This window comes from Salvelinus sp. IW2-2015, linkage group LG4q.1:29 (genome assembly GCF_002910315.2).
Source record: "Salvelinus sp. IW2-2015 linkage group LG4q.1:29, ASM291031v2, whole genome shotgun sequence".
Classification (NCBI taxonomy): domain Eukaryota; kingdom Metazoa; phylum Chordata; class Actinopteri; order Salmoniformes; family Salmonidae; genus Salvelinus; species Salvelinus sp. IW2-2015.
The window spans coordinates 17,956,959-18,029,047 of record NC_036842.1 but is presented as its reverse complement, the minus strand read 5'-3'; the positions used below and the strand labels follow the sequence as shown (position 1 = coordinate 18,029,047).

Below are 72,089 nucleotides of genomic sequence, written 5' to 3'. Positions count from 1 at the left end.
GGTGTGCCAAGCTTGTAGCGTCAAACCCACGAAGACTCGAGGCTGTAATCACTGTCAAAGGTGCTTCAACAAAGTACTGAGTAAAGGGTCTGAAAACTTATGTAAATGTGATATTTCATTTTTTTATAAAAAATCTAATAAAAATATGTTTTTGTTTTGTCATTATGGGGTATTGTGTGTAGATTGATGAGGGGGGAAAACAATTTAATCAATTTTAGAATAAGGCTTTAACATAACAAAATGTGGAAAAAGTCAAGGGGTATGAATACTTCCCGAATGCACTGTGAGAATGTATGTGAGAATAACATTTCCTCAGACTCTCCATACATCTCTTATTGACCAAGTCTTTTGCAGATGAAACACACCACCATTTGTATATTATGTAACTTGAATGTAACTTGACCCAGTCAGTCCACAGAAGGGAATCATGGGAATGCAGCATCAGAAACACTAACACAGACTAGCCCTTCTTTTAGCCTGAACCTAAGTACAGTGGAACATAATCAAGGGTTTATTTGGTTACTTAGTGACCTTTTGTGGGTTTGAGTATCCTGACTTGAACTCCAGAGAGAAAACWGGATATTCAGGTTCATTAGAGACTGAATAGAAAAATGTTTGCATGTTTTTCTGTGTCATGGCAATAGTTTTCATTGCATAAACTTACAGGTTACCAACCACACACACTAGAAGGTGTTTCTGGTTTAAAATATCCTATGATTAATTGTGCAGTGACACTGCCAAAGAAATGGGTAGGCAGGTGACTAGTAGCACTAAGCATAGATGTCCTTTCATTTGCTTTGTGATTTTTTATAATGCACCAGAAAAAAGTCACAGCTCAGCCGTGTTCCACAGACAGGCTTGAGTATAAATTTCACCATTGGAAAAGTGTTTCAATAGAGCGGCCATATTGTTTGTACACTGTCTGGTGTATGTGTCTACATATGTCTAGCTGTGCCAGACAGTGCTTGATAAGATTATTCCACCCCATTCACAGAGGAGAAAAGTAAGAAGGCGTTTAGTTTCACTGATTGTCTTCATCATCCTGCATGTCAGAGCAAAAGTCAAGCCATGAGGTCGAAGGAATTGTCTGTAGAGTTCCGAGACAGGATTGTGTTGAGGCACAGATCTGGGGAAGGGTACCAAAAAATGTCTGCAGCATTGAAGGTCCCCAAGAACACAGTGGCCTCCATCATTCTTAAATGGAAGAAGTTTGGAACCACCAAGACTTTCCTAGAGCTTGCCACCCGGCCAAACTGAGCAATCGCGAGAGAAGGACCTTGGTCAGGGAGGTGACCAACATTTACATTTACATTTTAGTCATTTAGCAGACGCTCTTATCCAGAGCGACTTACAGTAGAGTGCATACATTTTTTATTACATTTTTTTTTTACATACTGAGACAAGGATATCCCTACCGGCCAAACCCTCCCTACCGGCCAAACCCTCCCTAACCCGGACAACGCTATGCCAATTGTGCGTCGCCCTACGGATCTCCCGGTTGCGGCCGGCTGCGACAGAGCCTGGGCGCGAACCCAGCCCAGCCTGGGCGCGAACCCAGAGACTCTGGTGGCGCAGCTAGCACTGCGATGCAGTGCCCTAGACCACTGCGCCACCCGGGAGATGACCAAGAACCTGATGGTCACTATGACAGAGCTCCAGAGTTCCTCTGTGGAGAAGGGAGAACCTTCCAGAAGAACAACCATCTCTGCAGCACTCCACCAATCAGGCCTTTATGGTAGAGTGGACAGACGGAAGCTACTCCTCAGTAAAAGGCACATGACAGCCCACTTGAAGTTTGCCAAAAGGCACCTAAAAGACTTTCAGACCATTAGAAATAAGATTCTCTGGTTTGATGAAACCAAGATTGAACTCTTTGGCCTGAATGCCAAGTGTCACAGCTGGAGGAAACCTGGCAGAATCCCTACGGTGAAGCATGGTGGTGGCAGCATCATGCTGTGGGGACGTTTTTCAGCAGCAGGGACTGGGAGACTAGTCYGGATCAAGGGAAAGATGAACGGAGCAGAGTACAGAGATCATTGATGAAAACCTGCTCCAGAGCGCTCAGGACCTCAGACTGAGGCGAAGATTCACCTTCCAACAGGACAATGACCTTAAGCACACAGCCAAGACAAAGCATGAGTGGCTTCGGGACAGGTTTCTGAATGTCCTTGAGTGGCCCAGCCAGAACCTGGACTTGAACCCGATCTAACATCTCTGGAGAGACCTGAAAATAACTGTGCAGCAACACCCATCCAACCTGACAGAGCTGAGAGGATCTACCCTACTCTATCTTCCTTTTTCTGAAGGCTCACTAGTCCAGGTCCAGGGTGGCAGGTTTTATGTAGGGGCTGTTGACCCTGTGGTCTTTGTAAATGTCACCCTGGCATCTGAGTCTGTGCTGTGCCCTTTTGGGACTCCCATCCTGGCCTATTATGGTGCCCTCATCAGGGTCTCCAGCGTACTTGGAATGCCAAACACTCACAGCCTCCAGTCAGGGGAGGACCTGACATGTCCCAGGCAGCTGGGGTTACCGTTATGAAGTATGATTGATTTGACATGAGGCGTAACATGTGTTTTATATTGTGTTACGCTGCACAATGTTGACCACATACATTGACCTTTACGTTGACTGTTAATTTATTTTGCAACTCTCTTACCCCAGCTATAAAAATACCCGGTCAGTCCCCCGTGCAGTTGTTCCCAGATACCATGTCAACTATTCCCAGAAAGCACATGGAATGCTGTATTGCACTTGCAGCTGGGAAAGCCAATGAAAGTGTAGCATAYAGTATTTAGCAATAAGCACATAATCCGTCATAACAACTGCAGTGTTCCCTGCTCGCTGTTGTGCAAAGCAGGTGATGTACTGTATTGTATGTGGTCCTCCTGTGGTACTGCTACTTTAATAGTGGTGATATGCCTTTAAGGGAAAGCAGTGAAACTCTTTGACATCATCAGCCCAGTCTGAGTTATGATATTCTGTAGTCTGAGAAAGCGAGAGAGAGAGGTCTACTGTAGCTTTGTTGCGTGCACGTGCGCGTGCGCGTGTGAGTTCTAGGCTGTAGGGCTTCACTGTTTTGGAGCTGCACCATTAACTGAGAAGAATCAATAGCATGAGAAGGCATGCAGCAGCTCGTATCAATGCAACATGCTGTAAATAGAGCCATACTGCAAATAAGGTAGGCTTATGTCTGAATGCAAAAATAGCATGAGGGGAGAAGCAACAGGACAGGCACAGGAACATGTAGGCAATTCCAGTTGAACTTCATGACAGCTCAATAAAAGATGAGCGAGTCAAAATCCAGCCAAGCCTGTTCTTTTTATCTCCTTCTGTGCATGCAGCCTAGGCATGCTCTTGTCAGTCACTGAGATTTATAAATACTGTGCGATGGTCTAGTCCATTCACAGCCATGGTGGATGACACATAGAATGACACACGCTTCCTTTGGCTGTCAGCCTTCCATAGCCTCTAAATGAATTGCATCAGAGAAGAAGTTACAGCTAAGCTCAGGCGCCACTGCACAGTGCCTCTCTCTCTCTTTCTCTCTCTCTCTCTCCAGCCAGTCAAGCTCTCTGCTCACTATTCCCTGACAAGCATCTCTGTGTTCCTGCAGCGCAACAAGCCCCCAAGCCATACTTCCTGCACTCTCTCTTCTTCTGCGCTGCTGCCATTGTGTGTCTGTACTCTACTGACCTCTCTGTAACGGTGCAGATCTGTCCACCAGTGTGACTGTCCCTGTATCCTGTGTCTGTCTGAGCAGTGTCCCTGATGCACGGTGGCCCTCCCTCTCCTTCCTCCTCCTTTTTATAGCGCAGCTCAGCCTGCTCWGACACCAGTGCATTCTGGGAAAAGAGGGAGAGTGAGGGAGGGCGAGAGACAGGAGGAGAGGGAGGGGGAGGGTTTGCAGGCAGTGTGCTGCTCTAAGGATTAATTATTGTTGTGTGTTCGATCTGCGGCTGCTCCCTTTGCATTTAAATTTTACACTCTGCTTCATTAAGGAGAGGTTGTGTAATCGAGGGGAAGAGAGAGAGAGCTAGGGAGACACCAAGCTAATGAGGAAGTCAGTTAAGGGGGGGATTATCAACCAACTGCAGATTGAGATGTAGTTCCTTTAATATGGACTGAACCAACTGCTGGGGAGGTCAGTAGGGAAACACACAACTACTGTACAAAYGAGCCCACTGAGCACAAACTGGTTGAATCAAAGTTGTTTCAATGTAATTTGTCAATGTATTCTGACGTGGAATCTACATGGAAAAWACATTGGATTTGAAAAAAGTAATCAATTGTTGTTTTGAGGGTAAAATTTTAACCTCAGGATTATGTCATCGTTGTAACCAATTTTCAGCATAGACAAACCTTGTATAAAATGTGTTGAATTTGTACCTTTGAAACAACATCATTAATTCAACCTTATATACACTATATATATGTATATACAGTATATATATATACGTATATATTTGTTTTTAACAATAGACTAGGCAGCACCTCCTAGCTGATCATTAATCTCCCATTCAGGGTTTTAACCAAGCCCAGCACAGCTCAGCTTTTATATTTCGAGAGCTTGGGTCTATAATGTTCTATCCGCAAAATATTATTCTGATAAAATTGTCTTTAAAGTTCCAAACCCTCATTTGTATTTTTTGGTATTTTATTAGTGATCCCCATTAGCTGGTGTCAAAGCAACAGCTACTCTTCCTTGGGTCCAAACACATCAAGACACTTACATTACACAYAAAAAAAGATAAAATAGTACATCATACAACATCGCTACACCACTACATATCCACAACATAAAATACATGATACCACCATACAAGAATACAATAATGRACATGCGTGTAGAGTGTGTGCTAGCACCCATGTGTGTATGCATGTGTCTGTACTTGTGTGTGTGTTTCTTTACAGTCCCCGCTGTTCCATAAGGTGTATTTTTATCCGTTTTTTTWATCTGAGTCTACTGTTTGCATCAGTTACGTGATGTGGAATAGAGTTCCATGTACTCATGGCTTTATGTAATACTGTACACCTCCCATTGTAARGCATGTCGTCGGGAGAAGGAGAGGAGGACCAAGGTGCAGCGTGGTAAGTGTTCATTATTTTAATAAAACAACTGAACACTGAACAAAACAACAAAAACGACAAACGAACAGTCCTGTAAGGTGACGAAAAACACTAAACAGAAAATAACCACCCACAAACACAAGTGGGAAAACAGGCTYCCTAAGTATGGCTCTCAATCAGAGACAACGATAGACAGCTGCCTCTGATTGAGAACCATACCAGGCCAAACACATAGAAACAGAAAACCTAGACCTACAACATAGAATACCCACCCACATCACACCCTGACCAAACTAAAAATAGAAACATACAAAGCAATCTACGGTCAGGGCGTGACAGTACCCCCCCCAAAGGTGCGTACTCCGGCCGCAAAACCTGAACCAATAGGGGAGGGTCTGGGTGGGCATTTCACCGCGGTGGCGGCTCTGGTGCGGGACGTAGACCCCACTCCACCTTAGTCTTGGCCCCCTTATGTAGCACCTCTGGAGTGGCGACCCTCGCCGCCGACCCCGGACTGGGGACCCTTACAACGGACCCCGAATAGGAGGAAAACTCTGGCAGCGCCGGACAGGCGGGAGGCTCTGGCAGCGCCGGACAGGCGGGAGGCTCTGGCAGCGCCGCGCCGACAGAGAGGAGGCTCTGGCTGCCACGACAGGAGGGGGACTCTGGCTGCTCCGGACAGGAGGGGACTCTGGCTGCTCCGGACAGGAGGGACTCTGGCTGCTCCGGACAGGAGGGGGACTCTGGCTGCCCGACGGGGGACTCTGGCTGCTCCGGACAGGAGGGGGACTCTGGCTGCTCCGGACAGGAGGGGGACCTCTGGCTGCCTCCGGACAGGAGGGGGACTCTGGCTGCTCCGGACAGGAGGGGGACTCTGGCTGCTCCGGAACTAGAGGGCGTCGTGGAGGCTCCGACTAGAGGGGCATCGCTGGAGGCCTCCGGGATAACTGAGGCGTCGCTGGAGGCTCCGGACTAGAAAAGGGCGACGCTGGAGCCTCGTGCCCATAACTCCTCACTGGAGGCTTCGTGCCATGGATCCTCAACTGGGCTTTCGTGCCATGGATCATCACTGGAGGCTTCTTGCCATGGATCATCACTGGAGGGTCTTCGTGCCATGGATCATCCTGGAGCTTGGCCATGGATCTCACTGGACGGTTCGTGCCATGGATCATCACTGGAGCTCGCCTGGTCATCACTGGAGGCTTCTGCATCGACACTGGAGGCTTCTTGCCATGGATCAACACTGGAGGCTTGTTCTGGGAGAAGGCACATGACTCACCAGGCTGGGGAGACATGCAGGAGGATTAGGGCTTAGCACGGCACAGGACTCACCAGGCTGGAGGGACATGCAGGAGACCTTGTCCTTGGCCGAGGCACCGGATGCACTGGGCCGTGGAGGCGCACTGGAGGTTCCGAGCAAAGCCTGCACAACCCGTCCTGGCTTATGGTGATTTTGGCCCTGCACGTGCGGGACACAGGCACAGGACGCACTGGAGACACAGTGTGCAGAGCTGGCGCAGGATAACCCGGGCCGAGGATACGCACTAGAGGCCTGGAGAGCAGGGCTGGCACACTCCTCCTGGCTCGATGCCCACTCTCGCCCGGCAGATGCGTTATTATTTTAATAAAACAATTATTATTTTAATAAACAACTGAACACTGAAAAAACAACAAAACGACAAACGAACAGTCCTGTAAGATGACGAAACACTAAACAGAAAATAACCACCCACAAACACAGTGGGAAAACAGGCTACCTAAGTATGGCTCTCAATCAGAGACAACGATAGACAGCTGCCTCTGATTGAGAACCATACCAGGCCAAACACATAGAAAAAGAAACCTTGACCTACAACATAGAATACCCACCCACATCACACCCTGACCAAACTAAAAATAGAAACATACAAAGCAATCTACAGTCAGGGCGTGGACACCCATAGTCTGTTCTGGACTTGGGATTGTGAAGAGACCTTTGGTGGCATGTCATGTGGGTATGCATGGGTGTCCGAGATGTGGGCTAGTAGTTTAAACAGACAGCTCGGTGCATTCAGCTTGTCAACACTTCTTTCAAAAAACAAGTAGTGATGACATCATCTCTCCTCCACTTTGAGTCATGAGAGATGTTACAGCATATTATTTATTTTCATTGCTAGTTGTAAGGAAAGCGTTGTTCATGATTGATTGCCTAGGCGGGTAACTTGCCTTGTTCAGAGGCAGAACGACAGATTTTTACCTTATCAGCTCGGGGATTCAATCTTGCAACCTTTCGGTTACAAGTCCAATGCTCTAACCACTAGGCTACCTGCCGAKCCTATCATTAATGTTAGCTCTCCATGTACATTTAAGGGCCAGCCGTGCTGCCCTGTCCTGAGCAAATTGTAGTTTTCCCAATTCRCTCTTTGTGACAGTTGTACAGATGCGACAAAACTAGGGCCTGCAGGACCTGCCTTGTTGATAGTGCTGTTAAGCGCTTTATTATGGACAGATTTTGCCCCATCTTAGCTACTATTGTATCAACAGTTTTGACCATGACAGTTTACAATCCAGGGTTCCTCCAAGCAGTTTAGTCATCTCAACTTGCTCAATTTCCACATTATTCATTACAAGATTTAGTTGAGGTTTAGGGTTTAGTGAATGATTTGTCCCAAATACAATGCTTTTAGTTTTTGAAATATTTAGGACTAACTTATTCCTTGCCACCCATTCTGAAACTAACTGCAGCTCTTTGTTAAGTGTTCCAGTCATTTTAATCACTGTAGTAGCTGACGTGTATAGTGTTGAGTCATCCACACACATAAACAAATAGGCTTTACTCAAAGCCGGTGGCATGTCGTTAGTAGAGATTGAAAAAAAAGTAAAGGGCCTTGACAACTGCCCTGGGGAATTCCTGATTTGACCTGGATTATGTTGGAGAGGCTTCCATTAAAGAACACCCTCTGTGTTCTGTTAGACAGGTAACTCTTTATCCACAATKTYGCAGGGGGTGTAAAGCCATAACACTTGTGTTTTTCCAGCAGCAGACTATGATTGATAATGTCAATGTCAAACTAACTTTTTATCATCAATTTCTCTCAGCCAATCATCAGTCATTTGTTTAAGTGCTGTGCTTGTTGAATGTCCTTCCCTATAAGCGTGCTGAATCCCATCCTCCTTAATAAAACGTGTTTTGTTTCCAAAAGGTATCAAAATTGTCAAAAAAAGTTACACTCTTTGAGATGCGATAATCATGTAGCCAGTTGTGAAGAGAAAGAATCCTGCTAAAGCGTTCAATGCCATGAGTCAGAGAGAGCACAGGGCCAGATATGATTGGGGGATACCTAGTCAGTTGTACAACTGAATGCATTCAACTGAAATGTGTCTTTCGCATTTAGGCAGGGAATCAATCATCTCTTTCAAATCCAGTTTAAATTGTTCAGAACTGCCCTTCGTTGGTTTGAATGGTGTGAGCAATTTTTTATCTTGTAATCTTTTGAAATGAACAACATGAACTGGGGTATTTAGAGTCATTTATAGGTAGAGAACATTGAACAGAACACTGACTACTACCAATGTGCTATCATGAGAATGATTATTGAGAGACCCCTTAATAACTAAATATATTAGCTGTTGCTATCTAAGTCGTTCCAAAGGCTAAGTTTAACAGAACAAATGAAATGTAACCATACTTTATACGTCATATATCATGAATGATACTATTTAGGCCTATATAAGCATTTGCAAAGTCATCAACAGCGATTGTTTCAATTCAACCCAGGGTTCAACTGAAAAATACACAATACATATAGGCCTATGGTTTCAAGCTTTGGTTGATTTCAAAAGTAATCTTCAAGTTAATCATTAATACTCTATGTTTGATTAATGTCGCCATTTCAAAAATCAAAGTTAAATCCAACTTTATCTAAAATGCATTCAAAGTTAGATTAGATTAAATGTTGTCCTATTTTTTTACTTTGACTTTAGGTTGAGATGGAGACGTGAATCCAATTACTAATTTGAAGACAAACTGGATATTGAATTTGTGTTTGATTGTTAATGCAACCAAATATCAACATTTGAAGGAGATTTACAATATCTTCTGCTTAAATAGTTCTATCTGTGCCACTGATTTAGTCTGGTTTTAATTCCAGTTTGTCTACAAACAAACATCTAAGTTAAAGAATAGGACTAAATGCAATCAAACTTTAAATGAACTTTAAATAAAGTTTAATTTCATTTAGTCTTATTCTTTAACTTGATTCTTGGTTGAGATGGAGACGTGAATCCAGCATATAAATTCTTAATTTGTAGACAAACTGGAATTTGTTGACAACCAAACACATTTCAATATCACTTTTGCAATACAGTAAATAGCCTATCAACAAGTTAACATATTAAATGTTGGATTCACGTCTCCAACTAAACCAAAAATAAGTTCAAGAATAGGATTAAGCCAGTGGCTCAGATGAAACTATCCAAGCATTAGATACCCTTTAAATGTCGATATTTGATTCTGCTGTCAACCAAACACAATTCAATAATATTTTTGTAATACAGTAAACATCCTAAAGCTGAGGCTATCTTAGAATCGAATGTAAGAGTATTTATTCAACCTTAAAATCAGTAACACATCCATGGCCACATTTTGAGGTTAGCCTACTGTAACTTTAAATGTCTTCTTATGTAATCATAGAAAGTGTGCATGTTCAAGATGATAGCYTGCAAAGGTTGCAAGTCTGTGGAGAGCTTCACAATTGCTGTAATAATCTGTGCAGAATCTTGAACATCATTGATTACTTACACTATGTAAACTGCAATCCAGGTCATTTGGTTGTGCTAACACATGAAGTACAGTGATAACACATTAAGTTGTTGTATAAATACAAAATATCTGTCATTGTATAACCATTTGCAATTTGTTGTACCTTTAAATGGCTGAACGCATAGTGATAACACATTGGGAATTCAGGAAACTCCTGGCTGTCTTTTTGAAATCTCATTGACCAATGTCTCAACCAAATGTTACCCACATTTCCACGTTTAAATGACGTGGCGTGCCCAATGAAAGGTTTGTGGTCTGTTCCAGCAGAAGATTGGAGTTGCATGGGAATTGCTTGGCCTTTGCTCACTTCTTTTCCCATAGCAAGCTTCCCTATGACATCATAGAGCAGAGGCTGTTTATGTACAGTAGTTATCAAAGGAAGGCTGATCCTAAAAGAGTAAAAGAGAAARGGTGCATCTGTGTTTTTGCAACAAACAGGAAAAGAGCCAATGTGCAAAGGTGAACCACAACTCAAGCTGAATAAAGAGCTTTGCAGTCTGATCACTGTTACATAGTTTCAAGTTTTAATTGCACATGCAACTGTACAGTGAAATGCCTTCGTTGCCAGCTCTAACCCCAACAATGCAGCAATCAATAACAATCTAATAYAAAAAATAATAAGGTAGAACAAAAACACACAAGATATAAAAATAAGAAGTACACAATAAAGTAAGTAAGCATACTATTCTGAACAAAAATATAACTGTCACACCCTGATCTGTTTAGCTTCTCTTGGTGCTTGTCTCAGGTGTCACCCTTTTTTCCCACTATCCACAGTGTATTTATAAACTCAGCAAAAATAGAAATGTCCTCTCACTGTCTACTGCGTTTATTTTCAACACATTTAACATGTGAAAATATTTGCATGAACATAACAAGATTCAACAACTGAGACATAAACTGAACAAGTTCCACAGACATGTGACTAACAGAAATGGAATAATGTGTCCCTGAACAAAGGGGGGGTCAAAATCAAAAGTAACAGTCGGTATCTGGTGTGGCCACCAGCTGCATTAAGTACTGCAGTGCATCTCCTCCTCATGGACTGCACCAGATTTGCCAGTTCTTGCTGTCAGATGTTACCCCACTCTTCCACCAAGGCACCTGCAAGTTCCAGGACATTTCTGTGGGGAATGGCCCTAACCCTCACCCTCCGATCCAACAGGTCCCAGACGTGCTCAATGGGATTGAGATCCGGGCTCATAGCTGGCCATGGCAGAACACTGACATTCCTGTCTTGCAGGAAATCACGCACAGAACGAGCAGTATGGCTGGTGGCATTGTCATGCTGGAGGGTCATGTCGGGATGAGCCTGCAGGAAGGGTACCACATGAGGGAGGAGAATGTTTTCCCCGTAACGCACAGCGTTGAGATTGCCTGCAATGACAACAAACTCAGTCCGATGATGCCGTGACACACCGTCCCAGACCATGACGGACCCTCCACCTCCAAATCGATCTCGCTCCAGAGTACAGGCCTCGGTGTAACGCTCATTGCTTCGACGATAAACCCGAAACCGACCATCACCCCTGGTGAGACAAAACCGCGACTCATCAGTGAAGAGCACTTTTTGCCAGTCCTATCTGGCCCAGCGGCGGTGGGTTTGTGCCCATAGGCAACGTTGTTGCCGGTGATGTCTGGTGAGGACCTGCCTTACAACAGGCCTACAAGCCCTCAGTCCAGCCTCTCTCAGTCTATTGTGGACAGTCTGAGCACTCATTGTGCGTTCCTGGTGTAACTCGGGCAGTTGTTGCCATCCTGTACCTGTCTCGTAGGTGTGTTCGGATGTACCGATCCTGTGCAGGTGTTGTTACACGTGGTCTGCCACTGCGAGGACGATCAGCTGTCCGTCCTGTCTCCCTGTAGCGCTGTCTCACAGTACGGAAATTGCAATTTATTGCCCTGGCCACATCTGCAGTTCTCATGACTACTTGCAGCATACCTAAGGCACGTTCACGCAGATGAGGAGGGATCCTGGGCATCTTTCTTTTGGTGCTTTTCAGAGTCAGCAGAAAGGCCTCTTTAGTGTTCTAAGTTTTCATAACTGTGACCTTAATTGCCTACCGTCTGTAAGCTGTTAGTGTCTTAACGACCGTTCCACAGGTGCATGTTCATTAATTGTTTATGGTTCGTTGAACAAGCATGGTAAACAGTGTTTAAACACTTTACAATGAAGATCTGTGAAGTTATTTGGATTTTTACGAATTATCTTTGAAAGATAGGGTCCTGAAAAAGGGACGTTTCTTTTTTTGCTGAGTTTACCTGTGTTCTCTGTTTGTCTGTTGCCAGTTAATTTTGTTCGTCAAGCCTACCAGCGTTTTTCTCCTTGCTCCTGTCTGTTTCTAGTTCCTGTTTTCCCGGTTTTGACCATTCTGCCTGCCCTGACCCTGAGCCTGCCTGCCGTTTCTGTATCTTGTCACACCACCCTGGTTTATTGACCTCTGCCTGCCCTGACCCCGAGACTGCCTGCCGTTCTGTACCTTTTGGACTCTGATCTGGATTACTGACCTCTGCCTGCCCTTGACCTGTGATTTTGCCTGCCCCTGTTCTAGTAATACACTTTTGTTACTTCAACACGGTCTGCATCTGGGTCTTCCCTGAAACGTTATATAAACGCAACATGCAACAATTTCAAAGATTTTACTGTGTTGCAGTTCATTTAAGGAAATCAGTCAGCTGAAATAAATATATTAGGCCCCAAACTATGGATTTCACATGACTGGGAATATTGATATCAATCTGTTGGTCACAGATACCTTTTTTAAAAAAGGTAGGCACGTGAATCAGAAAACCAGTCAGTATCTGGTGTGACCACCATTTGCCTCATGCAGCGCAACACATCTCCATCCCATAGAGTTGATCAGGCTGTTGATTGTGGCCTGTAGAATGTTGTCCCACTCCTCTTCCAATTGCTGTGCGAAGTTGCTGAATGTTGGCAATAACTGGAACGCTCTATTATACACATTTTTATACACAATATTATACACGATCAAGAGCATTCCAAACATGCTCAATGGGTGACTTGGCCTGTGAGTATGCAGGCCATGAAAGAACTGGGACATTTTCAGCCTCCAGGAATTGTGTACATGCGACATGTCGCCATGCTATTTCATGCTGAAACATGAGTTGATGGCAGTGGATGAATGGCACGACAATAGGCCTCAGGATCTCGTTACGGAGTCTCTGTGCATTCAAATTGTCATCGATAAAATGCAATTGGGTTTGTTGTCTGTAGCTTATGCCAGCCCATACCATAACCCCACTGCCACTGGGGCACTCTGTTCACAACATTGACATCAACAAGCCACTTAGACCACACGACGCCATACACGTGGTCTGCGGTTGTGAGGCCGGTTGGACGTACTGCCAAATTCTCTAAAACGACGTTGGAGGTGGTTTATGGTAGAGAAATGAAAATTAAATCCTCTGGGAACAGCTCTGGTGGACATTCCTGCAGTCAGCATGCCAATTGCACACTCCCTCAAAACTTGAGACATTTGTCGCATTGTATTGTGTGAAAACTTTTATTGTCCTCAGCACAAGGCGCACCTGTGTAATGATCATGCAGTTTAATCAGCTTCTTGATATGCCACACCTGTCAGGTGGATGTAAACAGGGATGTAAACAAATTTGTCCAAAACATTTGATTGCATCTTTTTATGCGTATGGACAGTTTCTGGGATCTTTAATTTCAGCTCATGAAACATGGGACCAACACGTTGCATTCATTTTTTTGCTCGGTGTACAGTAGTTAGCAGTCTTATGGCATGGGATAGAAGCTGTTCAGGAGCCTGTTGGTGTCAGACTTGATGCATCAGTACCGCTTGCTATGCATAAGCAGAGAGAACAATTGTTACATATGCTCCTGCCACGCCATCTCATCCTGTGTCTCCCTAACCTGCCGCCACTCCTCCAGTGCTCTCTCCCTCTCTCCCTGTGTGGGTGTATGTGGTTGTGTGAGTAGAGACAGGTGTGCTGGAGGCGGAGCAGATCCATTATCAAGAGCTCTACAAATACTCTTCCCCTGGCCTACTTCCCCTGGCAGCCCATCTCCCCCCTGCTTTTCAATAAACACCTTAGTTACCTTATCCCTGTCTCCTTGTCTGAGTCTGCACCTGGGTTCACCTGCTCCGCCCTGCCTAACAACAATAGCTTGGGTGGTTGGAGTCTTTCACGATTTTCCGGGCCTTCCTTTCACTCCGAGGTTCTGGATGTCAGGGAGCTCAGCCCCAGTGATGTACTGGGCTGTCATTACCACCCTCTGTAGTGCCATGCAATCGAGGGCGGTGCTATTTCCATACCAAGCAGTGATGCTGCCAGTCAAGATGCTCTCACTGGTACAGCTGTAGAACGTTTTGAGGATTTGAGGGCCTATGCCAAACCTTTTCCACCTTATTCACAACTGTGAGCACGTGTGTGGACCATTTTTAGTTCTTAGAGATGTGGATACTGAGGAACTTGAAGATCTCGACCTGCTCCATTGCAGCCCATTGTTGTGGATGGGGGCGTGCTTACCCCCTGTTTTCTGTAGTCCACGATCAGCTCCTTGGTCTTACTGACGTTGAGGGAGAGGTTGTTGTTCCGGCTCCACACTGTCAGGTCTCTGTCCTCCTCCCTGTCGGCTGTCTCATCGTCGCCGGTGATCTGGCCTACCACCGTTGTTTCGTCAGCAAACTTGATGATGGTGTTGAAGTCATGCGTAAACAGGGAGTACAGGAGGAGACAAAGCACACACCCTTGTGGAGCCCCTGTGTTGAGGGTCAGCATGGCGGAGGTGATGTTTTCTACCCTCACCACCTGGGTTCAGCCCGTCAGGAAGTCCAGGATCCAGTTGCAGAGTCCTAAGCTTTGTTACGAGCTTGGAAGGGACAATGGTTTTGAACACTGAGCTGTAGTCAATGAACAGCATTCTCACATACGTATTCAAATCAAATCAAATCAAATTGTATTTGTCACATGCACATGGTTAGCAGATGTTAATGCGAGCGTAGCGAAATGCTTGTGCTTCTAGTTCCGACCATGCAGTAATATCTAACAAGTAATCTAACCGAACAATTTCACAACAACTACCTTATACACACAAGTGTAAAGGAATGAATAAGAATATGTACATAAAAATATATGAATGAGTGATGGCCGAACGGCATAGGCAAGATGCAGTAGATGGTATAGAGTACAGTATATACATATGAGATGAGAAATGTAGGGTATGTAAACATTATATAAAGTGGCATTGTTTAAAGTGGCTAGTGATACATTTATTAGATAKATTTTTCCATTATTAAAGTGGCTAGAGTTGAGTCAGTATGCTWGCAGCAGCCACTCAATGTTAGTGATGGCTGTTTAACAGTCTGATGGCCTTGAGATAGAAGCTGTTTTTCAGTCTCTCGGTCCCCGCTTTGATGCACCTGTACTGACCTCGCCTTCTGGATGATAGCGGGGTGAACAGGCAGTGGCTCGGGTGGTTGTTGTCCTTGATGATCTTTTTGGTCTTCCTGTGACATCGGGTGGTGTAGGTGTCCTGGAGGGCAGGTAGTTTCCCCCGGTGATGGGTTGTGCAGACCTCACTACCCTCTGGAGAGACTTACGGTTATGGGCGGAGCAGTTGCCGTACCAGGCGGTGATACAGCCCGACAGGATGCTCTCGATTGTGCATCTGTAAAAGTTTGTGAGTGTTTTTGGTGACAAGCCGAATTTCTCGTCTGCAAACTTGATGATTGAGTTTTAGTCGTGCATGGCCACGCAGTCGTGGGTGAACAGGGAGTACAGGAGAGGGCTGAGAACGCACCCTTGTGGGGCCCCAGTGTTGAGGATCAGCGGTGTGGAGATGTTGTTACCTACCCTCACCACCTGGGGCGGCCCGTCAGGAAGTCCAGGACCCAGTTGCACAGGGCGGGGTCGAGACCCAGGCTTAATGACGAGTTTGGAGGGTACTATGGTGTTAAATGCTGAGCTGTAGTCGATGAAGAGCATTCTTACATAGGTATTCCTCTTGTCCAGATGGGTTAGGGCAGTGTGCAGTGTGATTGCGATTGCGTCGTCTGTGGACCTATTGGGGCAGTAAGCAAATTGGAGTGTGTCTAGGGTGTCAGGTAGGGTGGAGGTGATATGGTCCTTGACTAGTCTCTCAAAGCACTTCATGATGACGGAAGTGAGTGCTACGGGGCGGTAGTCYTTTAGCTCAGTTACCTTAGCTTTCTTGGGAACAGGAACAATGGTGGCCRTCTTGAAGCATGTGGGAACAGCAGACTGGGATAAGGATGGATTGAATATGTCCGTAAACACACCAGRCAGCTGGTCTGCGCATGCTCTGAGGACGCGGCTGGGGATGCCGTCTGGGCCTGCCGCCTTGCGAGGGTTAACACATTTAAATGTTTTACTCACGTTGGCTGTAGTGAAGGAGAGCCCGCAGGTTTTGGTAGCGGGCAGTGTCAGTGGCACTGTATTGTCCTCAAAGCGAGCAAAGAAGTTGTTTAGTCTGTCTGGGAGCAAGACATCGTGGTCCGCAACGGGGCTGGTTTTCCTTTTGTAGTCCGTGATTGACTGTAGACCCTGCCACATACCTCTCGTGTCTGAGCCGTTGAATTGCGACTCTACTTTGTCTCTATACTGACGCTTAGCTTGTTTGATTGCTTTGCGGAGGGAATAGCTACACTGTTTGTATTCGGTCATGTTTCCGGTCACCTTGCTCTGATTAAAAGCAGTGGTTCGTGCTTTCAGTTTTGCGTGAATGCTGCCATCAATCCACGGTTTCTGGTTGGGGAATGTTTTAATAGACACTGTGGGTACAACATCACCGATGCACTTGCTAATAAACTCTCTCACCGAATCAGCGTATTCATCAATGTTGTTGTTCGACGCAATGCGGAACATATCCCAGTCCACGTGATCGAAGCAATCTTGAAGCGTGGAATCCGATTGGTCGGACCAGCGTTGAACAGACCTGAGTGCGGGTGCTTCCTGTTTTAGTTTCTGTCTATAGGCTGGGAGCAACAAAATGGAGTCGTGGTCAGCTTTTCCGAAAGGAGGGCGGGGGAGGGCCTTATACTGTATGTGTCGCGGAAGTTAGAATAACAATGATCCGGGGTTTTGCCAGCCCGGGTCGCGCAATCGATATGCTGATAGAATTTAGGGAGCCTTGTTTTCAGATGAGCCTTGTTAAAATCCCAAGCTACAATAAATGCAGCCTCAGGATATGTGGTTTCCAGTTTACATAGAGTCGAATGAAGTTCTTTCAGGGCCGTCGATGTGTCTGCTTGGGGGGAATATACACGACTGTGATTATGATCGAAGAGAATTCTCTTGGTAGATAATGCGGTCGGCATTTGATTGTGAGGAATTCTAAGTCAGGTGAACATCACGTCTCGTTAATCATAAGGCATACACCCCCGCCCTTCTTCTTACCAGAGAGATGCTTGTTTCTGTCGGCGCAATGCGTGAAGAAACCCGGTGGCTGTACCGACTCCGATAGCGTGTCTCGAGTGAGCCATGTTTCCGTGAAACAAAGAACGTTACAGTCTCTGATGTCTCTCTGGAAGGCAACCCTTGCTCGGATTTCGTCTACCTTGTTGTCAAGAGACTGGACATTGGCGAGTAGTATGCTCGGGAGCAATGTGCCCTTCTACGGCGCCTGACCAGAAGACCGCTCCGTCTGCCCCTTCTGCGGCGCCGTTGTTTTGGGTCGCCGGCTGGGATCTGATCCATTGTCCTGGGTGGTGGGCCAAACAGAGGACCCGCTTCGGGAAAGTCGTATTCCTGGTCGTAATGTTGGTGAGTTGACGTTGCTCTTATATCCAATAGTTCCTCCCGACTGTATGTAATAAAACCTAAGATTTCCTGGGGTAACAAAGAAATAACACATAAAAAAACTAAATACTGCATAGTTTCCTAGGAACGCGAAGCGAGGCGGCCATCTCTGTCAGCGCCGGAAGTATTCCTCTTATRTAGGTGGGTCAGGGCAGTGTGGAGTGCAGTTGAGATTGCGTCGTCTATGGATCTGTTGGGGCGGTATGCAAATTGGAGTAGGTCTAGGGTTTCTGGGATAATCTCCTCTAGAAAACAGAGAAAAGCAAACCAACATGTTTGGTCAGCCCACTGTGCCTTGCCCAACCAAGGGCAAGTCAATGACACTCCCCATCCTTTTTTATGGCCGTGTTTTCAGTTGCTGTTATAAGGAGTCATACTTATCAGGGCGAGGAGACTGTAAATATATTGTAAAATGTTCCATATCTGATATCTAAAGAATGTCCATGTCTTTGGACTGGGGGGGAAATGAATCATGCACTGCACGTAATGAGGGTCGGGCCATAAGAATAGTTTTGCAAAATACTGTAGAATGGGGTGTAATAAAAAAAGGCAGTCTCAACACCACCTACGTACAATGTGTTTAAGTTTAAGCATAGCCCCGAATTTGAAAGCAGACATTCTTATGGTAATCTTTAGAACAACACTGTTGATGACTACAGAGGCACATGAAACATTTGAATCAACATTTCATTAAAAGCAGAGGGGACATCTTCATGTCCTCAAATGGAACATGAATACAAAAAATATGTACATATGGCAGTGACAAATAGAAGCGTAGCGGATAGGTCTGGACCAAGTTTATCCTCATAAGGTATGAGAAAATAGAGGAAATCAATTTTTGGGGGAGAACAGTGGGGACCTTGTTACACTCTTACTACAGAGATAGAGATTAATCATATGGACCACGACCCATCCTGGGTTAGGTTCCCGACCCTTGAGGTACAAAGAAGAGCTACACGCTAATACGTTTACAAATGGAGTCCCAAAGAAGAAGAGCAACTAAAATGTCCATTGTGGAACATCAGTTAGGCAACATACAGTACGTTAGATCTTACTATAAGACGTTTTTGTTTAGTTTCCTCAGTTTGCACCCGTCTTTGGTCTGCTGGGTCTGTAACAGAATAACTCTGATATCCACAACTGAATAAAATACACACAAGGCACTACATTTTTGTTGCAAATACACTAACCTTTAAAAAAAAWTCAGCAAAAAATATGCAATGTATATACTGTACAGTTTAAGTATAGCTTGTCACTAAAATAATAAAAAGTGCTTAAAATCAATATACTTGCGCAGAAGATTACATCCTCAACCTTCCACAGGAATTACAAATCATTTCCAATGGGGTACACAGAACAGTTGTAGTATACAAGTTTCACCACAATGGGGCAGTATACCAGAAGAATATGAGACATCCGTTGTAGATGATTGGAAATTGAAGACTAACAGCTGTGGCATTGTAGCAGGAGTTCCCTGCAAAACAGGATTCTGTGTGCATAGGCTGTGCATCTACCCCCTTGCTGTCCTAAAAAGTCCCCTGATCCATCTACTCAATTTCTCCCTTGAATTTCTCCCTAAAATGTGCTTTTCTTGATTTTGTATACTATTATCCATCAAATGTATTTTCACTGTATCTTTTACTATTTTGATAAATTGATATATTGTTTGAAAACCTGTTTGGTTGTGCTCCAAAGGACATTAACTCAATAATGAAGAGACCTTAACTAACCATGTTGTTGCCACCGAAAACTGTAGCCAATATTGTTTGCTACACCAATAATACCAGCAGCATTCATCGTCATCCTTCAAACCGAATACTATTCTATCATGCAATTTGAACCCACAGACCCCTGACACTTGGGAATACAATCTGAGTCAGAGAAAAACTGATTAAGGCAGTAAATGGGGTAAATATGAATATCTGTTATTTCTTGTTGGTGTCTCAAACCCTAGTGAAACACCCCAAACCTTAATTCACATAAATGTATCATATACATTCCATTTCATCATTATCGGATTTACACACATTTCAAACCTAAACAGATTCACAACAGCTGAAAGGGGGACACATATTGCACATAGGGTTTGGATCTTGCATCACACATCAACCTAATTTACTTTCACCCCTTCACAGATCTCCTCAAGTGGTGGCCCATTTCTCCTCTTTCTCTCCACCTTCTATGAGGCAGACTCCCCGAGGGATGTGTGCTTMGGTCCCTAGCTGGAGTCTCCAGAGGGTGGTTCTGGGTCGGAGTCGGGCCCGTCCTGTTCATCTGATGGGAGGTGGACCCGCTGCTCGTCCATGCGCTTGGCCTGTACCCTCTGGATCAGACTAAAGAAGTCCTCGTCAGGCACCGTGGGGGCCCGGGGCCCCCCTTCTGGTGGGGAACACCGTTGGTCATCGATCCTGGAGGACTGGAAGCAGACACCGAGAGTGAGAGAGAGGGAGAGATAGACATCTAAAATAGCAAGTCCTGCAGTTTATGAATCCTGCATAGCCTGAGATATGCACAAACATTTGAGTATTTTACCTAAATCATGCATTGATTGATTGTACCAGAGACTGACAACACAAAAATGTGAGTTATTTGAGGAGATCTTAGGTTAAGATTCAACCCATAGAGATGCTGAGGCAGTGAGACATGGCCCTACCTGGCACTTCATGAGCATGTTGAAGAAGTCATCGCTGGGCTCCTGGGGGTCTGCATCGACACACAGGTGGCCCAGGTTGTTATGGGTGATCCTGAGGCCGGGTAAGTTGCTGACGCTGACCCGCTGGTCGTCCAGGCGACGACTCTGGGAACTGACAATCAGGTCAAATAGCTCCTCTGTCTGGGGTGAGGTGATGAGTGTAGGGTCTGAGAAGCACAAGAGGAGGAGAACTATATTTTACTGTCATTGACAGAACATATTCCAAGCCACACATTCCTGACTAGAGACCATTGCTTTGAGTGAATCATGCATTGACGTCAAATCAAGTCGCTGGAAGTAATGACGGTCCCAAGTAGTATTAGTGATGCTCTAGCTTTAGACCGCCGTCACAGTCATTAACCTACCTAGCATTTCATTGAGAGAGACGGCCCCTCCGTTCTCGCCATTTTCTCCATTCTCTTCGTTCGGGTCGTCTAGGTGGCAGCGCTGGTCGTCCATGCGGCTGCTCTGGAACTTGCTGAGAAGGTCGAAGAAGCAGTCCTCATCGGAGGGGTCACGACCTAGCTTCTGAAACAGAGGGACATTGTTGCTAAGTGATGTAACAGGCGCATACAGTGCATTCGGAAAGTATTCAGACCCCTTGGCGTTTTCCACATTTTATTACATTAGATGGATGCCAAGAGTGTGCAAAGCTGTCATCAAGGCCAAGGGTGTCTACTTTGAAGAATCTCAAATATAAAATATATTTGGATTTGTTTAACCCTTTTTTGGTTTCTACATGATTCCATATGTGTTATTTCATAGTTTTGATGTCTTCACTATTATTCTACAATGTAGAAAATAGTACAAATAAATAAAAACCCTTGAATGAGTAGGTGTGTCCAAACTTTTGACTATATACATTTGCAAAAATTTCAGAAAACCWGTTTTTTGCTTTGTCATTATGGGGTATTGTGTGCAGATTGATAAGGACAAAAATAAATGTAATCCATTTTAGAATTTGGCTGTAACGTAACAAAATGTGGAAAATGGGAAGGGGTCTGAATACTTTCTGAATGCACTGTATTTCCACATACACTGACCCACTTGTCTCTTGTATCCTGTTTATGTCGTTTCTGTTTGGCTTGTTTAACAGGATGCCTGGTTTGGGGCGGTTGGTGTTCCAGATAGAGGAGAACATTTGCTTAGCATATCAAGTACTATTGAACTGCTGTGAAATGACCATGCAGTTTGTCCTGGTGTTAGAGTGTCTAATGAGTCACATGGCCAAATAGATACACAGTCTGTCTGTTTGTCTCCATTGATTGGCTATTAGATTCTCCAGTAATTGCCCAATGCAATCAGTGGCAGTACAATTATTGGCTCTCTACCATTATGGTGACCTGTACCATTATATATTGAGTTGCTGTTGTTTGAGTTGTTCTCAACCTTTTCATAGCACTTTGGACAAAAAAATGGCTTCGATACTACCTGGAATAGCACATAACAGTGTTCTCACTATCTGACCAACTAGGATGCCTTCAAGTTTGCGCAATCCGTCCCGTGACATCATGTAAAAGATAAATCCTTCTCCATTAATATATTCATAAAAATAAAATGTTGGTGTATGAAGTATGTTACAAATAATGTGTACTCTTATAATGACCTAATTCCAATGGAAACATGAATATGTATGAATTTTCACTACATTTAGTTTTCATACAAAATTGCTGTTAGGTCATCAAACATAGCACAACCTGAGTTTGGGGCAGCAGGTAGCCTAGTGGTTAGAGCGTTGGACTTCAAATTCCCTAGCTGACAAGGTAAAAATAAGAATTTGTTCTTAACTGACTTGCCTAGGTAAACAAAGGTAAAAAAAAATATATATATATATATATATATATAGTACACATATAAAACCTCCACAGCCTCCTCTGAGTATCAACATCTAGTACTGTGGCCATCTCCAATATCAGCATGATTCTCTGTATTGGTCAGTGTGTGATCCTGCCTCCATGTTGATGATAAAACCCTGGGCAGGTTAATGGCAGGCATCAAAGGCAGGGAGCCACAGGACACATCATGGATCAATAATGGCTGATGGTGTCCTTATCCTCCCCACGCTTTCCCCACCACGCCTCGCAGGCACACACACCATAATGTCCCAATCAACACCAACATTATCGCCACAAAAATAGGACTGGATACACGTACTGTACAAGGCAATTTTATCTGGTAGCAAATTCTATATATTTTTTWATTTACGTTGATAATTAAGAACCTTTAAGTCTCAACTCGGTACAGTGTGATTTGTACAAAGGCAACTATCACTGAATACGCTCACCAGAATCTGGTCAGAGGCTACAGTGTTCAATAGTACGATACAACAGTGCTGTTGCTGTAGGCGGTCACATTTTCAGCAGAGACTTTTCTTGTGAAAACTTTGTACCAAAATTAGGCTACACTTCAAACGTTTGCTTTACTGGGCATCGTAAAATAATTAATTGTCACAAAATGTGTCTGCCTCTGGCAGAGCAAGAAACAGACATTTAGGCTAACAAAGTCAAAAATGAGAGAGACTAGTTCAAGTAACACCATCATCCATCAAAGTATCATACAGATAAAGAGTACAGTGAAGTGTCTTACCACACAAGCACCTCTCTTTCCCTTTCTTCACTCTTTCTCTCTCTCCGAGCGCTCTCCTCTTTCCCTCACTCTCCACACGCCTGACTCACACTCCCCTGTCTTCCCCCCTTCCCTCACCACTATCCTCCTTTCCACCCTTCCCTCTCGGTGCTCTTTTTCCCCCATCCCTCCCCACTGACGACTATCCTCCTCATTATGCCCCCACCTCTTCCCCTTCTCCATCATCTCAGTGCTACCCCTCTCTCATTGCTCCCCCCTCTTCATCGCTCCCCTTCTCATCAACCCCATCTCTCCCTCTCTCCTCTCTTCCGCTCCCCTCTCTCATTGCTCCCTCCACTCCTATATCCCCCTCTCTCATCGCTCCCCCATCTCTCCCGTCTCATGCGCTCCCCCTCTCTCCTCTCCCCTCCCCTCTCCTATATCCCCCCATCTCAGTTCGCTACCAGCTGCCTCTCTCATCGTCTCTCTATTCTGCCCTCTCTCATCGCTCCCACTTTCCTATATCCCTCTCTCCCTATATCCCCTCTCTCATCGCTCCCCCTCTTCTCTTTCGCTCCCCTTTTTTTATATCCTCCTCTCCTATATCCCCCTCTCATCGCTACCCCGCCTCCTCTTCCTATACCCCCTCTCACCCCCCTCTCCTTATATCCCCTTACCTCTCATCTCTCCCCCTCTCTCATCGCTCCCCCTCTCTCATCGCTCCCCGTCTTTCCTTCAATCCCCCTCTCTCTATATCCCACCCCTCTCTCATTGCTCCCCTTTCTTCTATATCCCCCTCTCTAATGTCCCCTCTCTCTCATCGCTCCCCCCTCCCCGTCTTCCTATATCCCTTCTCATTTGCCTCTCACTTTTCTCTATATCCCCCATCTCTCATCGCTCCCCTTCTCTCATCGCTCCTCCTCGTCTCATCGCTCCCTCTCTCCTATATCCCCCTCTCTCATCGCTCCCCCATCTCTCCCTCTCATCGCTCCCCCCTCTCTCCTATATCTCCCTCTCTTCATCTTTCCCCCACTCTCCCATCTCCCCCTCTCTCTTTCTCTCTCTCCTCCACTCATTCATTCCTTCCTTCATTCCTTCATATATATATATATATAATTATATATCCATCTTCCCCTCCCTCTCTCCCTTCTGCAGGACATCTTTGTCCCAGCTGCAGCTCTCTCTCCCACTGTGGGAAAATAACTCATTATGAGGAGAGGGGGGTCTTCTGATGAAGGTCACATTGTCAGCCGAGGCAGGGGGATGGCAGAGAGTGCCCACTAACAAATCACGGGAACAACAAACTCTGGGCACTGCCAAGAGACAGTTCCGGCAAGCACAATGGAACATCTCATTGGGTTCAATCAAGCCATCTATTTAATAATTGTATCTATAGCAGCAATAAATTAATATGGATCTCTCATGAATACTATAAGTTCATTAAAATGCTATTCTGTGATCAATTCCCAAATTGACCAGCAAAAGAAGAAACATTCTGTGCGTCTTCCTGTGCCTCAGCTGAGCTCCATGTGATTGCAATTTTCTCCCCCTCCAAGCATAATGAGCTGTGACTTCCTGGATTCTGTCTGTTCTCCCCTTGCCTCTCTGTCTGGATCTTCCCTCTGCCTATGTATTGTTCAATTACTCAATTATGGTGAAGGGGAGCGAGAGAGTGAGGTGGAAGGAGAGAGTGTGTGAGTTGGGAGAGAGAGAGGTGGAAGTGAGAGGGGAAAGGGCTCTCCCTAAATTAAATCAGTGTTGCTAAGGAAACCAGAACTCAAAGTTGCACCGCTATCCTTAACAGACACACACAGAGGCACACAATGGTACCCATTGACATTTCACCACTTCCCAATGGCCGACCCCTTCCCCTCGCATTTTGTGATCAGAGTGACTTGTGACCTGGTGTGAAAAAAAAWTACCAAGTACCCTTTTTATTGTCAGTTCAATATATTATTGAGTCTAGTTCTGGAATCCAGAGAGGGATAAGCAACAGAGGAAGTGCACCTTGTCTCCATACCATCCCACAATGGTACAACAGCTATTTTAGTCAGCCAATAAATAACAGGCAGCCTTCACACAATGGCTTCCTCACTCTTTTCAACGGCAGTCCACTGATTACAACAATTAACAGCATCACAGAACCGAGATGCATGGTTGGTCGAGTCAGGCGCTGAATTACACAACCCCATTGGCTGAAGCTGGCCGATGATGTTCTAAGGATAAGGACAGCACAAAGGTGTATTGTTATGAACAATCTAGAGCAGTCAGAAAGGCCAGCAAGTTTACTTTGTGTTATTCCTGGAAGCGCCATCAGACATAGTACTCCTCTCTACCAGGAAGTAACCTGGAGACCTAGTCTGGCCATTAACCCTCATTACATCACATCATGTTTCACCTACAGCACTTTCCCTTGCCACTATCATCATATAACGTAAATCTGGATGCAWGAACCCTACAGACTTCAGAAGCCTCTTCCTGACCACCAGCATTGGCTCGCTAACCACATTTATGTCGTTTTAGCTGTCAGGTTAGCTTTCATTGATTGTTTAAAAGGCTGCCGATCCTTAAATGCAGAGGGAAACTGAAGCTGGAGTCAGTAGATAATGCCTTTCASTAGAACACTTTCATACTAGGTGGAAAGTGTGAGATTTAATTAGGGCTTTAAGGAGAAGCAAGCTACTCAGAGGAGCAATCGCTACTGTTGGCTAAAGCTAACACAGTTCAAAGTCATTGTGTCTGAGTCCATTATAGAGCTACACTACACATTGAAAACAATAGTCTTTGTAATTGATGCCTTTTAGTGGAGCTGATGAGACAGGGATGACTGATCTAAATTAACTTGACTAGTAAACACCAGGTGCATGTTATTGTTAAGCAGAGATATATTGAGAAAGTGAAGTTATCGAGAGGGCTGGTAGGCAATTTAAAAAGAAAGTTCAAAAAATAAATCTACTCAGATTAAAATCAGTTGAGTGGATGGAAAATCATCTTTCATGGTTAACTGAGTTTTTCAGAGCTCGGTTGAAATTGAAAATTAAGACTCACTGGAGGCGGGACTTGGACAGTTATGTCATCGGTGTCCACAGGGGATTCCAACCATTGCCTGTCATCTGAGGACTGGCTGTCGGGGTAGCCCTTCCCTCTGCCTGGCTGAGACTGCTGACTCTTGGTTCTCCGGGATATACTGTCCACGTCCTGGCTGTCTCCAATCTGCAGGGAAAGTAAATATACCAATGAATTTTCATTTATTTTATATTTGTATGCTGTAATTTTATATAAACTTGAAATGTACCATGTAAGTTGTGTTACAGAAAACTGTCAGAGACATGATGTGAGAAAACMAAAATGGAATCAACAATATGACTTTGTTTTACCTTATCTGTCGAGTACTTCCACAGTTCGACACTGTCCATGCTGTTTCTCTTGGTGAATTTTGGTCTGGCTCCTAGAACAGAGAAGAGCGCAAAAGAGGACATTAAAGCAGATACCCTTTGTAAAGTTGTCAATAGAAGATTAAGTGTGCCCTTTAGTAATGTAATGAATGGAGGGCCATTATTGCCCTGAGTGGGGCTTTAAAGACAAACATCCTATCCACAATCCCACGTCAGAGACACAGTAACTCATCAAGGCTAGGATTGTTACAGTGAATACAAATATTTGATCAATAATTATCAGTTCATGATTGAATCTGTACGATCATCATAAACTATAAAAAAGCTGAAATACAAGATCCCAGAAATGTTCCATACACACCAAAAGTTTATTTCTCTCAAATTGTGTGCACAAATTTGTTGACATCCCTGTTAGTGAGTATTTCTCCTTTGCCATGATAATCCATCCACCTGGCAGGTGTGGCATATCAAAAAGCTGATTAAACAGCATGATCATTACACAGGTACACCTAGTCCTGTGGACAATAAAAGGCCATTCTAAAATGTGCAGCTGCTGAGGACTAAACTAATTCTGATTGGCTGGGCCCTGGCTCCTCAGTGGGTGGGCCTATGCCCTCCCAGGCCCATCCATGGCTGTGCCCAAGCCCAGTCATGTAGAATCCATAGATTAGGGCCTAATGAATTTATTTATATTAACTTACTTCCTTATATGAACTGTAACTCAGTAAAATCGTTGAAATTGTTGCATGTTTATATTTTTGTTTAGTGTATRAACAGTGTACAAACCCCTTATAGAGGGTTGAGTAACGTTCTGTTTTACTAATGACTCTAACATTGATGTATTACAGAAAGTTCTGTACGTTGACCATTCAAAACTACATTTCTCAACTGTGAGATAAATCTCGTAAACAGAAAATCTACYGTTTTTCACACATACAGCGCAAACAGTTGATTCCCATGAAGTCTATGGGAGCTCAACGCAGCAGGCATGGTTTCCCATGTGTGTGCTGTGGTCTTATGATGTGCAGTGAGGACGAGGTTCAGTCAGACAGCCAGGCAAACAAACTATGAATAAGGGGCCCTTTATGAGCCATGCGCCCATAGCAAATGTTGGGCCAGTGTGTGACCTGGAGGACCTTCACAGAGACCCAGAACAGCTCTGTGAGGGATGGGACTGCATGTCCATTTCTGCAGTCCACTTCTCACACTTCTACTATCTGTGTAGATCTACAGATGTAGGATCTTAATGTGATCACTCTTGTTGCAGAGAATTGTCCTACGCTGCAGGAAATGCAGATATGCTTAATAATTTACATAAATTCACTGATAACCTGCAGTAAAACACGGTTATATTAACAGTATTGGACTTTTCATGCAGCCTACTTTTGTTTCAGCTAATAGCATAACCACCGATCAAGCAACGATATGGACTAAACGTTCAATTCCTGTTGCTGCAGGATTATTTTGCTACTACAATACTGGTCAAATTAAGATCCTACATATGCATCTGTCAGTCATATGACACTTGAATAGTAGAAAACGAAAACACTATGTATGTATTTGGTTGTATCATTAGCTCTAGCATTKTTGGAACTACAGTTAGAAAGTTATGTTATCATTATTTGACCAATGGATTTGAACCATGTATCTGGGGCCTAGTTATTCAAAATGGGACYCAAATGCCTCTTTATTTACAGTGTGTCTATGTTATGCGAGTCGGAGAACCCATCTGTCTATTTATTTAGAGGGGGAAAAATTATTTAGGTATCTACAAAGGTATGTTGGTTTCACGCTGGATTTGTCTGTTCTACTTGTTGTATTTCTATTCTGTGAGGTGGCAGTGCCAGGGCTGCCTGACCTCAGGTCCCACCTAACCACAGTCTATACAGTGTGGGCCTGCTGCTCTAAACAGACGCTCCCTGTTTTAAATAAACATCCAACARGTTCTCTCCATACACAGAAAAGGGCTGTGTCCACCTGACTCACCCTTTCCTCTAGACCCGGACGCAATGGAAGATGCAATGGCCCAGAATGACCTCAAGTGACCTCAAACATTGACCTGTCAAACATTGACCTGTTGATCAGTCTATCTTCGTCAGACAATGTCTCACATGGCCCCTCTATCTTTCTCCTGTCATAGCCTTAGAACATTGTTGTAGGAAGACAGAGTATATTGCCTGGATATTGGTTTACAAGCTGTCACAATGACTTGACGGGTTATTAAGATAAGGACAATACATGGAGTTCCTCTTAACTCTTAGCACTGTGCATGTAGAATTGTAGAGTATGTAATTTGTACAACTGTACATGAATAATTAACACACATTGACAGATGAAGGGCATGTCTGTCTGGCAGACACATTAAGAATACATTTTCCTTTACAAAGCACACATCTCCATCGTCTGATCCGTGGTTGATTGAATCCAACCTCAGAACGATAGAGCTGAAATGATGACTCTATAGAAGACTTTAGACTTGTACAGAAATCCTTTTAGAGGGTCATACATAATGTATTCACTAAGACTATGGCCCTAGAGATGAATGATCAGCAGAGGAAGATTCTGTTGACAGAAGCACAGCGACACATCATCTATCTAAGCCCGGAGCTTGGAGATATTTGCACAAGGACAAATGTATGCATTCTCTAGAGCTTATTCTGAGCTTTGCTAACATCACTCCACCTCTGACATATACTGTACATACATCTCCCTCAACCGATTGAATGGAAAATGGGCTATAGCATTTTACAAAAGCCTTTTAAAGTGTGCATTCAAACCCCTSAAGTGTTCTTTACAGATTCATGGCAACTAGAAAGGAAAGCTTCCAATACCATGTACAGTATTTTGAAAGAATTAAAAGGCTATAATTAAGCCTCGACCTTGCTTACCTCATACTCCGGACTCAGAGAGCTATGGTACATTTATTGTTGTCAATCCCATGAAATTTAAATCAAATGTTGCTACAATTGTTATTAGTCTATAGTTGTATTCCATTTGCGGTGTCCAGTAAGTATCCTGGAGGAACTAATCACAGGTCCTGCCTCTCTCAACTCAAAGTTTGGATGGAGAAGTGATATGTTCTCCTTCTGAGCGAGTGTGAGAGTGAGTCTGTGCTCAGGGTTGTGCGTGGGGTGTGGTAAGGAGAGAGAGAGAGAGAGAGAGAGAGAGAGAGAGAGAGAGAGAGAGAGAGAGAGAGAGAGAGAGAGAGAGAGAGAGAGAGAGAGAGAGAGAGAGAGAGAGAGAGAGAGAGAGAGAGAGAGAGAGAGAGAGAGAGAGAGAGAGAGAGAAGAGAGAGGAGATGAGAGATGGCAGTGCATGTGGACTAAGGCTGGTCAGAGACAAAACGTACTGTACAGGACTTTCCATATGTATTATTACTGTCATTACCAAGAAAAAAAAGTGCATACATGGGTCAAATTGAAAATCTACTCTCTATAAACAACAAAAGTAGATTATAATTTGTGCTGTTAGTTCAGCATGTTATGATTTTGGCGCTCCAAGTAGAAGTATCTAGAATTCTAGAATCATCTTACCCTCCTCAAATCCCACACTGAACCACCAAGAGGACAAACACATCTAGACTCAAACCAGTGTCTACATGGGAAACTTCATCCTTTTCTAAAAACAACTCCAGTGGTCATAATTGATGTATTTAAGCAGAATCCTGTGGCAGAGAGGGGCACAGACAGCATGGTCGCGAGGGGCCTTGTGTGGTCCGGAGTTGGGTGCTTTGACTGTTACACCAGACTCTGGCACATGGTCATAATTTCCTCTCACACTGAAAATACAAGTTCAAGGAAGAACCATAGAAAGAAATCTCCCTGTTACCTTGCACCTCGAACTCTGACCCACATGATGAAAGGTCACTCTCGTTGACCCCCAGAGCCTCCATCATCTGCTCCACATTCATCCTGGCAGTCAACTCGCCATTCCTGTCCCCAATCTGAGAGTAGGTTAAGCGAGAGAGAGACAGAGAGAGAGAGTGAGAGAGAGACACAGAGAGTGAGAGACACAGAGAGAGAGAGAGAGATATATATATAAATATATATATATTTTGTATATATATACATATATATTTGATTTGTATTTTTCGATATGTATAGTTTGACAATGTAAGTAATAATGAACTTGCCATGTCAATAAAGTCAATTGAATTGAGAGAGACACAGAGAGAGCGAGAAAGAGAGAGAGACACCGTATTGACTACAGGTGTATGGGATTTCACAGTTAGATGTTTTTAGTTTAAAAAAGCGACTGCAGGCCTCCCGGGTGGCGCAGTGGTCTAGGGCACTGCATCGCAGTGCTAGCTGCGCCCCCAGAGTCTCTGGGTTCGCGCCCAGGCTCTGTCGCAGCCGGCTGCGACCGGGAGGTCCGTGGGGCGACGCACAATTGGCATAGCGTCGTCCGGGTTAGGGAGGGTTTGGCCGGTAGGGATATCCTTGTCTCATCGCGCTCCAGCGACTCCTGTGGCGGGCCGGGCGCAGTGTGCGCTAACCGAGGGGGCCAGGTGCACGGTGTTTCCTCCGACACATTGGTGCGGCTGGCTTCCGGGTTGGAGGCGCGCTGTGTTAAGAAGCAGTGCGGCTTGGTTGGGTTGTGCTTCGGAGGACGCATGYCTTTCGACCTTCGTCTCTCCCGAGCCCGTACGGGAGTTGTAGCGATGAGACAAGATAGTAATTACTAGCGATTGGATACCACGAAAATTGGGGAGAAAAGGGGATAAAATTTTAAAAATTAAATAAAATAAATCAATTTAAAAAAAGCGACTGCAAATATATTAGTGTTGAAAATAGTCTTCACAGTAATATACCTCCTTTAAAAAATTGTGTAGCTGCAGTGATCACTAGTTACCTCTCTGGAAATGTCGAGGTATTTGCGGGCGTAGTGCAGGGCCTGGCGATGGTTCCGTAAAGACACATAGGCATTTCCCAGACTCCAGCAGGCACGGCCCTCACCAACCCTATCAACACATACACAGTTAGAGAAGGAACAAATCAAACACCATAATGATAATCATTTTAAGTAAAGGTTTTAAAGTGTGTGTGCGTGTAAAGGTTCGGACACTTCAAAAGTTGTCCGGCTGTCAACTTTTTGATGTTCACATAGCACAGATTCCCAACCGCCCAGCCTAGTTAAAATACTCCAGACCACAGAGTGGCAATAGCTTGCTTAAGCTACAGGTATGTTTGGCTTGTGCCTGCTGTAGATCAGAACTAGCAAGCTGCGCTAATGTTGTAGCCAGATAGCTAGAGTTTGTAGTAAGCCCTTGTCAATACTAGCCAGACGGCTACAACTAGAAAACTAGCGTACCTACCAACATTATAATTACATCACAATGCATTTAATATAATATGCCATTTAGCAGATTATTTTTTCTAAAGTGACTTACATTCATTCATATATTTTACATATGGGTAGTCCCAGGAATCAAACCCACTACCKTGGCATTACAAGTGCCACACTATACCAACTGAGCTACAAAGGACATGTTTTTGAATGAAGCAGCTGCTTATTAGCTGCCGAGAGTCAGTAGAGTAGCTAGCTAGCTATGTTGTCCTAACTGTTTAGCTAACGTTAGCTAGCAAYCGAGCTGTTACTGGCAGTATGGGGTAATTTACATTTACATTTAAGTCATTTAGCAGACGCTCTTATCCAGAGCGACTTACAAATTGGATAATGGAGAATGAWTTTTTTTTCTTCATCATCTTGCTAGATAGCTAGCTTGATAAAGCATTTAGTGTTGTGTGCACTGTGCTGCACTAACTCTCTTGCACACACACTGGACTCTACCCACACACTCACATACTTACACTGACTCCCCAACAGACGCACACATACACACACTTTCACACTCACCACATATGCTGCTGGTACTGTCTATTATCTATCCTGTTGCCTAGTCACTTTACCCCTACCTACAGTGCCTTCAGAAAGTATTCATACCACTTGACTCATTCCATGTTTTGGTGTGTCACAGCTTAAATTCAATATTTATTCAATATATTTTTATTCTCATCCAACTACACACAACGCCCCATAATGACAAAGTGAAAAACATATTTGTATACATTTTTGCAAATGTCTTGAAAGTGAAATACAGAAATATCTAATTTACATGTAATTCACACTCCTTTGCTATGACACTCCAAATTGAACTCATGTGCATAAKATGTCCTTTGATCATCGTTGCGATGTCACTACAACTTGATTGGAGTCCACCTGTGGCCAATTCGGACATTATTTAGAAAGAAACACACCTGTCTATATAAGATCCCACAGTTAACAGTGCATGTAGGAGCAGAAACTATACCATGAAGTCCAAGGAACTGTCCTTAGATCGCCGAGATATAACTGTGATGAGGCATATATCTGGGGAAGGGTATAAAATGATTTCTAGACTGTTGAACATTTACAAGAGCACAATGGTTACCATCATTGGGAATCTGAAAAAATATGGAACTACCCAAACTCTGCCTTGAGTTGGTCATCTGGCCAAACTGAGCAACCAGGCAAGAACGACCTTGGTCAGGGAGGTGACCAAGAACCCAATGACCACTCTGACAGAACTACAGCTATCCTTGGCTGAGATGGGAGAACCTGCCAGAAGGACAACAATCTCTACATCACTTCACCAATCTGGGATTTATGGGAGAGTGGCCAGACGGAAGCCACTCCTGAGAAAAAACGCACATGACCGCATGCCTGGACTTTGCAAAAAGGTATGTGAAAGACTTGGAGCATAAGGCAAAAGATTCTGTGGTCTGATTAGACAAACACTTTACTGTTTGGCCTGAATGCGAAGCGCTATGTCTGGAGAAAACCAGGCCCAGCTCATCACCTGTCTAACGCCATCCCTACCGTGAAGCTTGGTGGTGGCAGCATCATGCTATAGAGGTGCTTTTCAGCGGCAGGGCCTAGGACARTGGTAAGGATAGAGGGAACATGAATGGAGCCAAATACAGMAAAATCCTTGAACTTGCTTCAGAGTGCAAACAGTCTTAGACTGTGGGGCGTAGATTTACATTCCAACAGGACAATGACCTCAAGCATACAGCCAAAGCAACACTGGAATGGCTTCAGTACAAAAATGTGAAATGTCCTTGGGCTCTATTTTAACAAACCTACCGCATTGGTAAATCTAAGCGCAGGCGGTAACACTATAGGTTCAGGGGTGTGGCAAATATTTTTGCTATTTTCACTATCACAATTATCGGCGCACTTGCTGGTGTTGGTGCGATAGTGCTGGGTTGTGATGAATAAACAAGTTGTGGGTGTGTCAAGGCTTGGCCCCTTACTGGCCAATCAGAACCTGCTCCATGGAGAAATATGTGGTTGCTTCAGGTTGTGTATGTATTGCCTTGGAATCAACTCCAATTCCAATGTTAGTCCGTTTTTATAGTTAAATAGCTTACAGAAACTAAATAACAAATTGTAGACCTATCTCATCTTTGCTAAAGGTTAAATAGGTTAACTTGAACCTATTTGCAGTCCACATTGTTCTAAGTAATTGAATGACTTCAATAGCGTTCACACTGATCTGGAGGCTAGGCCTACTGTAAATTGCATTATGACTGAGCATGGACATGCCAAGCAATAAGGAAGATTAAATTCATTATTGATAAGGCCTAAAAAGATCATGAATAATTCTAAACAAAACTAAGCAACAACCTGTTTTAAATAGACTGTCACACTTACAGGCACCATCATTTCTCCCAGTGGGCATATAAAACAACGCAGACTAGGGAGGGTTTTACGCAAATCCTAAAACGGAACATGCCAGGCTAAAATAATGTGGGCCTGCCTACAATGCATTGATAAAGGTGAGTGTCAGCTCACTGTTTTACTCCTCTCAAACTTGATATTTTAGTAAAGCTTTGGTGATTTAAGATTCATTTCCAAGCGGTCTCAGGAAACAAACCCTTTATCGACAGTCTTCTTGACTACTTTGTGATTGCATTGGGCAGACAAAAAAAGGCTTCATTTAGAGGGGAGGCTATGCTTGTTTTTAATCATATAAAACTAAATTGCATTTTGAAACTAGGGCGGCCTTAATGCCAGCCAAAATTAGAGCCTCTTGAGTTGCCCAGCCATTGCCCGGACTTGAATCGCATTGAAAATCTGTGGAAAGACTGGAAGATTGCCCCCCKAAAAATGTGGCAAAAATCCAGATGTGCAAAACAAATGCAGAGATACCCAAGATGACTCAAAGCTGTTATCGCCACCAAAGATGCTTCTCTACAAAGTATTCACTCAGGGGTGTGAATACTTATGTAAAATTGAGTTTTCTGTAGATCTGGTAAAAGATAATACAAAGAAAAAAACAACTGTATTTTTGTATTTTTTTTGTACCATCTTTAAAATGCAAGAGAAAGGCCATAATGTATTATTCCAGACCAGGTGCAATTTAGATTTTGGCCACTAGATGAAAGCAGTGTATGTGCAAAGTATTAGACTGATCCAATGAACCATTGTATTTCTGTTCAAAATGTTGTTTCAAGACTTCTCAAATGTGCCTAATTTGTTAATTAAAAACTTTTCATGTTCAAAACTGTGCACTCTCCTCAAACAATAGCATGGTATTATTTCACTGTAATAGCTACGGTAAATTGGACAGTGCAGTTAGATTAACAATAATTTAAGCTTTCTGCCAATATCAGATATGTCTATGTCTGTCACGTTCTGACCTTAGTTCTTTTGTTATTTCTTTGTTTTTTGGTCAGGGCGTGAGTTGGGTGGGTTATCTATGTTTGTTTTTCTATATTGGGTTTTTCGTTTGGCCTGATATGGTTCTTAATCAGAGGCAGGTGTTAGTCATTGTCTCTATTTGGGAACCATATTTAGGGAGCTTGTTTTCTATTGTGTTTTGTGGGTGGTTGTCTTCCGTGTCTGTGTGTTCCACACGGAACTGTTTCGGTTTGTTATTTCACGTGGCGTTTATTGTTTTGTTTCTGTGTTAGTTTGTTTCATTAAAATATATTATGGACACATACCACGCTGCGCATTGGTCCGACATTTCTTACTCCTCCTCTGATGAGGAGGAGGACAGCCGTTACAATGTCCTGGGAAATCTTCTTGTTACTTACAACCTCATGCTAATCACATTAGCCTACGTTAGCTCAACCGTCCCTCAGGGGACCCACCAATCCTGAAGAAGTTTTAAAGATGTAAAGAGTTGCTCTAGAAAAAAAATGTATTATGCAGCTTTTATTTTTGGTCACAATTCTAATTACACTGTGAAATTGCCCTATTTTTTAAAATGACCTTCCCATTCCTGTCAGCTCCCCCATGTGGAGGTTTGTGCACTCTGATTGGATCAAAGTCAAGATGTTGTCCATTGACGAAGTGCGATTCTACTAGTAGTTTGTTGGTACCGGGTCGATACACAGTGGTTTGTCTTTGTTTTAGCAAGAGAAGGAACGGCCTCCTACTGTGCTAACTACCTATCGGCAGTCAGATTTCTCGGTGTGTCTGACTATTAAGTGAGTGTGTGTGCCTGCATGCGAGTGTGCATACCTGTCGGTGAGCTCATGGGCTATGAGGAGGTGTTTGAGGTGGTAGTCTATGGCTCTCTCGTACTGCTGCATCAAAGTGTAGGTGTTCCCCAGGCTGTAACACGCCTGCGCCTCCATCACCTGGTCCTTCAACTGACGAGACAGCTGCAGAGTTTTCCTAGATGGAAAAGGAAGACAGGGCGATTGAGAGGGAGAGAGGAGGAAGGAATGAGATTTATACATAGGGGAAGTAAGAGGGTGGTGAATGGAGAAAGAGGTATTTAAAGTAAAACATTTGTTTGTTCCACACAAAATTCTAAGTATTTATTTTAAATTAAACATTCTTATTAGAAATTAATCTCATACATTATATTGATCTTAAAACATTAATAGATTTGAATACATGCAGGTAATCAAGTACAGAACATGGCGTAGCGCTCTGAGCTCCATTGGTTGATACACATCAAGTCCACTAGGTGTCAGCGTGTAGTCTTTGTTTACCTGTAGTACTCCGTGGCAGTGTTAAACTGTCCCAGGAAAATCAGAGCGTTGCCTAGGTTACTATAGGCTCTACGTTCAGCTGCTTTGTCACCAAACTCCTTGGCGATGGACAGTCTCTGAACAAAAGAAAGTTTAAATATTTTCTTGAATGTATGTGTATATTGCTCACCTTGACCAGTCTTTACCCTATTGATGGAACAATAGCATTGCAAAACTGATACTTTTACGTCTTGTAAGTACATCATACACTTTACATTAAGCTCATTCAAACAGGCAAGTTGATTATGTGTTTTCATCCAGGGGCGAAATGGTTGAATGTGAGAACACCTTTTCTTACCATTAATTATGTTACACTATTGTGTGTGTTACATACGCTATCTCTTTACTAGTACACATGATGGTGTTGACTACTGTCCCAGGGATATGTATATCACCTGTCTGTGGAATTTGATGGCCTCCACAAAATTTCCCAGCAAGTAGTGGGTGTTGCCTAGGTTACCGAAGGCCCTGCCCTGAGCAGCTCGGTCGCCCAGCTCTTTGACCAGACATAGATTCATCCTGTAGGAGAGAGGAGGACTTGAGTTAAAGTATTGTGTACCAATTGTGTTTTACACAAATTAATCAAAAGTCTTATTTTTGTTGTCTTGAACTAAAAATTWTATTTTTTATGCTGTGGTTGCACAAAATAAACAGTACAGTACTTCAGTAGTTATGACGTAGGAAACTGGCCTGTCAGTGTGTTTTCATACAAGACCGAAGGCCTGAGCGAGCCTCTGTGTCACGCCCTGACCGTAGAGATCTTTTTATTCTCTATGTTTGGTTGGTCAGGGTGTGACTCGGATGGGAAACTCTATGTTCTGTATTTCTATGTTTTGGCCGGGTATGGTTCTGTCGGTGTCTCTGATTGGGAATCATACTTAGGCAGCCTTTTTCCCTTTTGTATTTTGTGGGTAGTTGTCTTTGTTAGTGGCCTGTATAGCCCTAGTAAGCTTCACGTTCGTTTTTGGTGTTTCTTGTTTTYTTGGCGACATTCTTAATAAAGAAAKATGTACGCTCACCACGCTGCACTTTGGTCCGGTCATTTCCACGACGTCAGCGTTCGTGACAGAACTACCCACCACAAACGGACCAAGCGGCGTGGCCGGGAGGAGCAGCGTTTTCCGGAGGAATGGACATGGGAGGAGATCTTGGAAGGCAAGGGACCCTGGGCAAAGGCTGGAGAGTATCAGCGTCCAAGGGAGGAGATAGAGGCGTCGAAAGCAGAGCAGCAACAGTACGAGGAGTTGGCACAGCGGAGCAGGCACGAGAGGCAGCACCAAAAACAAATTGGGGGAGGGCACACGAGGAGATTGGCTGAGTCAGGTTGGAGACCTAAGCCAACTCCCCTTGCTTACCGTGGGGAGCGTGTGACTGGTCAGGCACCGTGTTATGCAGTGATGCGCACGGTGTCTCCATTGCGCACTCATAGCCTGGTGCGCTATATTCCAGCTCCCCGCATCGGKCGGGCRAGAGTGGGCATCTAGCCAGGACGGATGGTGCCGGCTCAGCGCGCCTGGCCTCCAATGCGTCTCTTCGGCCCAGGATATCCTGCGCCAGCTCTGCGTACTGTGTCTCCGGTGCGTCTGCACAGCCTGCGTCCTGTGCCAMCGCCCCGCATTTTCCGGGCGAAAGTAACCATCCAGCCAGGACGGGTTGTGCCGGCTCTATGCTTGAGACCTCCAGTGCACCTCCACGGCCCAGTGTATCCGGTGCCTGCTCCACGCACCAGGCTTCCAGTGCATCTCCCCAGTCCGGTGAGACCTGTTCCGGTTCCACGTTCCAGGCCTCCAGTATGTCTCCCCAGCCTGGTAAGCCCTGTGGCAGCTCCACGCACCAGGCTTCCCATACGTCTCCTCAGTCCGGTGAGACCGGTTCCGGCTCCACGTACAAAGCCTCCAGTGATGATCCATGGCACGAAGCCTCCAGTGATGATCCATGGCACGAAGCCTCCAGTGATGATCCATGGCACGAAGCCTCCAGTGATGATCCATGGCACGGAGCCTCCAGTGATGATCCACGGCACGGAGCCTGCAGTGAGGATCCATGGCACGAAGCCTCCAGCATTGATCCGCAGTCCGGAGCCTCCAGCGACGGTCCCCAGTCCGGAGCCTCCAGCGACGGTCCCCAGTCCGGAGCCTCCAGCGACGGTCCCCAGTCCGGAGCGGAGCTCGACGGTCCCCAGTCCGGGGTCGGCGACAAGGGTCCCCGCACCAGAGGCGCCACCAAAGTGGGGGGAGCCAGAGGTGGAGCGGGGTCTGCATCCCGCACCGGAGCCGCCACCGAAGTAGATACCCACCCGGACCCTCCCCTYTAGTGTCAGGTTTGCGGCCGGAGTCCGCACCTTTGGGGGGGGTACAGTCACGCCCTGACCGTAGAGATCTTTTTATTCTCTATGTTTGGTTGGTCAGGGTGTGACTCGGGTGGGAAACCCTATGTTCTGTGTTTCTATGTTTTGGCCGGGTATGGTTCTCAATCAGGGACAGCTGTCTATTGTTGTCTCTGATTGGGAATCATACTTAGGCAGCCTTTTTTCCTTTTGTATTTTGTGGGTAGTTGTCTTTTTGTTAGTGGCCTGTATAGCCCTAGTAAGCTTCACGTTCGTTTTTGGTGTTTCTTGTTTTGTTGGCGACATTCTTTATAAAGAAAAATGTACGCTCACCACGCTGCACCTTGGTCCGGTCATTTCCCTGACGACGTTCGTGACACTCTGTGTGTCCACAGGGGATTGTGTACTACAGTTTTGACTTAACTGTAAAGGCAATTCACTTTTATCCCACTCCTCCACAGACTGATTCAGGTAGTGTTCATTGCCTGCAGAGATTTTGACGAAGCTAATAGCCCAGTGGGATATATCAATCATATGTATGGTGTCTGTGCTGTGTGCATGCACGGGTGCCTGCTTGTGTTCTTGCACGTAGAGTACGTAGGTGTTCATGTGCACATGTACAAGCATGTGTATACAGCTTAACACTCACTCATAAAAGCTAGTAGCCCTTTGCAGTGTATCTCTGACGACTGGTGGGAGGTCCCCAGGGTCCTGGGTACAGCCCCATAGCTGCTGCTTTCCTTTGGCATGGAACACATTCCCTATATTATACAGAGCCCTGGCCTCTCCCACCTGGTCAGACGTAAAGGGAAAAAGAAGGCAAATAGAGACATTCGAATACATTAGGGTATTTTTCAACTGAAATAGCATGGACCACACTGAAATGTATTTTCAAWACAATATGCCGTTCTTCTAAATCTGATAAATGGTACTTAACAGTTGCAATCCTCCAATCCAATGTGGTGGTGTGTGTGTGTGCTACCTTGTCCCCCTGCTCTTGAGAGATGTCCAGGTGTCTCTGACAGCACACCGTTGCCTCGTCGAAGCGCCCCAAAACCTTCAATGTGTTTCCAAGGTTACCGCTGGCTTTCCCCTCCCCTATCCTGTCCCCTATTGTCCTGTAAATAGAGACCGTATCTCATTATCAGTCATGGTTTTGAAGTCATAATCAATGCGTACATAGCCTGAGTCCCAGATCTGTTTGTGACGTCTTGCCAAATCCATTGCTCATTGTCAACACAATAACACACATGCTACTGCTTAGACTTAGCGCTTAGGTCATCAAATCCAACTGTTTAAGTGGTCCCTACCTTCTTAGGACAGGGTTCCAGTTGCCCTGCTGTTATTGTAATGTACTGTAACTAAGCACCAGCCCTCTGGGTTTGTAATCGCCAGGCTACCAACTGCACACCTCTCCACAGGAGACAGGCTTAGTCATCTGAGCTAAATACCAAGGGGCTCTCATCAAAATGAACACTATCAAAACCTGCCTCCTTCTTCTAGGAGGGCAACAGGCATACAAGTCATATTAATAATGGGGGGGGATCGATACAGTTCATTATCGGGATATTATTTTTGACATTGTGTCGTTTTGACAATATCGCAATATTATTGTTGCGCTAGCTGTACCTGCACCAAAACTCCATCATTTTTCATAGCTTGTTCTCTTTTTAAATAGGGAGCCAATTTGTTTTCAGCACTTTTTTATTTCCATGACTGATCAAAACTTGTTTTCTCGTGGCTRTCTCTTGTCCCTCTGCAGCAGACATATGGTYAGCAATATGTTTGAAACGTTGAATTGCAATAAAATCTAATTATCGAATCACAATGCATATAAGTATCGTGATAATATGTCGTGAGGTTCCTGGAAATTCCCAGCCCTACTCTGTATAGTATGCAACCCATAGCTACAGTATGGATAACTGTTTACATACTCTCTTATGCTTTATGAATGACTTTAGTCTAAATGACATATACATCCATTGCACTCTATAAAATGACTCTTTTAAACATATTCATACCATAGGTTGAAGTACTTTAACTACAATTGAATCCATAATCAGACATGATGTGGTCTGGTATTCCGTGGCCTCACCTGGCCAGAGTGAGGTCGTGTCTGTGGTACTCCAGGGCCTTGCCGTATTCCTTCAGGTAAAAGTAGGCATTGCCCAGTTGGCTGTAGATGGCACTGAGGGTCTTCAGGTCTTCTGTTCCCACCTGCACAGCCGCCTCGAAAAACGCTGTCCCCCCTTTAAAATCCCCCGCCTTACACAGCCTCTCTCCCTCCAGGGCCAACTCCAGACATGAGGCCTCCATCCTGAACACACACACACACACAGGGACACACACACAGGGACACACACACACAGACACACACACACAGACACAGAGAAAAAGAGAATGTCAGTATTACAGCGTCAGAGTGCGAAACAGTGTGCCTATGAAGGTACCATGGCAATGGTGTCCGAAAACTGTCACCAACAATGAAAAGTTTACTCCTAAATGTCTCCATGGCAACAGTGTCTGAATCAATATCACTGTGCGGTTACCACAGCAACAGTGTCAGAAGAAACACTTGCCTTGACATGAGCACCTTGTAGATGTAGTCTTTTCAGCTCCTTGATCTCATCTCTATCTCTCCATAACACTACTGTTTAAAAGTCCAGTTTATATAGTGAAGATAACTGACACGTCTTTTCTTCCCTGCATTGAGAATCAGTGTCTCATCCTCCRAGAGCTGTCCAGCCCACACACTCTAGTTCAGTCTGGTTTAACCAGGCTAGTGTTGATGCGCTGCAGGTCTTAAATGCTGCATTGGGAGACAGTGGGAAGAAATGGGAAAACACCTAATCTCCACACTGACAATAAGGAAGGAGACAGAATTCATATCACTACACACAAAGCCTCAAGCCCAATGAACATGCTCTTTGGAGCATTTCCTTGCCCCCTCAAGCACTGTATTTTTGTCAATGTTGTCCAAGCAAAATATTTTTCAGTATACAGTAGGGCCTCCAACGTATAGTCCAAGAGTACAATTATCAAGTGTCTGGGTTTAGTCAATATAATAAATGTTCATTATAATTCTGAAGAGAATAGAGGGCTCATATGCCAGAAATAACTGCTGTAGAGCCAGGTCCCTCTCGCCCTCCAGAATGCCTTAGTTACCATGGTTACATAATACCATGCATGCCTAACCTCTTTCTGGACTTCACATAACAGTTTCTGTCACTCAAAACGGTCCAAAATATTTGTAATATCAGCTAGCCTCATTCTTGAGACAATTCTAAGACCTTCCCCACAGTCATCTGAGAACCATTGATATGATGAAAGCAACCAGCCAATGTGGATTTGTTTATGCTATCATTTGAAAGGCAAAGCTCAGGGTAGAGCTCAGGGTAGAGTTCAGTGTAGATTAGCCCCACAGTGTAATCCATATGTGTTTATATGATTAGTAGCACATTATTTTACGGTACACTACTTCCCTGGTATTTACTTAGAAACTACTTAATATTACACAACAATTACTCCTTTATGCCAATTTCCAAGGGGTTCAATGACAACAACAAAACATCTTAAATACAGTAAGACTTATGACTCATGCAGCACCTGACACTAATTTGTTCCAAATAGGTTGGAAATGGAATTACTTGAAGTATGCAGCCAACCAATACCCTTGCAGTCCGCATCTAGGCTATATGTTGAGCAAATACCTTAATAGTACAGTAAAATAAAGTGCTACATCTGAGCCTGCTGTTGGCAGAACTTCAACCAGTACCTGTGTTTCTGTTTGGTGCGGGTCTTCTCGACGTACACCCCCAGCTCCAGCCTTATGGGCCTCAGCAGGGCCCGGGGTCTGAAGCCCCGGTGGACCAGCCTGCACACCGCACTCTGGGCCCCAGTGAGATGGCAAGAGTTAGACGACATGGACTACCGGGTCAACTAAAGGCACTCCTTAGCTGTAGGGATGTGAGGCATGAGGTGGAACTTTAGGGTGGAGGTGAACTTGAATGCAAAATCTCACGTATGCTAATGTAATACACTCAAGTGTTCTGCTAGAGAATCCAGGAGAACAACATAGCAATACTATGCTGCCACCAGGATACACATACACACAGCCGGGTTTGAGATGTAGGGCTTTGTATGACCCTGAGAAGTCTATATGAAAGCAGATGTCAGATTTGATTAATTACTCCATAGTCGAATACGCCAACGTTAGCAACAGTGCATCCAGACCATTTGGACAGAATCCCATTGGAGATACTATGCACGCTTTAAAGCCCTGTTCCTCAGGTGTCCCCAAATGCTGCCCAAAGTACCAACGATGAATGTCTGAAGCTATTCGGGACAATGATAAGAATCCCCAAAACCCCTTCAGATTAGAACACAAACTTCTAACAAATCAACAAAGTTAGTCCTTCCAACACTGCAGATGTCTTCTATGGATATCCACAAATGTAAAACTCCCCAATTCCACAGAAGCACTATATGAGGCAGGTTAACAGGTGAGTCAGTAAATGACTGTATAGTGTTGTCCTCCCTAAGTAGTATTGCGTGGTCCTTCTCTCAACCGGCACTGAGTACTGTAGTCAATCCCACTGAGCCACGCTGAGAGAAGGGGAAGTATCTTGGGGCGAGGATCCTGGGTGACTGCTGGTGACGACAGTGTGACACGACCGTCTCTCAGCAGGACCGGTGCCCCGGTGTGAGAGAGAGCGAGAGAGAAAGATAGCAAGGAAGAGAGAGAGAAATAAAGCGAGTGAGCGATACAAATACGCAGGTTTACAAATCGGAGACAAATTGCAGTGAGTACACAATTGATTTTGATTCCATTAAATATGGAATATTTGGCATTCTATCTTTGGCTGGTCTATTTCTTGAATCAGGGTGCTTTTGATGTATAGAGTAAAGAGCCTGAGTTTTATATCATCAGTTCTCATTTGAGCAGCAGAGAGAAGCACAGGCCTCAGGAAGGGAAAATAGGACACATTGGCTGTTGGTCTTTGAGACAGTTTCCCATGGTTACTGGGTTGGACTAGTGTAGGGTAAGAAGGCTAAGAGGTTTTTGGATTAGATGGATCCTTTAGCCCCCGGAGGGACAGATTTACTAAACCTTTGCATTAGATTGATATCTGCAGTGCCTGCTGCAGCCGGGCCAAACCAGATAAGGCATCTGCTGAACATAATCTGCTCAAAAATCCATTAATTCCTTCATTGTTATTATCAGAAATAGAAATATTACTGTAGAAAAACAAACTATTAACATTACGAGTTAAGTTTTCAATAAGCTACCCAGGAAAGAGTTAAAGMTAGCTCATATAAATGATATGTAGCCTCAGAAACAAAATTGATGAGATTAGTAATTTGCTAATCTTAGATCAAATTAATATATTAGCCATTTCTGATACTCACTAATACAGTACATTTGATGATACAGCAGTAGGAATACACGGATATAACATCTATAGAAAATACAGGAATATTTACAGCGGAGGTGTTCATGTATATGTAAATGTGTGATATGTGTATGTGATATTTCGTATGTACAGTGGAAGTCGSAATTTTACATACACCTTAGCCAAATACATTTTAACTCAGTTTTTCACAATTCCTGACATTTAATCCTAGTAKAAATTCCCTGTCTTAGGTCACCACTTTATTTTAGTAATGTGAAATAATAATAGTAGAGAATAATAGTAGAGAATGATTTATTCCCAGTGGGTCAGAAGTTTACATGCATACATTCAATTAGTATTTGGTAGAATTGCCTTTAAATTGTTTAACTTGGGTCAAACGTTTCGGGTAGCCTTCCACAAGCTTCCCACAATAAGTTGGGTGAATTTTGGCCCATTCCTCCTGACAGAGGTGATGTAACTGAGTCAGGTCTCCTTGCTCGCACATGCTTTTTTCAGTTCTGCCCACAAACTTTCTATAGGATTGAGGTCAAGGCTTTGTAGTGGCCACTCCAATACCTTGACTTTGTTTTCCTTAGTCCATTTTGCCACAACTTTGGAAGTATGCTTGGGGTCATTGTCCATTTGGATGACCCATTTGTGACCAAGCTTTAACTTCCTGACTGATGTCTTGAGATGTTGCTTCAATATATCCACATAATTTTCCTCCCTCATGATGCCATCTATCTTGTGAAGTGCACCAGTCCCTCCTGCAGAAAAGCACCCCCACAACATGATGCTGCCACCCCCGTGCTTCACGGTTGGGATGGTGTTCTTCAGCTTGCAAGCCTTCCCCTTTTTCCTCCAAACATAACGATGGTCATTATGGCCAAACCGTTTTATATGTGTTTCATCAGACCAGAGAACATTTCTCCAAAAAGTACGATCTTTGTCCCCATGTGCAGGTGCAAACCGTAGTCTGGCTTTTTTATGGCGGTTTTGGAGCAGTGGCTTCTTTCTTGCTGAGTGGCCTTTCAGGTTATTTGTAAGTCGCTCTGGATAAGAGCGTCTGCTAAATGACTTAAATGTAATGTAATGTTATATCGTTATAGGACTCGTTTTACTGTGGATATAGATACTTTTGTACCTGTTTCCTCCAGTATCTTCACAAGGTCCTTTGCAGTTGTTCTGGGATTGATTTGCACTTTTTGCATCAAAGTACTTTCATCTCTAGGAGACAGAACGTGTCTCCTTCCTGAGCGGTATGACGGCTGCGTGATCCCATGGTGTTTATACTTGCATACTATTGTTTGTACAGATGAACGTGGTACCTTAAGGTGTTTGGCTCCCAAGGATGAACCAGACTTGTGGATGTCTACAATTTGTCTGTTTCTTTTGATTTTCCCATGATGTCAAGCAAAGAGGCACTGAGTTTGAAGGTAGGCCTTGAAATACATCCACAGGTACACCTCCAATTGACTCAAATGATGTCAATTAGCCTATCAGAAGCTTCTAAAGCTTGACATCATGACATCATGTCCTAACCGAATTGCCAAAACTATAGTTTGTTAACAAGAAATTTGTGGAGTGGTTGAAAATTAGTTTTTTAATGACTCCAATCTAAGTGAATGTAAACTTCTGACTTCAACTCTATGTGCAGTGCCTTCGGAAAGTATTCAGACCCCTCGACTTTTTCCACAGTTTTTTACGTTACAGCCTTATWACATTTATTAAATTGTCCCCCCCCCCCCTAATCAGTCTAAACACACAATAAACCAACTTTTAAAAAATATTTTAGCAAATTTCTTAATTGAAATCACATTTACATAAGTATTCAGACCCTTTACTCAGTACTTTGTTGTAGCACCTTTTGGCAGTGATTACAGCCTCGAGTCTTTGGTATGACGCTACAAGCTTGGCACACCTGTATTGGGGAGTTAGTCGCATTCTTCTCTGCAGATGATCTCATGCTCTGTCCGGTTGGATGGGGAGCGTTGCTTCACAGCTATTTTCAGGTCTCTCCAGAGATGTTCTATCGGGTTCAATTCCGGGCTCTGGCTGGGCCACTCAAGGACATTCAGAGACTTGTCCCAAAGCCACTCATACATTGTCACTCTACCATAAAGGCCTGATTGGTGGAGTGCTGCAGAGATGGTTGTCCTTATGGAAGGTTCTCCCATCTCCACAGAGGAACTCTAGAGCTCCGTCAGAGTGCAAAAATGTCTAAAAAACAGTTTTTGCTTTGTCATTATCGGGTATTGTGTGTAAATTGAAGAGGGGGATATAAACGATTTAATACATTTTAGAATAAGGCTGTAACACAACAAAATGTGGAAAAGGTCAAGGCGTCTGAATACTTTCCCCATGCACTGTATTACTTCCGTTCATTTTTTTAACTGGTACCAGGCGACCTTCAGATGAGTCGTGTGAGGCCTGTGGGCATCCTAGAGCAAAACAATCAACATGTACGTGCTCGTGAGTCTCACCTTTGCACAGAGGGGTGTGTAGCCCATATTATTGTGTATCCCAAACTGTTCGGATGCAACAGACAGAAGTTGGCAGATCGGCTGTACCGACTTCAGACGAGTCCCAAGATGCTTGTATGGGTTATAGAGCAAAACGGAGAACACCATCGTGAGAGTCCCATCCAGTGGCGTAAAGTACTTAAGTAAAAAAAACGTTATAGTACTACTTAAGTAGTTTGTTGGGGTATCTGTGCTTTACTATTTATATTTGAGAACTTTTACTTTTACTCCACTACATTACTGTACTTTTTACTCCATACATTTCCCCTGACACCCAAAAGTATTCGTTACATTTCGAATGCTGAGCAGGACAGGAAAACGATCCAATTCACACACTTGTCAAGAGAACATCCCTGGGCATCCCTACTGACTCTGATCTGGCACACTCACTAAACACATGCCTTGTTTGTAAATTATGTCTGAGTGTTGGAGTGTGCCCCTGGCTATCCGTAAATAAAAGAAAAAAAGAAAATGGTGCTGTCTAGTTTCCTTAATATAAGGAATATAAAATTAATATAAGGAATATAATATTTTTACTTTTGATACATAAGTATATTTAAAACCAAATACTTTTAGACTTTTACTCAAGTAGTATTTTACTGGGTGACTCATTTTACTTGAGTAATTTTCTATTAACCTATCTTTACTTTTACTCAAGTATGACAATTCTGTACTTTTTCCACCACTGGTCTCATCTTTCAATAGAGAGGTCATAATAGTTTGTAGGCCAAACCCTCTGGACGCTACAGACGATTTTGTGAGGAGCGATTTTTTTTCAGGACGTCTCATTGTCAGACGAACACTGTTCTAGCTCTGTCACCTTTCACCGCAGATGTGGAAGTGCGACATAGGCGGATGTGGTGGATTGAGACGCAACCAATGCACAAACAAACATACCTGTAGCTTAAACTGACAGATTTTTATAGGGATTTTTTTTTATTATGCTAATAAAATTTCCACAGGGGCGCGGACATCGACCTTAGGGGGTTTTAAACCCTAAATCAGTAGCTATATCGTTGTTTGCGCTTTGCTGTGTGGCCTGTACTTATTCATTGAGGGGGGGAAACAAATCATCAGTGAGGTGTTCAGCGGGAGCTAATACAAATATGCTAATTTAACACAGGCAATGTTTAGTTGAATATTTACCCAAGCATATGATATCTGAATTCTCATTCACACTGAGGTTACTGAAGGAGCCAGGTTCACATTCAGCAGGATGTAACGATTTGTTAAATTCAGATAGAAATATGCTATGTATAACAAATATGCCTCTCTGACATGTAGAATAAGGAATCACGTCAGCTCTATTCATGCATTTCTATCTGCAACGTTTGGCTACTGGACGCGGCCTGATTTGAAGCCAGGATAAACCTCCAAAGAGTGGAATCAAAAAGGGAGCCATGGTTACTCTGGGCAAAAGATAGATAGTACTCTAAAYGGAATAATACATTTTCCCTCCGTGACAGTTGGTCTTTGCATAGTAACACTAAGTCGCCATAATATCCCAGTAGAAAAGGCTGTCATGTGATTTTATTGAAGATATTGGGAATCGGTGTGCAAAAATGTGGAGTGGAATTGTGGTTTAGTCTGGAAAAGGGAGGAGATTTGTTTTTGTAGCATGCTTCTTGATGTTTTCTTTTTACCTTGGATGTTTTCATTAATTACTTTATAGTTGAGGACAATGAGGAAATTACAACGAGCGAGAGGGCGAGAGAGATCTTTAATAAGCTTACACCACTGAATGTGGAATCCTTCTAGACAAACAATAATTACACAGCATGTCATAAAACACCCTCATGCCGCTGAGCCACAAAGTAGTCGCATAAAAATGTGGTGTGTGTGACCACAGAGACTTCTTTTAGTCTTAAAAGTACAGTTATAAATTCAAATGAGGTCAAACGATTTCCTCTTTCCCAGAAACGATATGGATACTTGGATCATGTTTCTTGCCTTGCATAAAGCTCCCAGATGTTGGCTGTGAATTTTTAAAGACATATGTAGAGTGCGCTTTCTCTTCTCTGAAGGGAAGTTATATTGGGAAAGTATATATTTCCAATTAAAAACAGGCACAAGCTTCATCTGTGTGGCCTGAACTCAAGACCCCAGCAGTAGTCAAGCATGACAGTGCCAATAAAAATGGAAGATGTCTTTGTTCTGATTGCGTAATCAGAGTTATTTTTACATGACCTTTCCCTTGGAAAGGAGGCAAGAGGGTCATCGGGGACAGTTGAGTTGAACAAGTGACAGACAAAGTCCTAACTGAAGATGTGTGTGAGTAACATTGACCCGGCAGACAGACGAAGGTASTAAAAAAACAACAAGAGAAATGCACTGACATAAATCTTACATTATTGGCAGGCATTGGAGGGGTTTTAGACCCGGCTCCCATACTGTATTTTCCCTGTGGCTGTTCTAAGAATGTGTCTGTGTGGTAAAGTCAGCCATGCTCTCCTCTGATTACTGCTCAACTTGGTCTGTTTGGAGACAAGCATTCCATAATAACCCGCCTGTGGTCTGAGGGAGACGGCATGCTAGCTCAACACTCATCATGGCAGCCCCCGGGTTACACGTCCTCGTTGGTCAGTTTTACAGGAAGTGAGTTTTGTGAGTTCATCAGAGGTGGCTGTGTCATTGGTCGGCCAAACTTATCAGAAGAATGGGTGAACTTAAATGTGTCTGTCTGTTGAGAGAAGAAAACGTTTTGGTTGAACTTTGACCGTCTGAGTGGAGACATTAGCATGGTTGGGTAGGTTACTTTCTAAATGTAATCCATTACAGTTACTAGCTACCTGTCAAATTGTAATCAATACAGGGCCGGCACCAGAACAGATCAGATTGAAGTGCYTTTGATTTAGAAAGGGGGCACTTTTTTTTTTCATGTGCGCCTGCACACATTTTTTAAATGGGTTTTATATTGAAGACATGCATGAACACAACCAGTCATGATGTTTTCATCTGATTTTCAAACAAATCACAAAATATGGGCAGTGCGTGAGTTTCAAGTTTGGGGAAGCTTACAATTTATCCTACCCTTTCTACCAGTCTGCGTGCCAGTTATGATTTTCATATGCGCGTTTGGACAGTTTCATTTCAATAATAACGTTTTTGTTAATCAAAATCATTGTCACTTGGTTAATCATAAAATCTGAATTAAAATGATAAAAATCTAAAAGTTAGAATTCAACTAATGCGAGAGCCCCAGTCTTTTCTATATGGACACATTGATACATTTGATCCTTGATCCATTGGCTGCTAAAGAAATGAGCATGGGGAACTCAAAGATAGCCTATAGGCTAATGCAGCAGTAGGCATACAACTTCCATTGTCAACTAACTAAAATTCATAAAGCCAACAAATAAAAGSGGCAGCAGGTAGTCTGGCYGGTAGGAGTATTGGGCCAGTAACCGAAAGGTTGCTGGATCAAATCCCCGAGCCGACAAGGTAAAAATCTGTCATTCTACCCCTGAGCAAGGCCCCCTGCACCTCTCTGATTTTATGACATTTCCACTGGATACAGTATATGGGATCATCAGATCATGATATTTTGTTTCACACCGAGGAAATATTTTTCAAATACAGTGAGGAACTATTATCATTTGTAATGGATGTTTAAAAAACAGACTTCGTTGACTTACTGTGTGAGATGAAGAAAACATGTCTGAGAAGCTCAGCTCATTGTTGGACGTGGTGAATTAAGACAATCAGACATCCCCAAATGGGCACTTTGCTACATTTGCACCCAGCAGGCCAGGTAAGCTACTATACATGCGAGCTCCCTCAACATTTAACAGGACAGAGAAACCAGACACATGCTTATTGCTCACATGGAGCCCTCTAGACAGAAGACAATGAAAAAATGGACAACTCTTAAATGATGGTTATGAAGTAAAAAAGTGTAATAGGTTGCCAACTTTGCAAACAACGTTTCCACTCAGACAATGAGAATGGTAAATGACTGATTTAATACATGCATTAACATGAATGAATAGAACCAAGTGACGGGGATTAACGATACATTTACTACTGGTGACATGTGCACATGCACAGCGCTACACCGGGGCTAGAGGGGGCTATAGCCCCGTCACAAGTGTGCGTGTGCTCACGCATGTTAGGCTACGTTATGTGAGCTAACTTCTAGCTAGCTAGTCGCCCATCTCACCCCGTTGCAATGGACCGTTTTCTGATCAAGAGAAGAGTGCGGGTAGAAATTGAAAATCCAGACCCTGTCTCCGAGGGGGCCGAAGAAGAYGGAGCTAAGAAAGATGAGTCGGAGAGAGAAACTCGTGAGACACGACGTGAGGGAGCACCAGAGCAGTTCGTCGCTGCTAGCTGCTCCACAGCCACCGTTAGCTGCACTGTTAGCACAGCCACCGCTCCCTCTGATTTAAGCCAGTCACCTGTTGAAGAACCAAGGCGCCTTCTTCTTCGGCATTATCCAGCCACAAAAGTTGGACAGCAGGATCGCTACTTCAATCGTAGATGGTAAGAGGATTACAAGTGGCTGGATMATTTTATTTCAAAGGACCGTGCTTTCTGCTTTGCATGCCGCCACTTTCAACGTCCAGGAAACCATGGTGGAGAGAAGGCGGCATTTACCCACGATGGCTAGCAGAACTGGAAGAAGGCGACAAGTTCGTTCAAGACACACAATGCTAGTGTGGAGCATAAATATACAATGACAGCATGGAATGAGTGTACTGTTCAGAAAGAGTCTGGCTCAACAATATGCAGTGCTCTAAGTGATGGACATTTGAAAATAGTCAGAGAAAACAGAGTATATGAGAGCAGTTGTGGAGTCATTGCATTAGACTGCATACCAGGGACTTTCACAYAGGAGACATAGAAAACGACATGGCTGTCAACCAGGGAAACGTCCTTGAACTTTTACAGGTCATAGGCAAATTCGACAAAACAGTTGCACAGAAAATCTGAGATAAAACTAGAAATGCTAAGTATACGTATCATGATATACAGACCGAAACACTGGGCAAACCCTCAACTCAGCAACCTTGCCTGCCTGTCCATACACGCAGAAAGAACCAAGGCCCTGGAGGTCCATAAGATTATAGACTAATTTGCACTGAACCGCAACAGACGCATCGTCCTTCTATAAAACAACACTTGTTGAGTATCTGATAGGCCTTTATTTATTGACAGAGCGTGCCTATCCGGTGGTGGGAACATGATTCAATACGCTGATCTGGATGGAACAAGAAGACGCATGCTTATTGTTGGCCTACAAGTATTTTTGCAATAGAAATATAATCGCTAAGATTGTGATAGCCAGCTCATTTTACACCATGTGTGCACAGTTGACAAGCATAGGGTAAATGCACTTCTCGTTGTGGCTGCAATGTGGATATTATTCCTGTATTTCTGATGTTGTGATAGACATTTAATCCGTAACATTATAACCAATGCACAGCAGGACGCATGTATATCATCGGCCTACAAGTAATTTTTGTTTGCAACAGAAATGTAATCACTAAGATTGTGATGATAGCAGTTTGTTTTACAAGTGTGTGTGTGTGCACAGTTAACAGGCATAGGCTAAATGCATTTCACTTCTCGTTGTGGCTGCACTTTGGATATTATTAATTTAATTTCTGACGTTGTGATAGCCATTTCATCCGAAACATTATTACCAATGCACAGTTGTCTGATTATGCATATGGTATAAATGCACTTGCTGCATTTTGGATGTATTGTGGTCTCAAACCCAATGGCTCCAGGTCCTCTATAAGTCTTTGCTAGGTAAAGCCCCACCTTATCTCAGCTCACTGGTCACTATAGCAGCACCCACCCGTAGCACGCGCTCCAGCAGGTATATTTCACTGGTCACCCCCAAAGCCAATTGCTCCTTTGGCCGCCTTTCCTTCCAGTTCTCTGCTGCCAATGACTGGAATGAATTGCAAAAATCACTGAAGCTGGAGACTCATATCTCCCTCAGTAACTTTAAGCATCAGCTGTCAGAGCAGCTCACAGATCACTGCACCTGTACATAGCTCAGCTGTAAATAGCCCATCCAACTACCTCATCCCCATACTGTTATTTTTATTATACATTTTTTTGCTTCTTTGCACCCGAGTATCTCTACTTGCACATTCATTTTCATTCATCTTGTAATTATTTTGCCACTATGGCCTATTTATTGCCTTCCTTATCTTACCTCATTTGCACACACTGTATATAAGACTTTTTCTATTGTGTTATTGACTGTATGTTTGTTTATTCCATGTGTAACTGTTGTTTGTTTGTGTCGCACTGCTTTGCTTTATCTTGGTCAGGTCACAGTTGTAAATGAGAAGTTGTTCTCAACTAGCCTACCTGGTTAAATAAAGGTGAAATAAATAAAAACATTTAAAGAAAAGTTATTGCTGAAAGACCTTTGCACGTGAAAGACGTTTTTGTCATTGCCTTGTGGTCACTTGTGTTAGGCTTATAGCTATTTTGTTGAATATTCTTTGGCGCCCCTCTGTCTTACTATATATAGCACATATATCTGATGCCGTCTGGCCAAAAAGAGTATGACATGCCTTAATCTTTTTGTCCAGACAGCATCAGATACTGTACATGGGCTACACATACTGATACATAGGGGCGCTGTTTTGCTCGCTCGGGAAGCTTTACCTGAGATTGATGCGTCTTTGTCAGGGAGCGCATCTCAGTCAAATTATCAATATTGAAATATTTTATTTGGACAGGCAAGGAGGTATGGTAGGGTGGACCAGGCCCCCTAAAGCCCGCTCATAACGCCGGCCCTGAATCAGTAACACAACTTTTGTATTGCACAAATTCATTATAGTAATCTGATTACTTTCAGTTACTTTTTGATTACTTTCCCCTTAGAGGCATAAGAAGACAAGTGATCCATCAAATGCATTTGGTGTGTCATCAGTGGTCTCTGACTTGTGGTCAGACTCGCTTAGGTGGAACAAACTTAACTGCAATGCTGAATTGAATGTTATTGAGAAAACAACAGAATTTGTAAATGTATTTTGTTGAAACATCCTTTCTGAATTTAAAAGTAATCCAAGAAATAATCATCTAGTTTTTCGAAAGTATCTGTAATCCGATTACAATATACTATGTAATCAGTTACTCCCTAACCCTGCAAATTAGTTTGTACTCAGTTTAGGGTGAAAATGTGAGAGATCAGTCCCAAATGGTAAAACATTTGATGACTTGTGGTGGAAAACCCATCCACCAAGATCTCTGATTTCAAAGCTAATATGTAATTTATACCAGGAAATGCAGCACTAATAAAAAATCAGACTATAACATTCTCTGCCTTGATATTTGGCACAAACTGATATCAATGTCAATGTAATAGTAATGCACTCGTTGTATTCAATAAACATATAGATCTGTACCACAGACCTGTGGCTTTCTGACCAAGCTTTCCAATTCTCCAGTTTCTCCCATCCACCATAATGACAAGCCCAGCAAATATTGGACTATGGTGAGTTTCCTCTGGTTCTGATAAAGGTTACTACTATATTGATCGGGGCTCTGAGACCTGAAGACAGTTGTTTGCCTTCAGTTTCAGTTGAAATAGCTCTATAACCACCCACGGTAATCAAATATATTTGAGTGTGGGCATGAGTGTCAAGGTGACACAGTTCAGATCTGTCCTGTTACATTTGGCAAGGCCAGAGTATGTGTCATGTGATGCTTGGCTGAATGTGTATATGATTCTGGGTACTATGATTCTGGGTGCTATGATACTGTTCTCTTGGCTGCGTCCTTGTTTGGCTCAGGAGCGCTGTGCTCAGAGTACTAATCCGACCATAATTACAGCGAGGCAAGGCTGGTTGTCAGGGGAAACCAAAGAGAAACTCTCCAGGAATGTTTTTTCTCCTCAGTAAGTGTCCCTTTCAGTTTTGGCTGATCCCTGTCTTCCCCTCCTTCTTTCCTCTCTGTTTTTCCTTCTCTATCTTTCTCCTTCTCCTAGACTCTCACTCTATAATAGATGGTGTCAACAGATTTTACTGTCTGTGGAATTGGGAGAAAGTCTGAAGGAATGTAACCCAAAAAAATTATATTAATATAACATTCAATGCCTCTTAAAATAGATTGATTTAACAGCGATGGCGCACTTTGCTTGAGGAGAAAGGTTTGGTTTATGCCATTTTAAGGGCCTCAAAAGATCTCAGTATGCATGTGAGCAGGTTATTCCTGAATGTTTAGGGTAGCTGTGTTTATCTCTCCAAGAAGCATGGACACACAACAACAACAAACAGGGTGCGCAACTTCAGGTCATGATGAGGCCTTCATGTTACAGTGCCATATAGAGGTTTCTTGAATCCTTTTCTCTATTGCTCTCATAGTCTAGCTACATCAATTGAATGCAGTAGATAATGGAAGAACTTGTCATTGAATATTTTGACAGAGGAAAACCTCTTGGTCACGGACAGATGGAGTGCCAGACACTGTTCCAGCTCTGTACAGGAACACCGACATTAGCTCTGGGACTAATGGATAGTCATCTACTGTGTTAGGAAACAGAGGGTCTGAAGCACCTCTTCAGAGCTGAACCTCTCCATACTCCAGCATTGTTGTGTCTGCACTGCCCACAAAGCCATGAATGGATTCGTTGTGTATCAAACACAGACAGATGAAAGAGAGACTTTATTTAGCTTGTGATGAAAAAATTGCCCCAGACAATGCCTTGCTGTTGACTAATCTGTGTTTTTTCCCTTTACTCACGACACAAACACACACATGGATGCACAGACGCACACACGCACACACACAGAGTACCATATAGGGTTGATCCATTTGGTTTCAATAATTTTTTGACCACAACCCTTTTGATTTGAACCAAACTTTCCAAACTTACTGTATCAGCCCATTGAAGAAGTGGTCAGCAAGTAACTTTATGAACCTGAATGCCAAAATGTTTAGGAGATACAGTAGGTGTGCTCAAAGCTTATTTCGCACACCCTAACATGAGACATCCATGTCTTCATCACTGGAAAAGATAAACAGTTGAGTTTATTATTTGAACGTTTATAAACAGGATAGTCAAATTATTTAATAATTTCTTGAAAAATAAGTTATTAAATAACAATGTCCTTTTTTTACCTTTTAACATCCATCACCTAAACTCTGATTTATTTCATTTTGGCTTACATTGAAGCTTAGACCCTATTTTACATCATCTTGTCACGTTCTGACCATAGTTCTTTTGTATTATCTTTGTTTTAGTGTGGTTTAGAGTTGGGTGGGTATTATCTATGTTTTCTGTTTCTATGTGGGGTTTCTCGTGTGGCCTGATATGGTTCTCAATCAGAGGCAGGTGTTAGTCATTGTCTCTGATTGGGAACCATATTTAGGTAGCCTGTGTTCTATTGTGTTTTGTGGGTGGTTGTCTTCAGTCTTTGTGTGTCTGCACCAGATAGAACTGTTTCGGTTTTCACTTTTGTTCTTTTGTATTTGAAGTGTTCAGGTTTTTGATTATTATTAAATCAAGATGAACACTAACCACGCTGCGCTTTGGTCCTCTCCTTCCACCGACGAAAGCCGTTACACATCTGAGGTTTTTGTGTTGTGTCTGCCATCGGTTTAGACACAGCAGACTCTTGAATGCAGGGTGGGTGTCATTTCAAACATAGAAATAGAATTCATAGAATTAACATATCTCTTCAGACCACTGCAATTTAGCTGGTACATATTTACATTTTAACTTCCAATTATTCCCACAACGATGGCCGCCGGTCCACCCACCATCAAATGTCAACTTAGAATATAAATTCCCATTTATCTATATTTCAATAGGAGTCATATGGAAGATTGACAGTATAATTTAAAACAACTGATATTCTATTTCAAGTCAATATTATCTGATGTGTGGACCTCCAACCATCTTTGTGCTACCATTTAAGTTGAAATGTCTATTTTATTCCCATTTTTGTATATTTATCAGCTAAAACATGACACCCACCCTGTATTCAAGAGCATGTTGTGTCTCAACCAAAGATGGGCACAACACAAACAGCTCAGATTATGTAAAATAGGGTCTAAACCACAACATATGCAAAAATGAAAAAAAATGAGTTTACATGTTTTTAGATCATTTACGGCAAAGGTAACACTTTTTATAAAACTTTTTTTTTAAAGAAATTATACAATGGCTTTTAAATGATATCAAACAATGGTTTATTTTTTCCAGTGATGAAGAAAGATGTCTCATGGTAGGGTGGTGAATGCCAAATGGGTGAACTTTGAGCACTTCTGTCTCCTGGATGGTTGGCCAAATATGTATAGAAAGTTTGGTTCAAATCAAAAAGAGTTGCTGTTAAAAACTGATTGAATTCAAATGGAACGAACCTATATACATAAACACACGTTGTGCAGTGCATATTTACATGCCCATTTTTCTGTTGTGGTGTGTGAAACATATTTGGATAGTCCATCTATAGACGCTCTACAAACTATCTACTAGCCCTAACCCTCATCTAAACCCTAACCCGTATTCTAAACCTAATCTTAGTAAGCAGTTGCTTATCAACAGATAGTACTGCATGACCATCTGTAGAGCATCTGAAGATGGAAAATCCAGACTATCCAAATAAAGTGACTGAAAAACACAGGGTTAACCTCTGTATGTGTGTCTGAGAGAGAGGGTAGCGTGATGACCTCGCAGGCCCTGTGAATGTTCATTCACAACAGGCATTAACATTTCCAGCAGACATTTTTTTTTTTTAAAGCTAATGAATCCAACATGGTCTTACTGCTGATTCAGACAATCCACACACACTTCGTGTATCCCTTAGGGACATTCAAATCTAGAATAAAACTGACACACCATTATTTTCACTGTCATACTTTCTATACAGTCTATAATTAACCTGTCCATAATGTTTAACCTTAAAGCAGTGTGAAACCAATTGATATAGTGCAGTCAGTAGTAGAGAGCACAGGAAGGGAACAGACAGAGAAAGGCATGGCTGTGCGGGAAGATTCATACACCCCTAGACAGACTGTTGCATATACAAATCCACCTACCACAGATACAGACTTAACTGAGCAGGCTGTGTGCTCTGCTTGTGTGTGTGTGTGTGTGTGTGTGTGTGTGTGTGTGTGTGTGTTGTGTGTTGTGGTTGTTTTGTGTGTGCTGTTTGGTGTGTGTGTGTGTGTGTGTGTGGGTGTGTGTGTGTGTGTGTGTGTGGTGTGTGTGTGTGTGTGTGTTGTGTGTGTGTGTCAAATATAGAGCCTAATCTCAGCTGAGACGCTCCACTCAGAATCCCACTTCTTCATGGCCCCTTCCAGTCTGCTCATTCACTTAAGATCCCACAGAGCAGCATCAAGATCAAAGTCTGGGAGAGGAAGCGCTAAGCTATCCAGGACCAAGGCCAGGAATGAGGCTTGTGGCTGGATCCTACTTCCAGGGAGCTGTGGCTATGCTAGCTCCCCTGTCTTGCCCTCCTCAGCAGCCAGGCAGAGAGCCGCAGCCCTTGTGTCTCTCAGCCCTGTCGCTCCCTCATCTCTCCGCCACTTCCACTCCCTCCCCCACTAAGAACAGGGTCTGTCAACCATCCAGGCGTCCCACACCACACTAACCCCACCTCCACTCGGGTCCTACCTCGTGTGGAGCCTCTTGCTGGCCAGATCCTGGTCCACACCGTTAGCAGACTGAGCCATGGGCAGTGTCCTCCTAGCCCTTCACAAAATTTATTCAAGCTGCTCAAGACCTCTTTCACTGTGCTGCTACTACCGCTTTCCTAGCAGCTCTCTCTGCCTCTCCTTGCCTCTCTCCCTCCCTCACTCGCTTCAGCACAGCAATGGCAGATGCTGAGGAAGTTAGGTATGTGCAAATAAAGCCATATAAGGCAAGCCCCTCCCCCGCTGCTGACATCACAGAGTTGTGTGTGTGTGTGTGTTGTGTGTTGTGTGTGTGTGTGTGTGTGTGTGTGTGTGTTGTGTGTGTGTGTGATGTGTGTGTTGTGTGTGTGTGTGTGTGTGTGTGTGTGTGTGTGTGTGTGTGTGAGAGAACCAACAGGGCTGCTGACTAAAGGGTAAATTACAACTGTATCTTGCCGTATTCAAAACAAAACATCCTGCCGGGCTGTATCACCGCCTGTTACGGCAACTGCACCACACACAACCGCAAGGCTCTCCAGAGGGTGGTGCGGTCTGCACAACGCATCACCAGTGGCAAACTACCTGCCCTCCAGGACACCTACAACACACTATGTCACAGGAAGGCAAAAAAGATCAAGGACAATAATCACCCAAGSCACTGCCTGTTCACCCCGCTCCCATCCAGAAGGCGAGGTCAGTACAGGTGCATCAAAGCTGGGACAGAGAGACTGAAAAACAGCTATCTCAAGGCCATCAGATTGTTATACAGCCACCACTAGCACAGAGAGGCGGCTGCATACCTACAGACTTGATATCTGGCCACTTTAATAAATGGAACACTAGTCACTTTAATAATGCCACTTTAAGAATGTTTACATATCTCGCATTACTCATCTCATATGTACAGTATATAATGTATACTGTATCATTCACTATCTATTGCATCTTAGCCGATCTGTCACTGCTCATCCAAATATTTTATACTTAAATATTCTTATTCCTTTACTAGATTGTGTGTATTAGGTTTTGTTGTGGAATTGTTAGATATTACGTGTTAGATATTGATGCACTGTCGGATCTAGAAGCATAAGAATTTCGTTACACTCGCAATAACATCTGCTAAACACGTGTACTGTATGTGACCAATACAATTTGATTTGACATAGGTCACACACACAGACAGGCTCTTTTTCTCACTCTTTGTTCTTTTCTTCTGTCTTACTGTATGCTGAGCTCTGACATTTTTCTGGTCTCTTTTCAAAGCACATAGCTAGACCTGTTTTTTCCCCACAGGGTCCCTTTCCCCAACTGACTTACCTCTAAGCTCCTCCAACTTCCATTTCTCACCATCTTTCACGTGTTACATTTAACCGTTTCCCCACATCATATAAAATAATTCCAGGTTCATTTCTGTTTAACTCTTGAGAAACATGGCAGTGATGGTATCAATAAATAAGCTAGGCTCGGTCTGTGTTTATGGCAGGGTGATAACAAGTATGCTTTATGGCAGCCCCCTAATTGCATGTATCATTTTAGAGATTGAATAAATAAGATCTTTAGCAATTTAAGCAGTGATTACAATATTGGATATTGGAATGCTAATTACAAACATAACAGCTGTACAGTTAGTATATGAAGCTATAGGTCTAGGTTCCAATGTGTGACACCTCCGCTACTTCCCTGAGGAGACAATCCTCTACAGCTGCTATTCCCAAACTGAGGTACGCSAAATGCTGTCAGGGGTACGCCAAATAAAAATGTGACTCGCATTTTCAAACAGTCCAATTATATTTTCCAACTAGGCTATACATTTGGGTGATGTTTTTTTCTCTCCTGAGTAGCCTCGTTTCACTGCCAAAAATTAAATTAAACCATCTAGTGTTCAGCGAAAATAACAACACAATGTCAAATACAGGTAGCCTAGTCAAATAATTAACATCCAATCACATGAACCATTACTCTCTCACAGGAATGCCACTAACGGTCCGTATGTAGCCAAACGTAGCTGCTGCTCATTCCGTTTGCTCTAAAATTGATAAATGGTTAAAAGAGACATACCAGCTCTAGTACTGCGTTTACCAGCAGTACTACACCTGCACTGTTTCACGGCACTTCAGTGACATGGCAGGAGATGTTTTGAAACAATTACTGCTTCGCGTACAAGCCAGTGAATTCTATGCGTTACAGCTGGATGAGTCAACAGACGTGACGGGCCTGGCACAGCTCCTGGTATATGTCCATTTTGTTTATTCATCCTTTTCTGCAAACCACTGGAAACCAGGACAACAGGAGAGGATATTTTTAAAGTACTGGACAGCTTTGTGACATCAAATGGACTTTGGTGGTCAAGATGTGTTGGTATTTGTTCTGATGGCGCAAAAGCCATGACAGCGAGATATAGTGGAGTGGTAACACGCGTGCAAGCAGTTGCTCCCGATGCCACTTGGGTACACTGCAGCATCCACAGAGAGGCTCTTGCTGCCAAGGGAATGCCTGACAGCTTGAAATACGTTTTGGACACTACAGTGAAAATGGTTAACTTTGTTAAAGCAAGGCCCCTGAACCCTCATTTATTTTCTGCATTATGCAATGATATGGGCAGCGACCATGTAACGCTTTTACAACATACAGAAGTGTGCTGGTTATCAAGGGGCAAAATATTGACATGTTTTTATTAATTGAAAGATGAGCTTAGTTTTCTTTACTGACCAAAATGTTCACTTGTCTGACCGCTTGCATGATGACGAGTTTCTCACACGCCTGAATCTACGATTACAGGGACTCTCCGCAAATGTATTCAATGAGCGGGACATGATTGAGTGTATGATTAAGAATTTGGAGCTCTTCTCTGTCTGCATTAACAAGGACAACACACAGGTCTTTTTTCCATCATTGTATGATTTTTTTGTGGCCAATATTTTATTTCATTAGGCAAGTCAGTTAAGAACAAATTCTTATTTACAATGACAGCCTACCAGGGAACAGTGGGTTGTTCAGGGGCAGAACAACAGATTTTTACCTTGTCAGCTCGGGGATTCYATCCAGCAACCTGTCGGCAGAACGCTCTAACCACTAGGTTACCTGCCGCCCCAAAAGATCTCCAGCTTACGGAACAATGTCAAATGTGATAAAGCAAAGAACCTGAGTGAGCTGGGTGCGCAATTACTTGAAATTGGTACTTTCCCCGAAACGGACGACACAAACAACTGGATTCGTTATCCCTTTCATGCCCTGCCTCCAGTCAACTCACCAATATCTGAACAAGAGAGCCTCATCGAAATTGCAACAAGCAGTTCTGTGAAAACTGAATTTAATCAGAAGCCACCGCCAGATTTCTGGATTGGGCTGCGCTCACAGTATTCTTGCCTTGACAAATCGTGCTGTTAAGACACTGATGCCCTTTGCAACCACATACCTATGTGAGAGTGGATTCTCGGCCCTCACTAGCATGAAAACTAAATACAGGCACAGACTGTGTGTGGAAAATTATTTAAAACTCTGTCACTTCCCACAAGCCGGGTTGTGACAAGCTCACACTCATTCTTATGTTTAATAAATGTATCGTATAGTGTGTGTGTGTGTGTGTGTGTGGCAGGCTTACAATGATGGCAAAAAACAACATTTGAGAGTGCGCTGACTCTGGTGCTAGAGGGGGTACGCAGCTGGAAGTTGAGTGTTTGAAGGGGTACGGGACTATAAAAAGTTTGGGAACCACTGCTCTACAGAACCCCTGCCCAGCCTTGTCTCTTGCCACACTTTACTGCTACCTGGTCTCTCTGAGTAAATACTATCAAACCTGTCAGAACTTTGCATATGGAAAACTGAATAAACTGAAAACTGATTAACTAAGGAGCATGTGCATGTTTGCATGTGTTTGAGAACAGACTTAAATTTGTGTATGTGTTTTTCTTCATGAGAATTTCAATCAATATCATACCAAACATACACAGAACATGGTTTGCCATGTTCTCACAATATAAGATATTAATGTTCTAGACAAGTTTCATGAGACGTTGCAAGAACATTACTGTGTCCATTTCTGTGGGTTAGTAGAATATTCCATCAACGCCACAACAAACATACACAGAACATGGTTGCAATATTCTCAGAGTATAAGATATGAATGTTCTAGACACGTTTATTTTTTATTTATTTTTATCTAACAATACAAAACATACACACACATACAGCAGCATACAAATGCACACAAACATCAACGACATCACACCTACCCAGACCCACCTGCTCACACACCCATCTCCAGCGCCAGCATCACTCTCCGCCACATGGCCTCAAACTCCACCATTTTGTTTCTCTCCATTGATTAAGCCTACATTTTCGTTAACTGAAATTTTGTTAGTTACTTATGTTCCAACATTCCCTCCATCTTGTGCCAATATCAGTTATTTTTAAGTCTTGGTTCAAATAGTTTATATTTTTTTCTAACAGATTGTCAGTTGGATAGGCTCTCTGCAAGCTTTTCATTATCTRTTACCTGTCGTATGAATCTCCTTTTCTGACTTAAATAGGATTGCCTCGAGATTGTTCTGATGTCCAAAAGATTTCAAATCAACATTTTGTGATATTAAACTTAAGTTGCATGTATTTGAAAATAGTCCGTCCAAAATTGCTTTTTATTTCTATCATGGAAATAAATGTATTTCCTATTACCAAGTCATTTACGGTTTCCATGCCTTTCATTTTGCATGTGGACCAATTTATTGGTGAATTCTTGACGTTTCATAGGACGTTGCAAGAATATTCCTGTGTACAATTAGAACATTTTACTATCAATGTCACATCAAACATACATGTTCTCAGAATGTAAAATCTTAGAGTTCTAGACACATTTTATGGAAAGAGGGGGAGGGGTATGTATCTTCATCAACAACAAGTGGAAACTATGTGGAAAATACTTTCAATTTGAAAAAAGTAAACTGTTTTGAGGGTGATACTTCAACCAAAGGATTATGTCATTGTAACCAATTTTCAACAAAGACAAACCTTGTATAAAATGTTGAATTTGTACCTTTTGAACAACGTCAGATCATCAACGTTATATCCACTGTCAAAAACAAAAATATCGGCTGGGCAGCACCTCCTAGTGAGCAGTTGATCTATAGTTATTCATTTGGTCTCCCATTCAGGGTTTTAACCAAGTCCTGCTTTTATATTTGTTACTGACTACTACTAATGTGCTGTCCTGAGAATGATTGTTGAGAGACCTCTTAATAAGCAAACATATTCATAGTTGCTATTGAAGACATTCCAAAGTGTAGGTTTAACAGAGCAAATGAAATGTAACCATACTTTATCACTCAAATATCCTCAATTAAGCTATTTAGGTCTATATAGCATTTGCAAAGTCATCAACAGCMATTGTTTCAATTCAYCKCAGGGTTKAASTAAAAATATACAATACATATAGGCCTAGGGTTTCAAGCTTTGGTTGATTCGAATTTAATCTTCAAGTTAATCATTAATATGTTGGATTCACATCTTCAACTAAACCAAAGAATATGACTAATTCAAATCAAACTTTAAATGCACGTTAAATGAAGTTTGATTTGATTTAGTCCTATTCTTATCTTTGACTCATGGTTGAGATGGAGATTTTGGACAACAGTTTTTCCTCGTTTGCTTGAGCACATTTGTSCGAACAGATTTAACTTTTTCAAAAAAATTAACACACAGCCCCAAACTGAAACACGTTGGCCAAAATTAGACATTTCATTTGCAAAATGCATTAAGACTAAAAACATTAAATACATGACACAAAATCAACTACCTCCATTAAAACATACAACTTGTTATCTCATGAAATGTATTTCAATCAATKGTTATACAATGGCCCAATAAATACTAACTACAGCTATCAATATATCCTAACATGGTTAACCCTCTATTATACAGTACCAGTCAAAAGTTTGGACACACCTACTCATTCCAGGTTTTTTACTATTTTTTACATTGTAGAATAATAGTGAAGAGATCAAAACTATGAAATAACACATGAAATCATGTAGTAACCAAAAGTGTTAAAAAATAAATATATTTTATATTTGAGATTKTACAAAGTAGSCACCCTTTGCCTTGATGACAGCTTTGCACACTCTTGGCATTCTCTCAACCAGCTTCATGAGGTAGTCACTTGGAATGCACTTCAATTAACAGGTGTGCCTTGTTAAAAGTTKATTTGTGGAATTTATTTCTTCTTAATGCGATTGAGCCAATCAGTTGTGTTGTAAGAAGGTGTGGGGGGGTATACAGAAGATAGCTRTATTTGGTAAAATACCAAGTCCATATTATGACAAGAACAGCTCAAATAAGCAAAGAGAAACGACAGTCCATTACTTTTGGACATGAKGGTCAGTCAATGCGGAAAATTTCAAGATGGGAAAATTGTACATCCATCAAGCGCTCTGATGAAACTGGCTCTCATGAGGACCGCCACAGGAAAGGAAGACCCAGAGGATAAGTTCATTAGAGTTACCAGCCTCAGAAATCGGCAATTAACTGCACCTCAGATTGCAGCCCAAATAAATGCTTCACAGAGTTCAAGTAACAAACACATCTCAACATCAACTGTTCAGAGGAGACTGCATGAATCAGGCCTTCATGGTCGAATCTTGACAMCCACTGCACAAAAAAAGCTAGATTTGGTTGAGGGCCCGCCACCTTGCGACAAAACATTTTAGTGGCCCCCCTCTTAACGGCGGAGAGAAAATGTTACATTTTAAGGTTTGTTTCCTGCAATTCTARACATTTTACCATAGGGCAGAGACAACATTTTTAGTTTAAACTTAAACGACAAAGATAATAGAGCAACATATTTTTAAATAAGATCATCTTTGAGAACAAACAATCCCTCAAATAAAGACTAGACAGTCAGGGACGATCTAAAATTCCCCAAATGTCATGGCATGGGCCCCCTATTGATTTTACTGTAATGTTTGAGTCATGTTTGAGTCACGTTTAAGAACAATGCATAAGCTATGGCAAAATGTCTATAATAGAAGGAAATTTGCTTTAAAACTGACCATTTTCTCTCGGCCCCATGGCAAAATGTGTGGAATTGCCTGAAATGTGTTTTGTAAACTGCAATTTTTCTCATAGTCCCATGACGAAATCTGTATAATTGCAGAAACTAGCATTAAAACTGTAAAAAAAAATGTTTTTACCCCATGACAAAATGTGTAGAATTTCGCTTTAAATCAGCAACATTTTTCTTTGCGACCAAGAGAAAGGCCTATTAAACTGTGCCACTGGCCACGCCCGCTGCCATACTGTTTACTACTATTATTATTATTATTTCTCCTAATCCCTGCCWACATTTACACTATATACCTTAAATACTCCAGTTTTGTACAGTGAGTGTACACTCAGTGTATATTTACACTGTATATACCGTACCAGCCGTAATTATTGGGACAGTGAAGCATTTTTTATTTTGGCTCTAAACTCAAAAAGTTTGGAATTGAAATCAAACAATGACTACGAGGTAAAAGTGCAGACTGTCAGCTTTAAGTTGATGGTATTTTCATCCATATTGGGTGAACTGTTTAGAAGTTACAATACTTTTTGTACACAGTCCTACTACTTTAGGGCACCAAAGGTTTTGGGACAAATTCACTTGTATGTGTATTAAAGTCTGCACTTGTTGTGTGGTATGTATTGACATGTGTGTGTAACTGATAGATGTGCACACACACACACTACATGTTCATGTTTTTAAATGTATGTCAATTGTGAAGTCTTTTGTCTGTATTCTTTTCCGTTATGTGTCGGACTCCAGTAAGACTAYCTGTCGCAATTGGGGTTGGCTAATGGGGATTCTAATAAATCAAATCAAAGTAGTAGAAGATCAAGTATTTGGTCCCATATTCATAGAACGCAATGACTACATCAAGKGTGTGACTCTAAAGATTTGTTGGATGCATTTGCTGTTAGTTTTGTTTTGTGCCAAATAGAAATGAATGGTACTGTAAATAATGTATTGTGCCACTTTTATTGTAAATAAGAATAGAATATGTTTATAAAAACTTCTACATTAATGTGGATGCTACCATGATTACGGATAATCCTAAATGAATCGTGAATAATTGAGTGAGAAAGTTACAAATATCATGCCTCCCAAAAATGCTAACCTSCCCTGTTATTCTAATGGTGAGAGGTTAGCATGTCCTACAAATTACGCTACAGACGATTTTGTGAGAAGACCAATTTTTGGGATGTCCCATGGTCTGAAAAACACCTCTTTATATCTTTCACCGCAGATACGGAAGTGCGACGCATCCAATGCAAAAAACTGATATTTCTAGTTTAACCTGGCAGCTTTATATGGGGATTTTTTTATTATTCTAATTAGATTTCCACAGGGCCGCGGAACTGAAATAGTTTTTCTTGAGTGTACTTTTTAACAGAGCAGAGATTTACTTCAAAGTGCATTCACCCTATGCTTATACATATACAGTTGTTTGAGATCTACACAAGTGCCTAGGGAGAAYGGGTTAGGGTTTGCTTCTGGACAGGGCCTAACTACCTAATTAGCAAATGCCTTCAGGGATATCCCTTATTGGGACAGTGGTTAGGGCATTTGTTATTGGTGAYGGTGGCCTYGGTTTGAGACCCACTAGGGGAGGCACCATACCCTCAGAATCTTAGCAATACATGTCATTATTTGGRAACAGTTACAACACAATTATCTGATGTAATTAAAATTAGCTAGTTTCTCATTGAAAGATGGGAATCTGAAGGATTTCCCATTGAGCATGAATTATGACCACATTTCCCCTACCTCCTAAACTGTCCAAATTGTTGTTGTTTTTCAAGATTTAAGTAATCTAAAACTCATTCCAGGCCTGCTAGGCAAAAGTAACATGGTTGAGGTGAGCATTAAAATCCTCTGGTTCTTTCAACCTAGAGCCTTGTCTGCCTCATTTCCATTCTGAATGACGGACGTAAACGCTCGAGCAGGAGYCTTCAGGAGGGTTGTATTTTAGAGGACTCATGGGCTAGCTAACAGCTACACTGCACAAAGCATCTGATATTGGATCCTCTGTGAATGTCTGTGGTTAGCTCTTTCATACATGCGGTTGTCTTGTTGACAGATCTGGGATATACTGTAGTATGTGCTCTTKATTTTTTCTTCCCCAGAGAAACAGGTATTCGGTCCATAGTAAACCAGTTACATACATTTGGTGACAGGCCCCATTCCAGTTATTTAGCTGTTACTTCCTTGTGTTTATCCGAGTGCTCTTATGAGTGTTACTTAGTGACAGTGCTTTGAAATGATGGGGGAAGGATATAGAGGCCATTGTCTGAAATGCTGCTGTGGCACACAATAAGTCCTTGAGACTTAGTGGGCTGAAATTGTGTGTATGTATGCATAATAACATTCATTATGGTTTGCTGACTTAGGCCTGTGTGGTAGGAAAAGCTGGTGCCCTCCTTTTAGGAAATTATATAACAAATGCTGAATCAAATTCATTTAATCAAATGATACCACCACGGAGCGAACGGTTTCTAAAGCATCAATGCCACTTTTCCTCTCGTTTCGCTCTTCACTCACTTGCTGTTTGGGGGGTGGGCTGTGTGTCTTAATGGTGGTGGGGGCATGGGAGCATCTTATTGGTAGATAACCCCTTCTTCCTTGTGTCAGAATGGGAGTTAAGGGTAAGCATCACGGGGCGGGTAATATCAACCTGTGTGATATATCCCTAATCCCATGGCCCCCCATTGACCCATGTGATGTTGACCTGTTCAGGTGGATGCTTGCATCATCACTCACTGCCACCATGCATGGTCATGGGTCAGGGCTCAGGTGTCAATAGATCACTGTTACAGAGGATGCATTAGAGGTCAAGAGACTTTGGTTTTCTTGACGAGATGTTGTGTGGCATATACAGTGTGACTCATGCTTACAGTCTGAGCTGTTGTTGGGCAGAGGAATTGAAGTGACTTGCATAACATTCAACCAGGAGTTCCATCTCATTGCCGATACATCCTCCCTGTTTTCATCTCTCCCCATTCCTTCCCCTCTTCTCTTCTCCGCCTCCTACTTTGCATTCAGTTACTTCCATCGATCTCTGTTTACAATGAGGGAGTTACAAAGACATGGCATCATGAGTCCTGATCAGTTCATGGGATAGCAGCATACAGTGTTCAAACAAGCCTAAAGTCAGTTGTACTAAAACAGCAGTGGTGTAAAGTACTTAAAGTAAAAATACTTTAAAGTACTWCTTAAGTGATTTTTGGGGGTATCTGTACTTTACTTTACTATTTATATTTTTTGACAACTTTTACTTTTACTCCACTACATTCCTAAAGAAAATAATGTACTTTCTACTCCATACATTTTTCCTGACACCCAAAAGTACTCATTACATTTTGAATGCTTAGCAGGACAGGAAAATTGTCTAATTCACACACTGAAAGAGAAAATCTCTGGTCATCCCTACTGCATCTGATGTGGTGGACTCAATAAACACAAATGCTTTGTTTGTAAATTATGTCTYAGTGTTGGAGTGTGCCCCTGGCTATTTGTAACAAGAAAAAAATTTAAACAAGAAAATCATGCTGTCTGGTTTGCTTAATACAATACATTTGAAATGATTTATAAATGTACTTTTACTTTTGATGCTGAAGTATATTTTAAACAAAATACTTTTAGACTTTTACTCAAGAAGGATTTTAATGGGTGACTTTCACTTTTACTTCAGTCATTTTCTATTAAGGTGTCTTTACCTTTACTCAAGTATGACAATTGGGTACTTTGTCCACCACTGTAAAACAGACATTACACTACAATATGTACACATGGAATAATTCAGTGTAACAATCAAGCAATAAAGGGTGTAATACATTATAKATTTTTCTTTAGTTAGTATGGCCACTGGTAATTTTGGTGAGCTGAAACAATCTAATTTGAACAAATACTTGAGAATCTTGCCCACAAACAGAACAGGCAGAAATGTTATTCCAATTCCTTTTCTGGATTTATAAAACTTGTGTTACTATGTAATACCACAGGGAGGTGCCCAAGATCTATATCCTGATAGCAGAGCAGCACTAGTAGAACCAGGTCGTCAGGAACAAAGAGGAGAATCAAGTGCCATTTTGAAGTCTATGATTAAGTTTTCACTACTCATTCACATCTATTCAACAATGATATTTACAGTAGTGTGTATAGTCAGAATGTTCTCTAAGTTCATGTAAAAAACGTCCTCATACTTGAACGCAGGTAGTTGGATGCACTTGATTCTTGTTTACCGCTTCAAGACCCATGGCTCCTGCAGTACTCTGACTTGCCTATAGAGAGCAGTGTTATACCAATCGTAGAATGAGGATAAAAGTTTAGAAATGTATTTCGCTGTTCTCACATTCCACACAGTTCAAGGCCGTAACTTTAAAACTGAGTCAAATCCTCACAAACGCTATGGAGCTRAGTGTGACTTAATCTGTGTATTCGTATGATGTTGTTGAGTTATTCCTGACTAGCTCCTACATGTTTCTGATTATTAAAGAAACAGAATTAGAACCAATAGAGCTCTGTCATATGTTCTTCTCTGCCTAATCTACTTCTACTGCCACGATAAGCTTCACTTTGTCTTACCACTTTCCAGGAACACAGCTTTACACTTACAAATTGTTATAAGAACKCTCACACAGCCCAACCTACAAAGCAGTAGATTGCATGGGTAGAATAATTATAAATCTCATGCAATTATGCATTTGCTGCATAGAGTAGGTTCACTTCCAAGACAACGCATCTATTCTTCTACTAACTCTCCATTGTGCCCCCCCGCCAACACACACGCGTGCGCGCGCATGCATGCATGCAAGCCCACACCCTATTCCAATTTGCTGTTGCATTACTGGTCCAAGTGAGACAGGGGCGTAAGGAGTTAGGCGTTGTGTGGCGCGTGTCTCCCACCCAATCCTACCTACCACAACAACACACGACACGCCACAGAAATAATGAATCTCTCTATAATCACAAATATTGTGATGCATGTGAAGATGATCTTAACTTGATGATCCCAGTTCGCATATCACATATTTACTGTAATACACATACTGGTTGAAGTGATGATGTTTTCATTAATGCATTCTTAAGTCAGGGCTTTTTATAGAGGGATTTGATGTCACTTTGAGAAATCAACATGCACCACAATTGGGCTTCAAACTGTTGTGTGCGTACTGCCTATTGTTCTGGTTGCAGCGGCAGGTCTTGACACTGTAAGACCCCGCCTTGCATGTCCTCCCCAACCTCCCCCTCCCTCCCTCTTTATCACCCCCATGCTCTTATCATATAAGGAAATAATTACAGTGAGTTATATATCATAATCCACCCCTTCCCAGCAGTCCCCATCCCCATCTGTCAAAGTGGGCAATGAGGATGTAGGCTTCAGCAACTCTATTTAATGAGGCACAAATCTTCAGGAATACCATCAATGTAATAAAGTAATGGGGCCTGTTCTGATAATGCCCCCTATTTAAATAAAATTACCCCTCCCCCCAAATAAACAGGTCAAATATACAATATATGTCTGGAGCATAGGCTTAAGGATCATCCCTTATTGAGCCTGTCAAATGCAGGTCTTCCTTCAATTCTGTAATTTCATAAAGAGCATGTAGAAGAGGAACAGTATGTTTTGGGGTGGATTAAGTAGTCCTATGACCTCTCTTTGATTTAAGATACTATACTGTATGAAAAATGAATCCGATATGGACGTATGAGACTAAGCATACTGTTATTGTTATCGCTCTAGGATTTTCCCTATAAGCATTTGAGTTAAATAATAACATATGCCATTTAGCAGATGTTTRTATCCAAAGTGACTTACAGTCATGCGTGAATACATTCTTTTTTTTACAAATGGGTGATCCCAGGAATCGAACCCACTATCCTGGTGTCACAAGACCCATGCTCTAGTCAAAACTATCATAGAGGTCATCCTTGTCATAGTGTAAGGAATAATTTGATTGCCATGATAGGCCTATATTTTATACAAGATTGCAAATGTTGCTATTCAAATAGTTATCTATATTTTGATATACTGTACTGTTCCCTCAATATTTCCAATATGGAATGTTGGCTTCCACATTTTGCAAGCTAGAGAGAATTATTATTACATTTATTCAAATCAGAACTAGGCATACCCAATTAGCCAACAGTCCTATAGCATTTTTCTTATGTGGTCCTTCGTGCCGGACTATATTGCAGTCTAGATATTGTATAATTTGTCAGTAACCATATTTGTTTTGGATCGTGTTACGTGTCTGTCAAGAAACATATTTTTCTTTTTGCAGTATTTTGACAGAATAGCAGCCTCTGATTTTGCACATTTATCATTGTGTGAAACAAAGGGGAACAGTAAGCTCCTCAAGACACCTATTTCATTAGTCCTAAAATGTGTTCTCAGATGCACCAAAAACAAGCTGTTTTTCCCCTTGGACGTTTTGGTTTTCTACTTTAATCCCTTAGCTGTACGCCAGAGGCTTTTCTTCCATCACTCCTAAAGGGAACAGGGCTGCAAGAAAAAAACAAGACAAAATGAGATTGGGAATAAGCTGATTTTAGGTTTAAAATTGGCAACTCAAATGTATTTCTATTTTATTTTGGTAACTGTCCATTTGACAAAAACAAAACCATCTGTCTCCATTACCTTGTTATTGTTGTTGTCACTTGATGTTCCATTCTGCCTAGCATGTTTGATTGACTTGCCTCTAAGTGGAGCATGTATCTTGTAAAACTATTGTGTTTTTGGCATCTTCATAATGAGGGAAATGTCAAGTATTTTGTGTAATTCTTTACATCTGCTCCTACTGCATGCAGACATTAATTCACCCCACTTGACCCTAACAGCAGAGAATAGGTTAGTGTGCTGTCACACCCTGAT

General features: G+C 42.7%; 2 protein-coding genes and 1 long non-coding RNA gene across 4 annotated transcripts in view; 1 reads left to right on the top strand and 2 right to left on the bottom strand.

Annotated features, from left to right (window-relative positions):
- LOC111961590 (adenylate kinase isoenzyme 1-like) overlaps positions 1-3,803 on the bottom strand; it is a 13,818-nt gene extending 10,015 nt beyond the window's left edge. The window contains exon 1 of the mRNA XM_023983983.2: positions 3,695-3,803. The gene's annotated coding sequence lies outside the window, so the exon portion shown is untranslated. The remainder of the gene's footprint in view (positions 1-3,694) is intronic.
- Positions 1-15,342, top strand: part of LOC139026834 (uncharacterized) — a 405,332-nt gene extending 389,990 nt beyond the window's left edge. Inside the window, exons 2-3 of the long non-coding RNA XR_011478776.1 lie at positions 15,019-15,111; positions 15,323-15,342. This is a non-coding gene — a long non-coding RNA (uncharacterized lncRNA). The remainder of the gene's footprint in view (positions 1-15,018; positions 15,112-15,322) is intronic.
- Positions 15,343-18,344: 3,002 nt separating this feature from the next.
- LOC111961588 (G-protein-signaling modulator 1-like) lies at positions 18,345-58,368 on the bottom strand. Of its 2 annotated transcripts, none has more exons than XM_023983981.1 (14): positions 58,187-58,368; positions 40,780-41,001; positions 39,667-39,802; positions 39,334-39,476; positions 36,754-36,877; positions 36,320-36,435; positions 35,841-35,996; positions 31,179-31,287; positions 30,156-30,270; positions 26,310-26,380; positions 25,981-26,145; positions 20,733-20,895; positions 20,329-20,534; positions 18,345-20,091 (listed from the first exon to the last, which is right to left on the bottom strand). In XM_023983981.1, the coding sequence occupies exons 1-14, from the start codon at positions 58,243-58,245 to the stop codon at positions 19,894-19,896; spliced, it is 1,983 nt and encodes a 660-aa protein (XP_023839749.1). In that variant the 5' UTR covers positions 58,246-58,368; the 3' UTR covers positions 18,345-19,893. The 2 variants fall into 2 exon arrangements, with proteins under 2 accessions (XP_023839749.1, XP_023839750.1); XM_023983982.1 differs by having other exon boundaries at positions 20,733-20,892.
- Positions 58,369-72,089: the final 13,721 nt, after the last annotated feature.

Coding starts and splice junctions, on each gene's coding strand:
- LOC111961588 (XM_023983981.1), bottom strand. CDS start 58,245: ATGGCTCAGTCTGCTAACGGTGTGGACCAGGATCTGGCCAGCAAGAGG. Junction 30,271..31,178: donor ACCTCGACATTTCCAGAGAG/GTAACTAGTGAT, acceptor ACCTACTCTCAG/ATTGGGGACAGGAATGGCGA. Junction 26,381..30,155: donor GTCAGAGTTCGAGGTGCAAG/GTAACAGGGAGA, acceptor TCTCTGTTCTAG/GAGCCAGACCAAAATTCACC.